This window comes from Corylus avellana, chromosome 8 (genome assembly GCF_965113065.1).
Source record: "Corylus avellana chromosome 8, dhCorAvel1.hap1.2, whole genome shotgun sequence".
NCBI lineage: Eukaryota > Viridiplantae > Streptophyta > Magnoliopsida > Fagales > Betulaceae > Corylus > Corylus avellana.
In genome coordinates this window covers 20,479,218-20,540,165 of record NC_142497.1, presented here as the reverse complement: position 1 = coordinate 20,540,165, position 60,948 = coordinate 20,479,218, and the positions used below count along the sequence as shown (strand labels likewise).

The following is a 60,948-nucleotide window of genomic DNA, read 5'->3' as shown; positions in this document are numbered from 1 at the left end:
ATTTTGATAATAGATCAAGTTAGTCTTCCGTCAGTTGATCGTTAGTTGGCTTAACGAAAAATCACGTGGACCAATCAAATATTGACATATGACACGTACTTAATTTTTTTTTTTGGAGGACTAACTTAGTCTATTATCAAAATTACAGGGACCTCCTGTGATAAAAATGAAACCCTAAGAAATAAAAATAAAGTTTTGAAACTCCATGGAGTATGTAGTATTTAACTATTTTTATTTTTTTAAAAAAAACTTAAATAAAAGGGAGAAAACAAAAATAGCATTGAATTCTCTGATTGAACTGAAGTCAGAAAAATAACCAAAAGCAAATTGCATGGCAATTAGCAAATGTTAGGAGGGCCCACCACCCAATGGGCGGTGACGGATGAGCCTCCGTCCTGTCTGTCCCAACAAATCGAACGTTGTACACGCCGCTTGCGCCCCAAAAAAGACTTTCCCAAACGAGCGATGGAAGAAAAGAGATCAGGATCGTGCAGATCTCGCCACGTGGAACGCACGAATAAAATCGGATGCAAACCTATTTATATTCCACCCTTTATTCTGCTTTTCTCGTCCGCCTCTCTCTCTCTCTCTCTCTCTCTCTCGACGTTCTCTTTCTCTCTCCTCAGTTCGCTCACTCTCAGACACCGCCCAAACCCCACGCCTCTCTCAAATCCACAAAACCTAGAATTTCATTTCCATGCTCCGTTCAGATCTTTGGTGCTGAAGTTTCTCTCCGATATTTTCCCGAGAAAATCACCGATTCGGTTGTTCGGAGAATCGGAGCTTTGGGAGATTCGGAAATGGCGACTTCGACGACGAGCACCGTCTACATCCAGGTCATCGAGGATGTCATCAACAAGGTCCGCGAAGAGTTCGTCAACAACGGAGGGCCAGGAGAGGATGTTCTCAAGGAGCTTCAAGGAGTAATTATCTGTTTATTTTATTTTTTAAAAATAATTTTGTGTTATTATTATTTTTCTTTTTCGGTGCTATTAGGGTTTTATTACAGGGAGTGATTGGTTCTTCATTTTCAAAGGGATCGGTGGGGGTTTTGAGCAAATTGATATGTGGGTTCGATCTGGTCATTTCTAGGGTTTTGAGATTGTTCCTTTTCGTGGGGTTAAATTGTCCTTTTGGGAAGCTATTTTGAGCTTTCTGTTAGTTTATATCTTTGGTGTTTGAGTTGGGTTTAGCTGATTTGTTATGGGAAATTTGTAGACATGGGAGGCGAGAATGATTCAAGCTGGTGTAATAATTGGTCCGATAGAGCGGACTGGTGCGCCTAAGCCCGCACTTGGGGGTGCTGCCGCTCCCGTTCACGATCTTAATGTGCCGTACGAAGGGGGCGAGGAGTATGAAACTCCCACTGCTGAGATGCTCTTTCCTGCAGTGAGTTTGTGCCTTTTTCTTTCACTGAAACGATCTCTGTCCAGTTTTTAAATTTTAAAGTAAGTTATGAGTTCAATTGATGGAGAGTTGATGTGGTTTACTTTGAAATGTAGACGCCTTTACAGACTCCCATTCAAACACCTTTACCGGGAACTGCAGACAGTTCGATGTATAACATTCCTACTGGACCTAGTGACTATCCCACTCCTGGAAGTGATACTAGTGGTGGTGGGGGTGGAAACAATAATGAGGCGAAAACTGGAAGACCTAGCCCCTTCATGGTAAACATTACATTACTGGCACCATTTTGTTTGTTAGTTTCTATTTTGAAAGCTTTAATGCCTAACAATTAATTCATAGTAGAGGTATCTATAGCTATTTTTGTTTATAAACTGGCATTAATGTAGTGGGGGACTAGTATCCTTAGCTGTTCTGTAAGTGGCGTAAGGATGCTAAACAGGTTATACTTCTATTTGGTTGTTTTAAAGGGTAGCTTATGATAATCCTCTTTATTCTTGTTGCAGCAACCTCCTTCTCCTTGGATGAGCCAAAGGCCTCCACTTGATGTTAATGTTGGTAAGTATGATATAAAATACTCCCATAGGTGTTTGTCTATTATTTTATAATACTTAATGTTGTACTTGTGTAGCTTATGTGGAAGGGCGGGATGAGTTGGACAGAGGAACCCCTCATCAGCCCACGACACAGGTAATCCCTGTTGTTACTTCATATTGCAGAAGAAAAACTCATAGTTACAGAGTTCTGGATTACTAAGGTGTATAAACCTCCTTTATGGAATGTGTTCTTTGAATCGCTTTTTGTATAGGATGTACAACATAATGCTAGTACCATATTTTATGTGTTATCTTATTGTTCGAGAAAAACCCAGGACTTCTTCACGCTGTCTGGGAAGCGAAAACGTGAAGAGTTTGCTTCACAATATCACCCTGGTGGATTCATACCTCAGCAAGATGGAGCTGGGGATGCTGCCTCTGAGGTGTTTGAGATTGAGGTTTGTCCTCTCCTTTTTTTTGTTGGATGAATAAGATGTTGAATGCTTTTCTTCTTTTGGATGAATTTGGGTTAAATTTAAGTAGTTTAAATGGTTTATTTCTCTGAAGACTTTGATTTTGCTTACCTGAATTTTGGATTGTGATTTATTAGTGTTAGCCTTTGTGGAATCTTCATTGGACTAGATTGGTTTAGGAAGGTAAATTGGGGTTCTGTTGCATTTTTGTCATTGAAATTTCATATTATTGGTTGGAATCTCTTTAGTATGTTTAGAGCTGATCTAGGATCCTTTGAAAGGGTACAGAGCTGGGCATAATATGTAATATTGATGTCCATATATCGAGGACAGATGTCAGATAAAATGAAGTCAAATAGGTTTTAGAACGGGGTGATAGTTGTTGAAGTGGTTTGAAATTCTACTGACCTTAGGTGTTAGATGAGGTGGAGGTACTGCAAATCGGAGAAAGTACAGTAAAATCATCAGAAATAAGGTTAGTTAGTTGAAGTATTATGATATGACTAGTGTCAGCTGCATGGCTTGAAAAAAAAAAGGAAAAATAGCCCTTTGAAAAAATAGGCATTTGCTTGCTTAATTGCTTCTCTTTTGGTTACCATATCCATGCAATTTCCTGGAAGGATAGGACTCTTCTCCTGTACCACCCTTCCCAGATAGTTGAACTTGGTTTGTCCAATTCTTAGGGAGAAGGGTCCATTCAGAATGAATGGAAAGACAGAAAGCTATCACCTGTTTAGTTGTGATTTTCACTAGGTTGTATATAATCCAATGGTCAGTGAGATGACTTTCCTACTAACTGATTCCTGCCAAGTCAAAGCTTACTTTACAAAGCACAAGTTGGTATCCACCTTGCAGAACATAGTTGGAGGTGATGTTGATCTTTCTAAAGGCTTTATTGGGTTTTCTTTTAAGCAGCTATTTTGGGATTGGCTAATTTAGTTGGAACACTAGAAAGTAGAAATGATCCAGGACTTTTTTGCCTCCTTTTTTTTTTTTTTTTTCTTCAGTCCTAGAAGCAGTTCAAGCTTATCTTAGATCTTGTTAACTTTTTAGATTTCAGGCATCTTTAGGGTGCTACCTTTTCTTGTATACCTTTCGTGTACGAGGGGGTTGCCTCTATCTCTTTAATAAATTATTATTCATAAAAAAAAAAGAAGCAATTTAAGCCTGATGATGTTTTCTAGCGTTCGGCTAATGAGTTGGATGTCATGTTCTCTTTTGTGATAGTCGTAATGATTGAATCAGCTGTTAACATTTTGCAAATTATCCCCTTTTGGAGTTTTATTCAGGGTGAGAGATTTGGAGTGTCATTTTTTGCCATTTCTTGTTGCAATAATTGAGCATACTGAGGAAATTTGTTTTTGTGGTAAAGGGATTTGTAGATATACTTTTTGTATTGATCTTGAATAAATATACTTGGTGGGGCCTCAATTTTATGGCCAGATAATATTATGTCCGTTCTAAGAGAAGCTTTTTTCTCCGCTTTATATTGCAAAAGGTGAGGACATTTATTGTTGTAAAATATAACTTTTCATAACTGTATTTATAGGATTTTGATTTTTGTTAGAAAATGGGACCCTTCTATAATGGCGCCGCTTTTGCAATCTCAGAATTCATGTTTCCAGTGAATGGCATACTCTCTTATTGATTTCATGCAGTGTTAGACTCATTTGATTGTAACCTTTCAGTTAAGCGGAGGCAGCACTTCTCTGGGTGGACACGGCATACTTACCACTGCAAATAAAGAGGTTGTGGCACATGTGGCAAGGTCATGTTCAAAGATTCCTCAACTTGATGGACCAATTCCTGATCCTTATGATGACGTCCTTTCTACTCCCAATGTAAGTATGGTTCTGCAGTTTGTAAGACACAGTATGCTAACAAATACTCCGCTTTTATTGTTTTTTTTTTTTGGTCCCTTTTGTATGTATATGTATGTATCTGACATGCATACCAACTTCTAACGGCCCTAGCACTTCTATTTGATATCCTAGCCTAATTTTTGGTATCATGAGTAAAACCTTATGTTTGAGGCATTTTCATTGGGTTGCCTGTAGAGGCTGATCTTGTGATCTGACTGAGGACTTATCTGCCTTACGTATTCTTAGAAATCCTTCATTTTGCTTTTGCTTTAAAAGTGGATTGATTGGTTGATCGCAGTCATGTGGGATCTTAATTTAAATGTGGGTGGGTGGGTGGGTTTTCGCCTGTTCATTTTTATTTGGAAGTTGCATTTGTATGTTTCATCATTAAGCCATTGATTCATACCTTAATTCTGGTTGCTGGGAAGGAGGGGAAAAGATTGTTTCTGCCAATGAAGTCTGGCTCAAATGGCACCTCCTCTCCCTCTTAAGAATAGGGTGGTGAGGTCATGGGTTTATAATCCACTGGGTGCATGTGTAACCTATCAATCAAAAAAGATTGTTTTTTTCTCCCTCTATCTTGGCCAACAAATGAAGCATTGGGCTACAAAGTGCCATAATATTTGATTGCTTGTAAAGGGAGTTGGTTCCGTATTGGACCACAAGGAGCATAGTGCTTCATGGATTTGATCATGTATAGAAGAAAGAATTTCCAATTGAGTGATGACAGCCTAAAATGCATATTCTGGGGCATTGTCAGCTGAAAATTTATAATTAATTTTTCAAAAGTTGGGATAAATGGATAGTTCAGTGTGTAGGTGGGCTGGAACTTTGACAGATTGATTGGATGGTTTAAAATTTCCCAAGTATCTTGAGTGCTACAAGAAAAAATATTGAGTGCTTGATCTCTTTTCCAAATGAGTGGATGGATAATTTTGCCTCTGTGCTTTTTGCTGTAACTATTGAAATATGACTGGCAGGGCTTCTCTCTACCCTGATTTTTTTAAAGTTGCATTTTCTCACTAGCTTTTGTTTTCTCCCCTCCCCTCTCATCCTACAGATATACAACAATTATCAAGGAGTTTTCAATGAAGACTACAACATAGCCAACACACCGGCTCCTAATGGTAAATCTTGTGAATATATGCGATACAGATTATGATTAAAAGTTTGAAATGGTTAAAATTGGTGTGGCATAAGTTTGTCTCTCTAATGTTGGAGCTACCTGTTTTTTATTTTTTTTTCAGACCAGCCAGCAGGTACTCCTGCTCCAGTTGTTCAAAATGATGTTGCAGAGGATGATGACGATGAGCCCCCACTGAATGAGAATGACGATGATGATTTAGATGATGTAGACGAAGTAGAGGAGCAAAACACACAGCATTTGGTTTTGGCTCAGTTTGATAAGGTAGTCTTTGTGTGTGTGAGATCATGCATAAAATAGATACCTAAAACATATTGGGCTGCCATTTTTACTTTTCTATTATACATTTGGGGGGGCAGGTGACGCGTACCAAAAGCAGGTGGAAATGCTCGCTGAAGGATGGCATTATGCACATAAACAATAAAGACATTCTCTTTAACAAGGTTAGTTTTCCTCTAATGATTGATGGGAATTCTATTACGCTTTCTGTTTTCATCCTGTACTGGACCCTAGCTTAAAGTTTTCATTGGAATGCTTCCAATCCTCTGCAGGCAACGGGAGAATTCGAGTTCTGATTTTATTGGAGAGCATCTATTCTGCCATTTTCTGGCAGTTGTTCTTGCAGAGCAAATCCAGAGGCATCATTGGGTGTTCAGTAATTTTTCCTTAATTATTATTATTAATTGAGAGCTTGAAGAGAGAGAGAGAGATGCTTGATACTTTTAAGACTGGGATGGGATGGATGTTGGCCCGTTGTACATAAAGCAAATGAGCTTTTTCGGCCTTTAAATGGATGGTCACTTGAGGCATTTGCAGAAGTTTACCATTTCTCTAATGGAATATGTAGTTCCATAAACTCTGTATTCTTTAACATTTTGGTTAATCTACGAATTGCAGTAGGTTTATTTGTAGTTTTGTTACCCCCCTCCCAACAAGTTGCAGCCAAGTCCCCTTATAAAGGGGCAGACCTAGAGGTCTCACTTGGCAATTTGTATTTATTTCTACAATAATGTTAAATATTATACTCTTTATCTCATTGGGCTGATATGATAGTGTTCATCAACTTATAATTTTTATTTTTTATATTTAATGAGAATTGATTTAAGGGTTGATGGATGCTGTCACATTAGTTTCGTGAGATGCGTGTATAGCGTGTAACATTGCTATTATATATAAGTAATGTTACTTTTTACATTAGATTTTCACACATGAAAAGCTATTTAAGACAAGACATATTAATCAGTATAAAATCTTAGTGTGAAGAGTAATATTACTTTACTTTTGATTTTGAACAATCAAATTTGATTGTCAAACCCGTCCACAAGGACCTCTCACCTTGGTCCTTATAGCATTATAATTTATTTAATCAACGAATTTTCCAACTCACAAGGTTTGACCTTTTTTAAAAATTTTTTTTTCTTTATTTAATCAACGAATTTTCCCAACTCAAAGGTTTGACCTTTTTTTTTAATTTTTTTTTTTTTTTTGGGTCAAATGCAATATGTGGTTGAGCTCTTAAGCTCTTAAGAGCCCAAAATATATGGATATATTTATGGTTGTGTTTTAGATGAGATTATGAGATGACAGCTGCGATTTTCTTTTAACTCGTATTTTCTTGATGGTAAGGAGAGGAGGGAGCCTCTCCCCTTCCCCTCTACTATCTTTTTGTTTTCTCTTCCTCCCTTTCTTATTTTCTTTTTTCTTTTTCATCCACTGCCATCTCACCGAATTTGATTGGGTTTCTAGATTTATTATTTTCGTCAAAATCAAATCTAGTTTTTTCCATCAGTTCCGTCTATCCATGTTATTGCTCACTAGCCACCCTTCTTCCAGTCGCCGACCTTCATGCATCAATCTGTCGGCCACATGTCGGTGGGTGAGTCCCACGCACTGGAGTGCCAGCGACGTCGTCACTGATATAACTTCAGTTCGTTAGATCTGCTCCGCTATAGTCCCACCCGTCGGTCTAACTGCACCGATTGCCAATCCAATTTCTATGTCATATAGGAGTAGGGTGTATTATAGTTTTTGTTTTTGTTTTTGCTCCTGGCTTTTGAGCTGAGGAGGGATAATTTCAATGTGAAATTATCTCTCATGGCTGGTAAAATAAAGTTTTAAGGAAATTTGGGCTACTTATATCTTATATTTAGTTTGCTTCTGAAAGCCGGAGCAGATTTGTTCCATAAAGATAAGTTGTACATGGGTTAGCAGAGGCTGCTGTCATAGATAGTTTTTAATTGTGAGATTTTACTGATTATATCTATGACGTTGTATTTACATAATTTTAGACTATGTTATGTAAGAACATTATGCTCTGGGATGTTAGAACTATTCTTATTTTGAATGAAAAATGTAAAAGAAGAAAAAGAAGCAGAAATGACAACTGCCTGAAGGATCCTTTTTATTGATTGGTTTCTTGTGCAAGGCTTGTAGGAGAAAGTTTCCCCTTAAAAATCAAAATTGCACGATCTCATGTTAATAATATTTTCCATAGTAATAAAGAAAGAAAGAAAGAAAGAAAGAAAAAAAAAAAAAAAACTCTTTTATTTCTAAAATTGTCTGTTAACTGGTTTTCTCATAGAAATCGACGAAAAAAAAAATGGTTTTGTTAGAAAGAGATATACATTAAAGGGAGAAATAAAAACGTACAATCTATCACATACTGACATCATTAGAAACATTCGCAGAAATCAATGACGACAAGCATGCCATCTTCAAGAAAATGCAATAAAAAGAAGCAGAAAAATGGTGGATATATAGGGAGGAAATTATCCCTATTTGCAGACACCGGCAACGTCAAAACTGACAAACCTACCACGACAAAAATACTGATTGATCAGAAGAACATTAATCAATGTACAGCTGTAGCACCAAAATGTCACTGCACATTGTCCACCAGTACGCATTGTGATTGAAGCAGAGCAAGCAGGTTTGGCGGCTCGGTGAAGGTGGCCACGGCCGGATGTTTCCACCCTCCTGCTGGTGAGCACAGACTTCTCTTCTCATGACCATTCTCGCTCTCCGACAACCTTTTTTCCACCGTCTCCGGCAATGGTTCCGGGGATAGAACGAGCGGCGACAGCAAAGGAATCGCCTTTGGAGTTTCACCAGAGGGGCCAGAGAAAGGGCCGGTGGCGGGAATCTTATCAAGCTGAAGAGATGCCGGGGCGTGCTTCTGTAGCCTGGTGGGGGCCTTCCCTGCTTTGGGCTTGACTTCTCTCTGAGCAGAGCCAATACTGCTAGCGGTATCCATTATTGGTTGATTAGGAATTTGTTGATTTGTGAATTTGCATGGGATCTTGAATAACTCAAAAAAGCTGTGGGATCGGAATAAGAAGCTAAAAGAGATGGTGGAAAATGACGACCTTTTCTTGAGTAAAGCGGAAAGTATGGGGTCGGTTAAAAGAGTCAAAAACGGCAAAATTCGATTTTGAATGGCAGGTAAAAGTAACGGTCATATGCTTATTTTTACAGAGCCATGCTCTTTCTTTCCCCATTTTGTGTGGACAATAGTTTTTCTAGAGGGCTTTTTTATTTTATTTTATGTCTTCAGGCGTTTTTTTCCTCCCGGAAAGGAAGGGGGAAAGGCCGAGAGAGCGTGTGTGTAACGCCTGTCCGTACTCTTCTCCCACTTTTGAAAGATGATTAGCAGCTAGCGCTGCTAATTGTCTTTCTTTGAATAATTGTGTACACACACCCACACCTGAGACCAATCAAACCGTTTCCAGCTCATCATGTGCTTTTCTTTTCTTTTTTTTTTTAATAAATAAAATTTAGAATTTATGAGGTCGGTTGTAGGAGTTAATTATATACGAAATGAATCATTTTTAGTTTGTAGCTAATTTCGGTCATGGGTTTTAAATGCGTGGTACATTAGTATACTATAATGGCACGAGAGCGACTTCTATAAGGAGTTGGTGCTCACTAATAGGAAATGGTCACATAGAATTATTGCAGCAAATGAAATAAGTACTAAAATACTAGATTATTATGGTTTTTTGATTTTTTTTTTTTTTTTTATAAGATTGTACAGGAGGCTGGAATGGCCTTGCGGCCACCCCCAGGCCACTTGGGGTGGCCGGCGAGCAACCCACATGGGTTGGGTGGCTGCGCCGTCCACCTCAGCCCATGGGGGTGGCTCGCCGTCCACCCCAGATGGATTGCGGGTGGCTCGCGCGGTCACCTTCGCCCTTCCCATATTCTTAAAAAAAAAAAAAAAACATTAAATAAACTAAAATAATTTAGTGTTTTTGTTCTTGTTTGGGTTTGTACAATAATTTTAGGTGATAGCTTCTTATTGGTGAGGACAAACACCACCTCCTTTATAGAAATTATAATCATAATGACACAACAACGCTTACAAATTGACGTAGCATGTAGGGATGAAACCAAAAATTCTTATATATTGATTAGGTCATAGCAGAAATGAAGACCAATGAAACTATAATAATAGTTTTCATATTGCATTGTGAGCAAATTAATAATATAATGCTAATTAAATTGAAGGACAATAATAACCAAGTGCATAACAGCTCAATATGATAAAATATAGATGAAATGGTACGAGATTAAACAAAAATGATTAACAAAAATTCATACTTATCTCCATAATAAAAATCCAGCAAAATAATATTGAAATCTTTATATTTAATAATGAAACAAGAGAACACCTTTTCTTATAATTGATAAAGAGATGTGTAAAATCTTTGAAAAACGAAAAAGATGATTCCAATTCAGTGAATCACGCACTATTCATTCTCCAATAAAAATCGGTGTGGGTGTCGGCGGGTTCCGTGTGGTAAGGAAACGAGGAAAAAAGATATTTATGGCTGTGTTTGGCAACAGCCACTAATTTGAACATGGATAGTAACTATTCATATAAAAAAAAGAAAAAAAGAAAAAAGAAAAAAGTGGGGTGGGGGAGGATATTAACTTTTTTGTTGGTAGATGAGTTTTGAGATTATTTTAATTTTTTTATCTAGGTTTTAAAATATGACAAAATTAGTATTTTAAATTTTGAAAATGACTGAATCACCACCCTTATAGAATTTTTTAAACTGAAGGTGGTGATTTGGTCTTTTCCAAAAGGGAAATGCTTAGTATTTTACTACTGTTCTCTTAATATTCTCTCAACTGTAATGTGACTTTTAAAATTATCAATAGATTAAAAGTTAATAATGATAATCTTAAATTTAACGGTAATTTTAAAAGCCACATCACAGTTAGGAGAACACTAGAAGAACAATAGAAGAACACCTAACATTTCCCTTTCTAAAATCTGAGGTACTAGATTTTTATTTTTTAAAATCTAGGCGAGAAAAAATAAAAATATTAAAACCCAAGTACTAAAAAAGTTATTAACCAAAAAAAAAAAAAAACCAATTAAACTTTTAACATTTTTGCATTTCACATCATGTCAATTACTTTTTATTATTATTCAAATAAAAAAATCACTACAAAATAAAATTTTTTCATTTTTCAATTTTAAACATTATTATTATTATTATTTTTACATCTATTAATTTTTGTTACAGTAATACACCACTAAATAGTTACAGGCCAATGCCAAACGGAAACTATATGGCAGAAGTGGTGGCCCGTTTAGCAACTAGCTATCTCCCTCTTTATAAGCCATTTAGCAACTAGCTATCTCCTTCTTTATTTTTATTTCTAAAAAAAAAAAAAAAAAAAAAAAAAAAAAAAAAAAAGGAGAGTTAAAATTATTACTAAACAATTTCTTTCACTTTTTTCTCTAAAAAAATTTAAACTCATTTTTTCTTTATATTATTATTTAAACAAAAAATTAACAACAAAACCCTTTATCAAACGACCATAATTTCTTTCTATGGTGATCGATCCCCCGTTCGTCTCTACTATCAGACACATTTTTATAGAAAGCAATGTTAGTTGTTATAATTCTATTGAACATTTATCCAACAATGCTGATGTGATACTTATAATTATTGTTAAATAAAAATAAAATTCAAATGATTATAGAAAGTCATGTTAGTATTGCTAAATTGATTATTAAATAAAATTATAGTATTTAACATTTTTCTTTTACAAAATATACACTATAACTCAATTTGTCCGGCTACATTTCCATACCTCACTCCTTATACAGGAGAGGCTGAATATTTGACCTACAGTGAAGAACAAGATTTAATAATTTATGATGATCCGTCCATATTCAAGCCTTTCCTTTTTCTTAGCATTGATTCTTGATTCTTTGCTTCCAAAACAAGTGAGTTGTACGTTTCCAATTTAAAGGACAGAGTATGTTTCAATAAACATGATTAAACCACATATAATGCAAAAATTATATAGATTTTTAGTAATTTAAACATCATGTACAAGAGACCAGGAATGATAGTTTATATGAGATCAATTTGTTCGAATAGATGACTTCAGTCATAAATTTATTAAAACAAATAAATCTTATACATTAGGATCAATACAGGGGCAAAATCATAATTTGAGATGAGGGGACGTAATTAACAAATGAAGTTTTTAAGGATAAAAAATTTCAAATTTTGGGGGGACTTTTGTTCTCTCAAGCTAAGAGTATCTCCAAGAGAATAGGTAAATCTTTTATAATAGTCAGATTTAACTATTATTAGCCTTTTTACCTTTCAAACAGAATAGCTATTTTGCAGTTTTTTCTTCTAGTATGAATAGTAAATAGGTTGATTAGCCTATTCACTATTCATACTATAAATTTTGTTTATTATTATTTTTTCTTCCTTTCTTCCTTTTACCCTCTATCTCCTCTTATTTCTTTCACAACCTTTTCCACGCAAAATAATATTTAAAGAAAATAGATAGTAGAATAGAGAATATTTGGAGTGTGTATGAAAAAATGAGTAGCTAAAATAAAAAATTGTACTTTTTCAGTAGCTATTTTGCCTACTTCTATTAAAGATGCTCTGGCAGTTCCACCCTAGGATCCACAATATTTATCGATACTACTATGAAAAAAACCTTTATATAAAAGTTATTTGTCTAAATAAATTTTGAACCGCTCAACTATCTGAGGATTGCATGTTGTACATAATATCTCTCATATTTGACAAGTAATTATTGTAAATCCTAATTGGGACATCATATGGGCTCTCACAATTTGCTCTCAAAAGAATTTAATGTTCTTACAGTGTGTTGCCAAAATTATTAGCAAATTGAGTGCATCCTAATCCATATGATTGAAGGTCAAAACTCCAGAGTCACTCGAAGTATCAAAATTTGACCACAAAAACCCCCCAACACAAAAGAATAAGATAAAGCGGGAGCCATCGAACCGTTACCCCTTGATCATACACTTGAGTCAAACTGCCTCGCATGGCTTGCAGTGCCTCAACTCCACCTCTCTTCAACCTCAAGCTCTCACAGTCACACCCAACGCGGCGGACAAAGCCATCGCAAGCTCTCATCTCTTACACCCAAATTAGCACACAATCATGTTCAACTTGCAACGCTCATTTCAAGGCCAAATTTCCCATTTTCTCAAAATTACCTTTGCTTTCTGGCCGTCGACTCAAATTCCATGTGAGCACTCAAAATCTCCCATTTGGATTTTTTTTCTTTGTTGCTTCTATGTTTTGTTGGGTGATAGTTTTTGTGTTTGGTGGGCAGGTGGGAGTACAGAAAGAGTATGCTTCTGGGGAAGAGGATGAGTCGCTTGCCTCTGACGCAACGTATCAGGAAGATTTTGCTTGGTCTTCTGTGATTTTGCCGTGCGTCTCTAACACTTTCTCTTCATTTCATGTTTTTTTGATAATGGGTATTCTGTATTTTGGATGAATTTGATGGGTATCTAAAATCCAATACGTTTGGTTAGCTCTTGCATCGCATGTGATAGCATTGTCATTTATTTGTTATTGTTTATTTCAAGCTATGGTTTTCAGGATGTGTGAATGCAATCAAAAAATTGGACCTTCAACCTGAATACCTGATTACCATATTGAATTACTCTGTTTTAGTTTTGGTGTGAAAGCAAGATTAGTACTTAAAAAGTTCTAGCTAACCATGCCTAATTCATGGTAGTGGGATTTATATCTTCGTTGTTTTGAATTTGAAGAGAATAGGTTGAATCAAGAAAAGATTCGTGACGGAGGTTTTAGTGTGAATATGTTTCTCTGAAAAGATAAATAAATCATTGGCTAAATTTAACCTTGTTCCTGCAATTTTAGGTTTTTGTTCCCAGCCTTGGGAGGTTTGTTATTTGGGTATGACATTGGTGCCACCTCTGGTGCTACCATCTCATTGCAGGTGCGTATTTTGTTTATTGACTTCTTTCCTATATATATATATATATATATATATATATATATATATATATTTTTGATAAGTAAAAAAGTACTTTCCTATATATTTAATTTGCTTTAGTAATCTTTCTTGTTGTTTTGATAACCATCGATTCATTTAGGTGTCTTATACAGCCCATTTAAGCATATACATTTTTTGTTGTTGTTACAATGATGATTGTTAGTCACCTGAGCTCAGTGGAACAACTTGGTTCAACATTTCGGCCATTCAGCTTGGACTTGTGGTATGGTTCGAGGATCAGAGTTACATTACTTCTGCGATTTTTCTGGATACTTGCAGTTTGTTTTATGTTCAATCTATTCTTTTAATATTGAATTGAATACAGGTCAGTGGTTCACTTTATGGAGCTCTTTTTGGTTCTATTCTTGTCTACCCAATTGCAGACTTCCTTGGTATGTCCTTATTTAGTCGTTCCTGAATTTTGGAGCTCTTTTTATGATTTTCTTTTCAATATAATGGGTTTTCTCGTAAAGGGAGGAGGCGAGAACTTATCATAGCAGCTGTGCTATATGCGCTTGGTGGTCTGATCACTGCCTATGCTCCAGGCCTTGGTGTCCTTTTAATAGGAAGGCTGCTCTATGGCCTTGGTATTGGTTTGGTGGGATTCTTTGAAACTCCCCCTCTTCTTTTCTGCAGTCTAAGCTGCTATTATGTACCTAGTCATGCTGTAACCTTATTATAAGTGAGTTAATTTGGCAGGCTATGCATGGGGCTCCTCTCTATATTGCAGAAACTTGCCCATCTCAGATTCGTGGAACTCTAGTATCTTTGAAGGAACTCTTCATAGTTCTGGGAATTCTGGTATTGTTTACTCTTATATTATTCTCTATGTTCACTTTCTTGTCTGAAATAAACTGAGCTAGAAAATGAAATTTTCTGCAGTTGGGTTATTTCGTTGGAAGCCTTCAGGTTGATGTAGTTGGAGGGTGGCGTTACATGTTTGGAGTTAGTGCATCAATTGCTTTAATTATGGGACTAGGCATGTGGAGTCTTCCACCATCTCCACGCTGGTTACTTCTTAGGGCTGTTCAAGGTAAAGGGTCTTTACAAGATTACAAAGAGAAGGCCTTAATTGCCCTGAGCAAACTAAGGGGCCGTCCTCCTGGTGACAAATTGTCTGAGAGGCAAATAGAAGACACCTTTGTGTCATTGAAATATGCATATGAGGATCAGGAATCTGAGGGCAGTTTCTTGGAGGTTTTTCAAGGCCCAAGTTTGAAAGCCTTTCTAATCGGTGGAGGTTTGGTCCTTTTTCAGCAGGTATTTCTTCCTTTTTGCTGCTATGAATTTGTTTTTACATTTATCTTTAAACTCAAGTTCAAACAAGCATGTAATGAAGAAATGTCGATTTTTTTCTTGTTGGTAAGCCAATTTACCACCTGACTGTGACAGATAACTGGGCAACCAAGTGTTCTATATTATGCAGGTTCAATACTTCAGGTACGTCATGGTTGAACTCAAATCTGTTCTGGATAAAATGCTATCCCTTTATCTCATTTTTCCTAACGTAATGATATTCTTTGTGATTCTACTATTCAAGACTGCTGGATTCTCTGCGGCCTCTGATGCTACCCGAGTTTCAGTTGTAATTGGTGTGTTCAAAGTATGTTTAATAATCTTTGAAGTCTTTGAACATGAGGGAAAGAGTCTCCCTGCCTTAATACCTCCTGGTAATGCTAATAATGATTCATTTGTGATGGTTTTCCCTCTTCAGTTACTGATGACATGGATAGCTATCCTAAAAGTAGATAATCTTGGGAGAAGACCCCTGCTAATTGGAGGTGTCAGCGGCATTGTATGCATCAAATGACTATCAATCTGCTATGTATCATGCATTATTTAATGTTCATTTATAAAAAACATGATGAAAGCTTGACTATGTTTTTCTTTAAATTACCACAGGCTGTTTCTTTACTTCTACTTTCTGCTTATTATAAATTTCTTGGAGGATTCCCTTTTGTTGCTGTAGCTGGTCTTCTTCTCTATGTTGGTTGCTACCAGGTAACCATTTTCTCTTTTAAATGTTGGAATTTGCTGCACTATTTCTTTCGAATATAACAATAAGGAGCACGTCTATCGTGGCTGAATTTCATCTTCTAACATCCATAGAAAATTCTATGTTAGAGAGCTACCTTGAGTTTTAGAATTTTCTGGGAAAAAGAAAGAAAAATGAAAGGGAAAGCAGTTAATACCTGATGAGCAGTGACAATTTTTTCTTCCTGACACGGTTGATGGGAATTTTGATTCATTATTAGATTTCTGTTCTTTGAATGGTATTTCAGATATCATTTGGGCCGATCAGTTGGCTTATGGTGTCGGAGATATTCCCAATCCGGACAAGAGGGCGAGGGATCAGTCTAGCAGTTCTTACTAACTTTGGTTCCAATGCCCTTGTGACCTTTGCTTTCTTACCATTGAAGGTATTGATTTGCTTTTATCAATCCATTTCTTTCAAAGCTGGTATCTCATTGTTCATAGTTTTCATTCTCCTGTGATTGACTGAATATGGAGTTCTGCTAAATATTGCAGGAGCTTCTAGGAGCGGAAAACCTCTTCCTTCTTTTCGGGGCTATTGCTTTGTTGTCACTTGTGTTTGTAGTGCTCGTTGTCCCAGAGACCAAAGGTTTGAGCTTGGAAGAGATTGAGACCAAAATTTCGAAGTGAAAGCTCATATCTGTCGAAATGAATAGGTGAGCTCCAATACGCCAAGAATTTTGGTTACTCTGTAGACTTGTATCCTGGCATGGCAATGGAAGATCATCTCCTTTTAAACTTCATCAACCTATCTGTCTTATCATTTCATAAAAGCAATCTTATTATTGTACATTAATGAAGCTCATCAAGAAGTTGCAACTTCAGGTAATGGCTTTTCAGCTAGAATACTACTGGGCTTTTGTTAACTGGATTAGAATCTTGGTGGGTGTGAACCAGAGATTAAATACTCTACTTGATATTGTCAAAAGGCAGAAAGAGAAACAAAAGAAATTTGTTCTGACTTAGGAGATGAACTAGCTGGAGTTTGTAGTGCTCTTTCTTGACGTAGCGGAAGACTTGGCAACCAAAAGGTTAGGAGCTTCGTCTCCTAACCTGATAAATCAGTGCTCAATCCGCAAATTGACACACAACACAATCTTCAGATTGTAGGATAAGTTCTCCTTAGAGAAAATTGAGAGAATTCTTAGATATATTTGAGTGATACAAGTTGCATTGTGAAAATGTTTACAAGTCCTACTATTTATAGGAAAAGAAAATAATAAACTATTAAAGAAATATTAAAATAATCTTGGCCCTAACAATGGCAGCTTGCTATTGGCTCCCCTAATCCTGCAATGGCTCCTTATTGGTTCTTCTTAACCGGCAGAAGCTTTTCATTGGCGCATGGTGTTGGCAGGGTCGGTTATGATATTATTCCTTACAGTTGTCAGACCCTGGTTTTGACATTAATTCCGGCCTTGGCATTACTTTGCGGCCTTTCCAGCTCTGACATTGCGGCCCATTTTTTACATTATTCCTTCTGGCAGCTTTGTTAGATGTCAGAAAGTTTGATTCCCGGGGTTTTATGTTCGGGAGTAGAGACACTTGGATGTGATGCTCGGGTGAACAGTGCTTGGCTGAACATATATTGCTTTGTTGAACAGTGCTCGGGTAATGGAGAAATATCATCTCGGGGAGGTGCTCGGGTGGGCTGTCCTACATCATTTATGGATCAAAATCCATTTGCTTGGAGCTCTGGGTTGGACCTCTTAGATTCCAAAGATCCCAAATTCAAAGATCAAAATCAGATTTTGCAGAAAAAATAAAATAAAAAAGTACCAGTTTAAATAGGAAGATTAATCTGATAAACTTATGATTTCGGGCCTTGTAACCCAAATTATGACGAATCACCCTGCTAACAACGTATTGATTTTGTAAAGTTCCATTGATCATCATTTTGACACTCAAATTATATCCATTATAATTATTTAATGCATTCAGTCTCATTCATCTGACTATTATAGTGAGAAATAGGGCAAGCAACACACAAATCTATGTTAATAGATTCTTGAAACTACAACGCATAAGAGCAACTCTAGACTCAAAATACACCCTTTTTCATTTAGCTTTTAGTTTTTTAATACAAATTTCAACATATAATCTATTTCCTATCTACTTTCTCTAAATATTATTTTTAATTATTTTTTCCACTTCTCTCTACGTCACTGTCCAGTCTGAAACCCACACCAAAAACAACCCATTAGGACTTTGATTCCTTATTGAAGATGGAGTTCCTACAATACTATATGTGATTATCCAACGTAGCGAGAATTTTGACCACAATAAAGGTTTTACTCCTAATGCATCAAAGTGTCCTTCACTTTATATTTGAGTTTGCGATTATCTCATGATTTAGAATCAATTTAGTAATACCTTTTGAAGTTTTACATAATTCCTTTTGATAGTATTATAAATGAATGACAACTCTGGTAGTCCGTTTAGTGCATTTGTATTTGCTTAAACACATTAAATCCTATTACTGGCTGCAAACATTAAATTGTAAACTGCAATGTTTATGGTTTAAGATATTTTGTGTGATAATCTCATTAATCACACGATGAATTATATTCAATGCAATTTTTGGACCACTTATTTGTATATTATGAATAATAATCTCAAATGATAAACATGTAAATATGTTATATGCCCAATGCTCACAAATATATGAGTGAATAAACAACTTTATTTCGTTTAAATCAGAATCTCCTACAAAATAATTGAAATTTAGGGGCACTATAAGCTACCACCTCTCGGGATTGAATTAGTGGTAGACATGGAAGGAGCATAAACTTGGGAAAAAAGAAATGATGTGAAATCAGATGATTCAATTACTTTGAAATGAAACCCCATTTCCTGGGTCAAAGAGACTCCCAAATCAGCTATACAGGACTGCAAAATATGATCACTCCCATACAATGTTGGATATGTCTTTATGCAGACATCTAAATTCTTCATCAACACTTCTGCCAAAGGATAACTCAAAGCATACCCTGCCCCACCAAATGCCATCCCAAAAGAATGATCAAAATTCGAATTTTTGAATTTATGACATCGGTCCGTAAGAGTTAACTAAAGACGAATCATTTTTAGTTTGTAGCTAATTTCTGTCATTGGTTTTAAATGCGTGGTACATTATTTGTATACTATAATGGCACAACAACGCTTACAAATTCATGTAGCATGCACAGATGAAACCAAGAATTCTTATATATTGATTAGGTCAAAGCGGGAATGAGGACCAATGAAAATATAGTAGTTTATATTGCATTGTCAGCAAATTAATAATATAATGCTAATTAAATTGAACGACAATAATAACCACGTGCATAACATAAATGAGTAACAAAAAAATTCGTACTTATAAGAGTTTAGAGGCATCAAACAAAATTGAAACAATATGACAGTCGATATAGTGCATAGTTTTCTCCATAATAAAAATCCAGCAAAATAATATTAAAATCTTTATATATAACAAGCCCCGATAGCACAGGATTAGTGAAATTTTGTTTGATGCAAAATTTACTACTTTGACCTTACTTATAGCATTGTCATCTTCAAAAAGTTATGGGCATTAATGTCTTTTGAACGGATCAATTTACTACTTTGACCTTACTTATTGCATTGTCATCTTAAACAATTATGGGCATTAATGTCTTTTGCACCGTTTGGGGGTGGTTTTGGCCACCCTCTTGGCACCTTAGGGGAGGTTTGGGCCACCCCCATGGCCAAAAGGGGTGGCCGAGTCATCCCCAAATGGCCAAGGGGTGGCCGTAGATTTTTTTTTTTTTTTTTTAAATTTTTTTTTAAAAAAATTTAATTAGGTGGCCACGTCATAACTAATGATGTGGCCACTTATGTCAGGTGTCAAATTTTAATTGGTCTATTTGTCAGTGGCGTGGATTTCTGTTAAGTCAACTAGATGGACCAATTTGGTTTTTATCAAAACCACAGGTACCTCCTGTAATAAAAATCAAACCTTAGAGGAGAAAAAAAAAAAAGAAAAAGTGAAACCTTAGGGAAATTTTTAGTATTTAACCCTTTTCATTTACAAAATATACACTACAACTCAATTTGTCCGGCTACATTACTACCTCAATCCTTCTCCTGAATATTTGACATAACGTGAAGAACAAGATTTAATAATTTATGATGATTCGTCCATATGCAAGCATTTCTCTTTTTCTTAGCACCGATGCTTGATTCTTTGCTTCCAATTTAATGGACAAAATATGTTTCAATAAACTTTATTAAACGACAAACAAAAAGGTAGCAACCCTTCTGCTATATATGTTTCAATTTAAAGAACAACAATAATGCAAAAATTATTGTTGGGGTGGTCCTCTCTATGTGGGGACCAACCCACGTAGACTAGCAAACAAAAGGGTAACAACCATTTTGTTTGCTATATAAAAGGAACACACCTACGTGTGTCTTGTGAGACAAAAAGACAAAAAGAAATGAGGAGAAGAAAGGAGAGCTGCGGCGGCGCAAGGAGAGAGAAAAGAGAAAAGAAGAAAAAGGTTTTTCTTCACTGCATCCATTAGAGAAGGAAAAGGTTTACCAAGATCATTTGTGGTCTGATCTTGATAAAATTTTAGTATTTTGTTTTTGACGACGAGTGCTACATATTGATTGGTGTCGATTGTTGAACTTCATCTCCAGTCACTTGATTGCTAATACCTATTTGATGAGATCTTTTTTTATTATTGTTAAAATCTACTTTAGAGGGATAAATTTATGTTTAATCTAAGAATGCATGTATTCTTAATGTGGTGATAACCTCTAGATATTTCTCTAGGGAAGACAATTATAAACTCATTATTGTTGACCGTGGAAGATTTGATTGGACTAGGTCCCGTGATTTATACATTCGCATTGGAGGGTTTTTGTAACACCCCGGTATTTCTCTTCTTCTCTTTCTTGTAAATTCGTGAGTGTTACGCTGCAACAACAAATATATCTAAATAATCCCACAGCGGAAATCTGTATAATATTCCACAGCTTCTAATTTATCAATATAAAACAATACATCTACAATACTATTGTTTATATAAAATACCCAAAACTATGTCGAGCAAGGCATTTATACAAATCTACCTGACTGTCTGAATTCTAGACAAACTTCACCTACTTGATATTTTGTACATCTCAAGAATGAACCTCTAATCACAACTACAGAATTATCTTAATTGTCCATTCCTGCAAGCACTACAAAAACTGTGAAGTAGTGAGAATCAATTGAGTCTCGATAATATAAATTATTGTTGAATCATTATATCAAAAGGCCATACATTTTATAAAATTACAAGGATCTGTATTATTGAATATCAATATCACTCTCAGTAAGTAAGAATACTTACAGTAGATTACATGTATGGATCATCATCGGTAATTACTACAATTTAATATAGTCTATTCATCAGTCAATGGTCACTCAATTGAACCCATACTAAACACTTACTCCTTTTATACTCCAATAGACTACACCCCTATTTATTACCCTAATCAATAACAAAAATATAACATCAAGACCCACTCAATAAAGAATCAAATACTCACAAGAATCAAAGGCCTACAATAAGATGATTTTACCTATCTCAAAACGTTGGAGTTGGGGTTGCGGGTCAGCCGCCTACTAGTATCTTTTTTGAATCTAATTTCTCAAGTCCGTTCTCTCTTGTGTTGTTTCTTTTCTGATAACTATGTGTATGATAAAAGACAACATGTTCAATGGAGTGGCAATAAGAAAAGAGCAAGGTATTTCTTTTCATTTAGAGGCACTTGTTATAGAAAGGCGGGGGAGAAGTAAAAGCAAAAAACCTCGCAGATATGACAATCGTGATAAGTCAAGAGGAAAGTTCTACTAAAAAATAGACATAAAACGTTTTCACTATGGTAAGCTTGGGCATATAAGAAGAGATTGCAGAAAGTTAAAAAGGGAGCAGTTGAAAGAAAAAGATGAAGAACTTCAAAAAGAAAAAGACACTACAACAGTTGCATCTAATGGTGATGTGGTATTTGTTTTTGATGAAGCTTATGCTAATCTCACATGTGATGAATCTACGTGGGTAGTTGATACATCAGCATCTTTTCATATTACTCCACATATAGATTTTTTCTCTTCCTACACCAGTGCGATTTTGGTTGGGTCAGGATGAGAAATGAAGCAAAGTGTAAAATTGTGGGCATGGGAGATATACAGTTAGAAACCAACATTGGGTGCAAATTGATTCTCAAGGATGTCAGACTTATTCCTGAAATGCGCTTCAACTTGATTTTTATTGGGAAACTTGATGATGAAGGCTACTGCAATTACCTTGGAGGTAGACAGTGGAAACTGAGCAAGGGTTCTCTTATCTTAGCTAAGGAAAAGAAGATTAATACTCTTTACAAGACATATGCAAGTCTAGTCAAGGGAGATGCAATTGTTGTTTAGAATGAAAACTCTACTAAGCTATGGCACAAGAGGCTTGGTCACATGAGTGAGAATGAACTTTAGATTCTCGCCAAGGAACAACTCCTATCTAATAATAAAGGTACATCACTAACGCCTTGTACTCATTGTCTTGTTGGAAAACAAAGAAGAGTTTCATTTCAAAAATCTTCTTCATCAACAAAATCTAATATTCTTGATTTAATTCACATTGATGTCTGCACTACAAACACTAAAACTCTAGGAGGTGCATTTTATTATGTGACTTTTATTGATGATCACTCTAGAAAGGTGTGGGTTTTTTGCTTTGAATACCAAAGATCAGGTACTAGGTGTATTCAAAGTCTTTCATGTGAATGTTAAAAGAGAAACTGGAAGGCAGTTAAAATGCGTCCGTACAGACAATGATGGTGAACACAAAGGACCGTTTGAAGAGTATTGCAAAAGCTATGGCATTAGGCTTGAGAAAACTGTGCCCAAAACTTCACAACATAATGGCGTAGCAGAGAGAATGAACAGAACCATATGTGAGAGAATCAGGTGTATGCTCTCTCATGCAAAATTGCCTAAACATTTTTGGGGTGAGGCAATAAGGACAGCAGTTGACTTGATAAATCTTTCTCCATCAATGTAATGCCCGAAAGTTAATTAACTGGTAATTAACTCTATGGTTCGTCTCCCAGCCCTATCCTCACGGGACAAGACTCAGGGATCACAACCTCTCTTAAGCGAGATACCTCAGTGGAAGATTTCTAAACTATAGGAATAGAGAATAGTAACAAAACATCCACACATTCATACACCAGAGTAAACATAGTACCTCATAATATAAAGATAGTCACCAAATGTATCGGTCATCAGACCATCATCAAAATAAAAGATTATATCCCATAACATAATTATCTAAAAAAAGATCAACATATCAAATCCTAAGCTTAAGCAAGACTAAAGTGATAATAATCTCGATCATGTCAGCTCGGATGATTCCTCCATCATCCCACATGGACTTCAACCACTCAGATTCCATATCCTAAAAAATTACTCGAATCAGGTCTTGCGCAAACACTCATGTCGGATCCGAAGACATCCTCGTTTAAGCTAGTTAAACCACGCAATTATACGTAATGGAAGGGGGAAAACATAAAAACAGGGGTAAGTCTAAAGACTTAGTGAATGTTAATGCATATAATACCCATACGAGTTTAGTGATGAATTCTATTTAATAAAGTATGCAACAGTTTAACCATGACAGTTTTCCATAGGCGTGATATAGATATATGATGCATTCTTATAATCATGAGTAACAGTGATAGTTCAACAGTATCGTCTACCCGAGATATTACCCCTTCTCAATAGGGTTGATGCTATCCCGACGGACTTGTAATACAACATCGGTGCCCCAGATATTGTACGGTATTGTCCATAACACTAGTAGCACGACCGAGTCCGATCTTAGGTGGCTAACACCACTAATGATGTCTGTCCTGTAGTGACTGCCCGTTAAGGCTGCGTCAGTCACAAAATAATCATTGGATTCAAGGCCCATATAACAATACACACATTTGACCATAAAGTTAACATGTATAGTAAGCCCATGGTCGTTATCCCGCATGTATCGGTGTACCATGTCATACGATGCAATTTATCTTGTTTGTATTTTACATGCATACTTTTTACAAGTCTCACTTTCGTTAACATATTAAGTACGGCGTTTTTCACAAAAGCTAGAGTTCATGTGCAGCAGAAAATATATCTTTGAGAGAGTTGTAAATATGGATGTTTTGGTATACAAAATAGACGTGCAAATGTGAGAAAATAATAGCAAGCATTATGTGAGTTAAAATTCACCTGGATCAACTAGATTCTCCGAGTATACTTCCAAAGGCTACGGGTTCTCCAAATCTATGGAAAACTTTCTATTAGTCCTAAGTCCACTAAAATAAACCCTAGGCTCGAAAACAGGGGTTACCGAGTACTCGGCCAGAAGGCAATTCCCTGAACTGGTCCTGGGCTAGCGCTCGACCTAGGGACGGCCTTCGTCTAGTGAGTTTCAAGTAGAACCTCATTTGACCCACTTCTTTCCTGAGCTTTCTAATGGTCTCTTATGCTATCAAAAGGCTTTCTAACACTATAACAACGTCTCTAAACAGTAAGATTAATCTATGCAAGTGGAAGCGCTAACCAATATTAAAACTTAAGCTATTAGAACGAAACTCAAGGAAATGGTAAGGATTACCTCAACCAAGCAAGTCCTCCAAGTAAACTCCTCCAAGTGCTCAAAAATCTCACCACTCTCACAAAACCAAATGATAGAGTTTTTCTAAGCTTTTGGGGTGAGAAAAATTGAATGGGGTAAGGTTCTATTTATAAGGAAAAAGGCTGAGGGCAAAATGGTGAATAACAGGAAAGGGGCGAGCATTTGTGGTACTACAGGGAGCAAGCGCTCGTGTACTGTTGCTCAGAGGGATTAGGTGGCATGTGACACGCGCGGGTAAAAACCAACAGTCAACAAAAAGTCAACGAGCACTAGACTTGGTCCCCACACAAGCGTTCGTGTATGATTGTCAGGCGAGCGCTCGTGTGTGGTCCCCCACATGAGCGTTCGTCTACTGTAGCTCTGAGATCCAAAATTTAAAAAATGCCCCTCTAGGTGTCCCTAGTGACTCAAAGTCCAATTAACCTTCTAATTAACTTGTCCTAAGCCTAATTGATTATTTGGGTCACTACAATCAGTTCCTTTGGATGGTGACATTTCTCAAAGGGTTTGGACAGGGAATGGTGTTTATTTTGAGCACTTGAAAGTGTTTGGCTGCAGGACATTTGTCTATATTCCTAGAGATGAGAGGTCAAAGCTTGCTAGTAAAGTCAAGCAATGTATCTTCATGGGTTATGGGCATGATGAGTTTGGTTACAAATTGTGGGATTCAGTTAATAAGAAAATCATACGAAGTAGAGATGTCTTCTTCTTTGAAGATCAAACCATTGAAGACTTGGATCAGAAAAAGGCAGAGTCCCTCAGTGAATACCATCTTGATTTGGATCCAATTCTTCCTCCTTGTGTGATTCATAATGAACACATGGGAGATGTACAAGAAGAAGAGGTTGATATAGTTGGTGAAAATGGTGAGCTTGCAATTGATAGTGTGGAGTCAGAAGAATACCTAGAGCAAGCTTCTTCAAAACCATCCGGATTCAGTTGAGGAGATCTACTAGATACCGACAGCCTTCCAAAACGTATTTACTTAATGAGTATGTGTTACTTTCTGATGGGGGAGAGCCAGAAAGTTATCAAGAGGTTATACTACATGACTAGAAAAATCAATGGTTAGAAGCCATGCAAGATGAGATGAAATCCTTGCATGAAAATCACACATATGATTTGGTGGAATTGCCTAAGGGCAAGAGAGCACTCAAGAATAAATGGGTGTTCAGATGCAATATTGAACCAAACAGATCACAACCAAGGTACAAGACACAACTAATTGTAAAGGCGTTCGGTCAAAAGAAGGGCATTGATTTTGATGAATTTTTTTTCACCCGTGGTAAAGATGTCGTCTATTAGAGTTGTTTTGGGTTTGGCCGCCAAAATGAATTTGGAAATCGAACAACTTGATGTGAAGACTACTTTCCTCCATGGTGAATTGGAGGTGTAAATTTATATGGAGCAACCAGATGGGTTCACAACTAAAGGCAAAAAACATTTAGTGTGTCGGTTGAAAAAAGAGTTTGTAAGGACTCAAGCAGGCATCGAGACAGTGGTATAAGAAGTTTGATTCTTTTATGATTGATTATGGGTATGACAAAACTACATTAGATCATTGTGTATTTGTGAAGAAATTCTCTAATGGAGAATTTATTATTCTCTTGCTATATGTGGATGACATGTTGATTGTTTTTCGTGACACTAGTAAACTTGACAGACTGAAGAAAGAGTTGAGTAAGTCCTTTGCTATAAAGGACTTGGGACCCGTAAAGCAGATCCTTGGTATGAAGATCTCTTGTGATAGGAAGAAAGAAAAATTGTGGCTATCACAAGAGAGTTATATTGAGAATTTATTAGACATGTTCAACATGAGCAATGCAAAACCGGTGAGCTTTACACTTGCAGGTCATTTGAAGTTAAGTTCAAAGCAAAGTCATACAAGTGAGAAAGATAAAGATGAAATGAAGAAAATGCCTTATGTATCAGCTGTGGGTAGCTTGATGTATGCCATGGTGTGTATGAGGTTTGATATCGCTCTTGCTGTTGGAGTTGTCAGTCAGTTCCTTTCTAATCCTGGCAAAGAACATTGGGCAGCTGTGAAATGGATTCTCAGGTATCTCAGAGGTACTTCAAGAGTATGTTTGTGCTTCGGCAATGGCAAACAGGTGCTTGATAGGTTTATAGACGCATATATGGTTGGGGATATTTATTCCAGAAAATCTACTTCAGGGTACTTGATTACTTATTCTGGGAGAGCAGTGTTATGGCAATCTAGATTACAGAAATGTGTTGCTTTGTCTACCACAAAGGCATAGTACATTGTCATCACTGAAGCGGCTGAAGAATTGTTATGGATGAAAAAGTTCTTACAAGAACTGGGTCTATAACAAGAGAGGCATGTGCTTTACTGTGACAGTGAGAAAGCCATCCATCTCAGTAAGAATTCAACTTTGCATTCAAGATCGAAACATATCGATGTTAAGTGTCATTGGATTCATGATGCACTGGAGGATAAGCTGCTACAGATTGAGAAAATTCATACTTAATACAATGGGTCAGATATAATGACTAAATCATTGCCTATGCAAAAGCTTGAAATATGCAGAAGCGTGGCAGGCTTAGTGGAGCCCCCCACATAATCGAGAGGGGGAGATTTGTTGGGGTGGTCCTCCTTTATATGGGGACCAACCTATGTGGACTAGTAAACAAAATGGTTGTTACCCTTTTGTTTGCTATATAAAAGGAACACACCTACGTGTATCTTTGTGAGACAAAAAGACAAAAAGAAATAAGGAGAAGAAAGGAGAGCTATGGTGGCGCATGGAGAGAGAGAAAAGAGAAGAGAAGAAAAAGGTTTTTCTTCACTACATCCGTCAAAGATTGAAGGTTGTTTGTGATCCGATCTTGATGAAATTTTAGTATGTTGTTCCTGACGACGAGTGCTACGTATTGACTGGTGTCGATCGTTGAACTTCCTCTCCAGTCGCTTGGTTGCTAATACCTACTTGGTGAGATATTTCTTTATTCTTGTTGGAATCCACTTTAGGGTGATGAATTTATGTTTAATCCAAGAATGCATATATTCTTGATGTGGTGATAACCTATAGATATTTTTCAAGGGAAGACAATTATAAACTCATTATTGTTGATAGTGTAAGATTTGACTGGATTAGGTCTCGTGGTTTTTACCTTCGCATTGAAGGGTTTTCCACGTAAAAATCATGGTGTCTTGCTTGTGTGTTGTTTGATTATTATTCTGCTACTGTGACTATTTAATTTGCACAAAGAGGGATAGATTCATTCCGCTGAGCATTTGAAATTGGTGTTCACCCCTAACAATTATACAGATTTTTAGCAATTTAAACATCATGTACAAGAGAGCACGAATGATAGTTTATATGAGATCAATTTGTTTGAATACGTGACTTGACCGTCTTAAATTTATTAGAACAAGTGAATCTTATACATTAGGATCAATACAAGGCAAAATCAGAATTTGAGATGAGGGAAACGTAACTAAAAAATGAAGATATGTAAGAGTAAAAAATTAAAAATTTTGACGAGACTTTGTCCTCCGAAGCAAAGCGCTAGTTCCACCCTTGGATCCACGGTATTTACGGACAGTAACATGAGAAATCTTTATATGAAAGTAATTCTTCCAAGTTAAAGCTTTTTTTTTTTGGCATTGTAGTTGATGTGAAAAAAAAAGTAAGAATGTTTGATATAAAAAAGTGAAAAAAGTTTTATTTTATAGTTATTTTTTTTATTTGAATAATAATAAAAAGGTGAAAGATATGATATAAAAAGTGAAAAAAATTATATTGTTTTGTTGCTAAAATTATTAGCAAATTGAGTGCATCCTAATCCATATGATTGAAGGTCAAAACTCCGAAGTCACTCGAAGTATCAAAATTTGAACCCCCCACCCCGCCCCCACCACCACCCCCCAAACAAAAATAGAATAAGATAAAGCGGGAGCCATCAAACCGTTACCCTTTGATCATACACTTTCAGTCAAACTGCCTGGTATGGCTTGCAGTGCCTCAACTCCACCTCTCTTCAACCTCAAGCTCTCACAGTCACACCCAACTCGGCGGACAAAGCCATCACAAGCTCTCATCTCTTACACCCAAATTAGCACACAATCATGTTCAACTTGCAACGCGCATTTCAAGGCCAAATTTCCCAGTTTCTCAAAATTACCTTTGCTTTCTGGCCGTCAACTCAGATTCCATGTGAGCACCCAAGATCTCCCATTCGTTTTTTGTTTTTGTTTTTTTTTTTTTTCTTCTATGTTTTGTTGGTTGATAGTTTTTGTGTTTGGTGGGCAGGTGGGAGTACAGAAAGAGTATGCTTCTGGGGAAGAGGATGAGTCGCTTGCCTCTGACGCAACGTATCAGGAGGAATTTGCTTGGTCTTCTGTGATTTTACCGTGCGTCTCTACCACTTTCTCTTGATTTCATGTTTTTTTTGATAATGGGTATTCTGTAGTTTGGATGAATTTGATGGGTATCTAAAATCCAAAAGTATTGGTTAGCTCTAGCCTCTTGCATTGCATGTGAGAATATTGTCATTTATTTGTTATTGTTTACTTCAAGCTATGGTTTTCAGGATGTATGAATGCAATCGCAAAATTGGACCTTCAACCTGATTACCATATTGAATTACTCTGTTTTAGTTTTGGTGTGAAAGCAAGATTAATTAGTACTTAAAAAGTTGTAGGCTGTAGCTAACCATGCGTAATTCATGGTAGTGGGATTTATATCTTCGTTGTTTTGAATTTGAAGAGAATAGGGTGAATCAAGAAAAGAGTCGTGAATGAGGTTTTAGTGTGAATATGTTTCTCTGAAAAATAAACAAATCATTGCCTAAATTTAACTTTGTTCTTGCAATTTTAGGTTTTTGTTCCCAGCCTTGGGAGGTTTGTTATTTGGGTATGACATTGGTGCCACCTCTGGTGCTGCCCTCTCATTGCAGGTGCATGTTTTGTTTATTGACTTCTTTCATATATATTTAATTTGCGTTTAGTTATCTTTCTTGTTGTTTTGATAACCATCGATTCATTTAGGTGTGTCTTATACAGCCGATTTAAGCATATACATTTTTTTTGTTGTTACAATGATGATTGTTAGTCACCTGAGCTCAGTGGAACAACTTGGTTCAACATTTCGGCCATTCAGCTTGGGCTTGTGGTATGGTTCGAGGATCAGAGTTACATTACTTCTGCCATTTTTCTGGATACTTGCAGTTTGTTTTATGTTCAATCCATTCTTTTAATATTGAATTGAATACAGGTCAGTGGTTCACTTTATGGAGCTCTTTCTGGTTCAATTCTTGCCTACCCAATTGCAGACTTCCTTGGTATGTCCTTATTTACTCTTTCCTGAATTTTGGACCTTTTTTTTATGATTTTCTTTCCAATATAATGGGTTTTCTCGTAAAGGGAGGAGGCGAGAACTTATCATATCAGCTGTGCTATATGCGCTTGGTGGTCTGGTCACTGCCTATGCTCCAGGCCTTAGTGTCCTTTTAATAGGAAGGCTGCTCTATGGCCTTGGTATTGGTTTGGTGGGCTTCTTTGAAACTCCCCCTCTTCTTTTCTGCAGTCTTAGCTGCTATTATGTACCTAGTCATGCTCTGACCTTCTTATATGTGAGTTAATTTGGCAGACCATGCATGGAGCTCCTCTCTATATTGCAGAAACTTGCCCATCTCAGATTCGTGGCACTCTAGTATCTTTGAATGAACTCTTCATAGTTCTGGGAATTCTGGTATTCTTTACTCTTATATTATTCTCTATGTTCACTTTCTTGTCTGAAATAAACTGAGCTAGAAAATGAAATTTTCTGCAGTTGGGTTATGTGGTTGGAAGCCTTCAGGTTGATGTAGTTGGAGGGTGGCGTTACATGTTTGGAGTTAGTGCACCAATTGCTTTAATTATGGGACTAGGCATGTGGAGTCTTCCACCATCTCCACGCTGGTTACTTCTTAGGGCTGTTCAAGGTAAAGGGTCTTTACAAGATTACAAAGAGAAGGCCTTAATTGCCCTGAGCAAACTAAGGGGCCGTCCTCCTGGTGACAAATTGTCTGAGAGGCAAATAGAAGACACCTTTGTGTCATTGAAATATGCATATGAGGATCAGGAATCTGAGGGCAGTTTCTTGGAGGTTTTTCAAGGCCCAAGTTTGAAAGCCTTTCTAATCGGTGGAGGTTTGGTCCTTTTTCAACAGGTATTTCTTCCTTTTTGCTGCTATGAATTTGTTTTTACATTTATCTTTAAACTCAAGTTCAAACAAGCATGTAATGAAGAAATGTGGATTTTTTCTTGTTGGTAAGCCAATTTACCACCTGACTGTGACAGATAACTGGGCAACCAAGTGTTCTATATTATGCAGGTTCAATACTTCAGGTACGTCATGGTTGAACTCAAATCTGTTCTTTGGATTAAATGCTATCCCTTTATCTCATTTTTCCTAACGTAATGATATTCTTTGTGATTCTAATATTCAAGACTGCTGGATTCTCTGCGGCCTCTGATGCTACCCGAGTTTCAGTTGTAATTGGTGTGTTCAAAGTATGTTTAATAATCTTTGAAGTCTTTGAACATGAGGGAAAGAGTCTCCCTGCCTTAATACCTCCTGGTAATGCTAATAATGATTAATAATGATTCCTTCTTCAGTTACTGATGACATGGATAGCTATCCTAAAAGTAGATAATCTTGGGAGAAGACCCCTGCTAATTGGAGGTGTCAGCGGCATTGTATGCATCAAATGACTATCAATCTGCTACGTATCATGCATTATTTAATGTTCATTTATAAAAAAAACATGATGAAAGCTTGACTATGTTTTTCTTCAAATTACCACAGGCTGTTTCTTTACTTCTACTTTCTGCTTATTATAAATTTCTTGGAGGATTCCCTTTTGTTGCTGTAGCTGGTCTTCTTCTCTATGTTGGTTGCTACCAGGTAACCATTTTCTCTTTTAAATGTTGGAATTTACTGCACTATTTCTTTCGAATATAACAATAAGGAGCACGTCTATCGTGGCTGAATTTCATCTTCTAACATCCATAGAAAATTCTATGTTAGAGAGCTACCTTGAGTTTTAGAATTTTCTGGGAAAAAGAAAGAAAAATGAAAGGGAAAGCAGTTAATACCTGATGAGCAGTGACAATTTTTTCTTCCTGACACGGTTGATGGGAATTTTGATTCATTATTAGATTTCTGTTCTTTGAATGGTATTTCAGATATCATTTGGGCCGATCAGTTGGCTTATGGTGTCGGAGATATTCCCAATCCGGACAAGAGGGCGAGGGATCAGTCTAGCAGTTCTTACTAACTTTGGTTCCAATGCCCTTGTGACCTTTGCTTTCTTACCATTGAAGGTATTGATTTGCTTTTATCAATCCATTTCTTTCAAAGCTGGTATCTCATTGTTCATAGTTTTCATTCTCCTGTGATTGACTGAATATGGAGTTCTGCTAAATATTGCAGGAGCTTCTAGGAGCGGAAAACCTCTTCCTTCTTTTCGGGGCTATTGCTTTGTTGTCACTTGTGTTTGTAGTGCTCGTTGTCCCAGAGACCAAAGGTTTGAGCTTGGAAGAGATTGAGACCAAAATTTCGAAGTGAAAGCTCATATCTGTCGAAATGAATAGGTGAGCTCCAATACGCCAAGAATTTTGGTTACTCTGTAGACTTGTATCCTGGCATGGCAATGGAAGATCATCTCCTTTTAAACTTCATCAACCTATCTGTCTTATCATTTCATAAAAGCAATCTTATTATTGTACATTAATGAAGCTCATCAAGAAGTTGCAACTTCAGGTAATGGCTTTTCAGCTAGAAGACTACTGGGCTTTCATTAACTAGATTAGAATCTTGGTGGTAGTGAACCAGAGATTAAATACTCTACTTGATATTGTCAAAAGGCATAAAGAGAAACAAAAGAAATCTGTTTTGACTTGGGAGATGAACTAGCCGTAGTTTGTAGTGCTCTTTCAGGACCAGACTTATGGATCAAAACCCATTTGCTTGGAGCTCTGGGTTGGACCTCTTAGATTCCAAAGATCCCAAATTCAAAGACCAAAATCAGATTTAGAAGAAAAAAAAAACAATTTACCAGTTTAAATAGGAAGATTAATCTGATAAACTTATGAGTTCGGGCCTTGTAACCCAAATTATGACGAATCATCACCCTGCTAACACCATATTAATTTTGTGAAGTTCCATTGATCATCATTTTGACACTAAAATTATATCCATTAAAATTGCTGAGTGCATTCACTCTCATTCATCTGACTATTATAGTGAGAAATAGGGTAAGCAGCCCACACAAATCTATGTTCATAGATTCTTGAAACTATAGCGCATAAGAGTAACTCTAGCCATAGAGGTTATTTTTGCTACTCAAAACATGCATTGTTTTCATTTAGCTACTTGCTTTTTAATACAAACTCCACCATATTATCAATTTACTATCTACTTTCTCTAAATATTATTTTTAATTATTTTTTCCACTTCTCTCCCTCACTGTCCAGTCCGAAACCCACACCCAAAACAACCCATTAGGACTTCGATTCCTTATCGAGGATGGAGTTCCTACAATGCTATATGTGATTATCCAACGCACCGAGAATTTTGATTGTAGTAAAGATTTTACTCCTAATGCATCAAAGTGACATTCACTTTATGCTTTAGTTTGCGATTATGTCAGGATTTTGTATCAATTTAGTAAGACCTTTCGGAGTTTTACATAATTCCTTTTGATAGTGTTATAAAGGAATGACAACTCCAGTAGTCCGTTTAGTGCATTGTATTTGTACAAACACATTAATCAAAAGTTACACATAGCATGATCAAGATAAATCATCATGATTGATGTGTTAAAGTCTTATCAAATGGAATACACAATCCTATTACTGGCTGCAAACATTAAATTGTAAATTGCAAGGTTTATGGTTTAAGATATTCTGTGTGATAATCTCATTAATCACACGATAAATTATATTCAATGCAATTTATGGACCACTTATATGTAAATTCTGAATAATAATCTAAAATGATAAACATGTAAATATGTTATATGCCCAATGCTCATAAATATATGAGTGAATAAACAACTTTATTTTATTTAAATCAAAATCTCCTACAAAAGAATTGAAATTTAGGGGCACTATAAGCTACCACCTCTCGAGATTAAATCAGTGGTAGACATGGAAAGAGCAGAAACTTGGGAAAAAAGAAATGACGTGAAATCAGATGATTCATTACTTTTAAATGAACGAAAAGAAGCAATGTCATGTAGTAATTCCCCCATATCAGCATCACCATCCAAAAACTACACCGCTTGCTTCATGCTAGGCCTAGCAGTTGGTATTGAATGTGAGCAAAACAGGCCTAGTTTCAAAACCAATTCCATTTCCTCCACCACATAATTACCTTCCAATCTTGGATCACTAGCATCAAGGATATCTCATTTTCTCTAGCACTCACAGACCCAATCAACCAAACTTACTTGTCCAGGCAATCCCTGTACCTCTATATTAGCCATGCCAGCACCTTTGCCATGTAAGCACATTGGCCACGTCAGAGCCTCTGCCATGCCAGCACCTTGTCAGGCTTGACTTTTCTTGCGTTGACTTTTGACTTTGTCTTTTTTCAGTGTTGACTGTTGACTTTGACCGGACTCAAAGTTGACCCGGTGTTTGCTACTCAATTTTTTGTCTTCCTTTCAAATTTGTGGTCTGTTTTTTTTTGCTTTTGGCATATCTATATAGCACAAAATGAGATTTTTTTACGTTAAGGCGTTTGTTTAATGCGGTTCGAGTCGGTTCGTGCATTGTTCAATTCGGTTCCACAGCCTTTTTCGGCGCAGCTCAACTCGGTTCAATCTTCTTGTGGTGGGCATTCTAGGGTCAGACCAATCTTTCCTCCGGTCCATGGGTTTTCGTGTAACAACCTGGTCCCATCTTGGGAAGATGAGAAGAAGTCCACATAGAGTGAGTGGTTTATAAATATAGTCATGGGTGTTAAGTCCCACATTGCATAGTTACTACGTGAAACTAGGCTTTATAATGAAATCTAGGAAAGCTTCAAATTAACTAGTCATTTTGGGGTGAGAGCGCAGATGTGGCTAACGCTTTTCCCTGGGTCGTTACAAATGGTATAACGCCAGGTCATGTGATACTAGAGCATTGCATGACATGGTCCTGACGAGGACGTTAGGAATTTAAGAGGGAGAGTTTGTAACAACTCGGTCCCATATTGGGAAGATGAGAAGAAGCCCGCATAGAGTGAGTGGTTTATAAAAATAGTCATGGGTGCTAAGTCCACATTGTCTAGTTACTAGGGAAAACTAGGCTTTATAATAAATTCTATGGAAGCTTCAAATTGACTAGTCCTTTTGGGGTAATAATGCAGATGTGGCTAGCGCTTTTTCCTGGGTCATTACATTTCTGGCCAAACAAGCCCCTTCAACCGGCCCACTTATGCCTTCGCAACCGCAACTATCACCGGTCACTGCAGTCTCTCCTCAGGCCATTGATCCATTACTAGTCAGAATTTTTGGGTCAAACCTTTCAACAGTCCACGGGTTTTCGGGTGTGATTATCCCCTTCAACCGGCCCTATTTAGTTTAGCCGACCAGGCAAGATGACCCTACTTAGCTCACCCGATTAGGCGAGACGACTCTACTTAGCTCAGCCGACCAAGCGAGACAGTCCATTACTAGCATATGGTTTTCCTGTCCAAATGCATGCCTTAATTCAATCAAGGCCCAAGGCCCATCACAGTGGCAGAATCTACTATTGCATATTAGCAACTTTTATGGCATCACTCCGGCAACTCTTTCGGCACAAGCAGCTTTTTCGGCGAATTCATCTTTCTCTTCCTTTCTTTTTCCCAATCTCAAGCTTACACTTTGAGTTTGATGGAGGATGTTACAATATTTTATATTATTCTCTAGGGTTTATTGTTTTTCCTATTAGGGTTTATTTCTTACCTTAATTAGTCAAGGATTTTTTATTTATCATTCATAACCTCTCTCTATATAAAGGCCTCTGTATTCACATCAATCAATCAGACTCGATATAGAAGAGATGTAGTCTATTATATTCTTCCGCTCTCTCTCTCTTCTGTCTCTCCTTCTTCCGCTCGCAATATATTCAACAATATATTTAACACTCTGATACCACGTCGATGAGAATGATACATTGATAATGAACTCCAATTAGGACCGGTGACGGACCTTTAATACAATTCTCAAGGAATACCTATGTTGCTCCTCTCCTTGTCTTATATATACTACGATTAGTAACGAAATAATAACAAGGAAATAACAAGAGCTTAGCTACTGATAGACGTAATACATAAGATGAGATAAAGATAACACAACTAAGAGAACTACGGCTAGGATAGATAATCTCTGCGTTGATCCTTCTCTTCCTTGATAATCTCCTTAGCAATCTGATCATCTGCTGCTTCCCTCATATCCTAGTATTGTGGAATAGGATCATGAGGTTGCCCAAGTGTCCTACGTGGAGATCATTCATCTTGAGCAAGGGCCAAGAGAATATAGGAAACATAGAGAAGTAGCAGAAAATGAAGTGATCTAAGAACTATTGCCATTGCAAAAAGTACTTAAAAAAAGAAAAGAAGGAATTATATCCCTCTTTGTAGACAGAAGAAGGCCTTTATTTGTTTAAATGTATCAAACTCAAGAGAAATGACACATGCTTGTAGAAATATATAAAAATAATGAAAGGGAGGGAAAAGAAGTGGTTTCTGTGTTCACATAGTCATGGCCAATCAATCAATTACCTCACAAAGAAGATACATCGTGTACTTGGAAGTTTGATTTGATATGCTTCACATTTGCTGCCACCAACGTTGGCTATGATTTGGAAGATTCTAACCACAAAAAAAGCAGATACCTCACAGAGAAGATACATCGTCTACTTGGAAGTTTGATTTGATATGCTGCACATTTGCTGCCACCAACGTTGACTATGATTTGGAAGATTCTAACCACAAAAAAAGAAGATTCATCCAATGAAAAAGGAGGACTGCATACGACTAAAAAAGAAAAAAACATAGCATTGAGAAAAACCTCTTGGGGTTTATCGAAACCACATATCTCACCCACCAAAGAGGAAGGGTTTGCCAATGTCTATGGATCGGAGAAATTGCCAGATCAGCAATTTTGACATTTACGGCCAAGAAAATGTCACGTCTAGACCGCTTTTATTATTTATATATTTCACTTTCTTTCTTTTCACTTTACCCACGCTCCTCTTCTTCTACTCTCCCCATTTTTTTTTACTGGTTAATACTTCTCGCCAACTGATGACTGAAGGCCACAAAAATCTTTCCAAAGAAAATAATGAGCACAAAAATCTTCTCGACTATTTTTCTTGTTGTTAAACAACCGATTTTCTTGAAAGATGGAGAGCTGATTTGAGGCAGTGTAAAACCCTCATCACTCCATTTCGTTAAATCCATTCAAAAAATCAGTCTGAGAAAACACACAGGAAGGGGTTGAAGAGAAACTTGAGGGACCAAATTGCCAAATCTGCTGATTAAGAAGAACTCAGATTTCTTTGCCAAACTTGATGCTTTTGAATATATAAAGAGTATCGAGAGAGAAAATTCAAAATTGGAAGTTCTGCAACAAGAAAAATAGTTGGCGAGAAATCCAGACCCATAAACCAAAAATAAATAAAAGAGAGAAAAGCTTGCCTATGCCGGCATGATGTCTGCTATGGAGACAATGGAGAGAGAGCCGAAGAACGAGAATTGACCAAAGAAGAGCGAGAACTGAGAGGAGAGTTCGAAACCCTGGGTTCAAATTTTGGAATCCAATATTTTATAAAACACGTGGCATGTTCCAAGCCTTTCTTGTAACGAACGGCCTGGATTGTTAAAATTGGGACACAGCAATTTTTTTGAAATTGCCGTGGATCCTTATCCAATGTCTATACGCCATTTTCATTTTTTTCAAACTATGTGCGATAGAAATTTAATTTTTTCAGTAATAAAGTCTTTGGCTTCCTTTGGCATCGGACAGTTACAGCAAGAATTATTGATGCCAGAAAAAAGTAAAAATATTTGGTATGCAAAAGTGAAAATTTTTTATTTTGTAACGATTTTTTTATTTGAACAGTAGTAAAAGGTGACTAATGTGATGTAAAAAGTAAGAATGTTAAAAGAGTTAAATTTTTTAGATGAATAGTAATGGGCTCTTGCCAAAGGTGCCTTTGCTTCATCATATATACTAGCACATAACTCGCGTTATGCGCGAGATTCTTCATTATAATTTAATTTTAAAACTTAAACACATTCCATCTTATTTATCATTATAAGTTAAAATAGGTGTGTAAAAATACATACTAAAGGTTATACATCAGTAAATTACTGAACGTGTATTTTTTTTTTTTTTTTGAAATATCGTACCAAACATCTACTTAATAAAAAGTATAAAAGAAAAAAAAAATAGCAAGAAGGACACTTGAATTCTGATGATCAAAATATTAATAAAAAATTAGTAAGAAACTCTGATATTGTTGATGTAATACTTATTATATTGTAATACAAATAAAACCCTTATAGTTCTAATCATTTCAGAAAAAATATAGAATAAAATAAACAAAATCTTCTCTCTTCTTTTTAATACAAAATAAAACACACATTTCACTCAATATTTAATGCAATCAAATAAATTTCTTTCAACACTTCCAAAAAATGCTAGAAAATTCGAGTAAATCACCAAAAAAAAAAAAAAAGTAATAAAATATTCAAATGAATTAAAACATAAATTCTTATTGGTGTGATACCTATTATATTTTAATACAATGAAACTTTCTAGAGAAACAAACATAAAAATAATTAATTTACAGTCATGAAAAATTTATACATAGATATACAAAGATAAATCCAAAAATGATATGATAAGCGTTATACAAAAATGAAGAAGCATTTTGGAAGGAAAATTCTTTTTTGTTACCTCTACAAAAATGAAGAAGTATCCATGTATCTATTTATACATAGATACCCTAACATATAACTCGCGCTATGCGTATGGTTCTTTATTATATTTGATTTTAAAACTTAAACTCATCTTCATTTTTTTATTTTTTATTAATTACAGGCTAAAATAGTCATGTTAAAAACTCTTTCAAACAATCAAATAAATCATCTATCTTATTTCAATACAAATAAAACCTATATAATTTTGAGTATTAAAAAAAAATAAGCAAAATAATATTGCTTTCAAAAGTAGAGAAAAAAAAAAAAACTTAAAAATATGCTTGAAAATACGAGTAAATTACACAAAAAAAAAAATCCATAAACATTCAAATGAATTAAAACATAAGACTTTTAATTTTAGTTTAATTTATATAAATTAGAATATGTTAAAACATTGTTGGTTTGAAAAAAAAAAAAAAAAAGTTAAGAAGAATAATTACCTCTAAGTTGAATTTTTAAGGCAATAAATTATGTTTTTGTTAATGTTGGAGAGTGGAGCAGGAGAAAGATAGAGATGGAGAGAAAAAAGATGAGAGATATTAATGTTGGAGAGTGGAGGGAGAGAGATTTTTTTTTTTTTTGAAATTAAGAGAGAGATGTTGAATGAGAGTGAAAGACTTGGAGAGAAAAAAGAGAGAGAGACGTGGAGAGAGAGGAAAAAAAAAGGAGAGAGAGAGAGAGAGAGAGATATGAACCGGTTCAAGAGAGAGAGATGTGGAATGAGAGTGAATGACTTGGAAAAAAAGAAAAGAAAAGAGAGAGACGTTGAGAGAGAGGAAAAAAAGAGAGATAGAGAGGGAACAAAAATATGAACCGTTCAATTTTTAATTGTTTACTTTTTAAAATATGAGTTAAAAAATCAGTTTAGTCTTTAAAAAAAATTGGTTCACCCCACATGTCGCGATTTGAAGGCACTTCAAAAGAAGACTTCGGCTATTATATATGATATGATTTGATTTGTATTATTTGTTTCCTTATTTGATTTGGACATTGATAATACTTAATTTATTAAATAATTTATATATAGAAAACTCTTGAAATATAATTAAATGTCATTAATTAAGTTGATTTAATGACTGGTTTTTTAAGTAAGAACCGGTTCAGTTTTAAAAAACTGGTTCACAAATTATGTTTTAAAAAATCGGTTTAGCATTAAAATAAAAAGGGTTCATGCCACATGTTGCAATATTAAGGCACTTCTGAGAGTGATTCGGCTTATATATATATATATGATATCTTCTGCAAACTTACTATCACTTGAAATAAAATAGAATAAAACTTTCGGTGTCAATAAAAATTCCAGTGTCAATATAAATATTCAAAAGAACTTTCAAGTGCTTATTTCTTAACGTGGCGATGAAAATCATCATTTGATGCTATATATATTTTCATTTGTTATTTTATTAAAGGGTTAAATTCACTTTACCTCCTCGATTTCATAAATTTTAATGAGGGTAGTTACGTAATTTCATAGGTTTTAATGAGGGCAAAATTGGAATAGAAGGCATCAAAATCCCATGTAAGATGCACGTGGGATGATTTCTATCCAATTAGACGAAAATTAATAACGAATGGTCTGAATTGAAATTTTTTGAAACATTTAGGGGTACATTACCAACTTTTAAACATTGGGGTTCAAATTGAAAAACAGAGGGTAAGGTAAATTTTCCTCTTTATTAAATATTGATTTTCATTGTTATATTAGAAAGTGAGTACTTATGATCGAATAAGTAATTGAGGGTTTGTGTATCACTTCTTAAATACTCATACAAGAAATTTGAATATGTTAATTCTTGTGTTGGCTTAATTCAGTTCCAAAATGCAGAGACTAATGTTTACAGGCTCAAACACTGATATAAAATGTTCAGAATCAAATCTCCACTGTTCATAATGTAGATTCATGTGTCATGAACGTCTCTACAAAATTTCAGCTCAATTGGACCGCAAACGCACATCGATCGGAGCTGTTGATCAAGACTGGACAGCATTTTCAGAATGCTGTTTCACTCATTGCATGCCGGGTCCGGACCGGCCTTCCCCGTGTCCAGACTGCAATTCCAGAAACCTTATTTTTGCTCGGTAAAGCAGTGTCCGGACAGCCCATTAACCTGTCCGGACACTCCGTACCTATTATGCCCAAAAACATGTTTTTAGTGGACCCAGGTCTAGGGTTTGATGTACTAATATATATACATCATTATAGAAGAGAGAGACACATTTTTCACCCCCAGAGAGTTCGTCGGAGGCTGTGCTAAGAAAGATCATATGGGGTGAGCGTTAAATTGAATCTCTTAGAGTTTTAGTTGTTCATTTGATAAATTTACGGTTGAGAAGTCTATCGGAGTTCCAGTAAAAGGAAATCATATAAAAGAATTATGCCAGATGTTCTGGAAAGGGCTACTGCGGTAGAAGTCAAGTGGGTCGCTTGTCGTGTGCAAGGAAGTGTCAATTGCAAAGGTTTTGTAATCCTTCTTGTATTCCTTATTCTTCTTATAGTGGATTGATTTCCTAGGTTTGGCTGCTCCGGAGAGGTCTTACATTTAGAAAGTTCTTTAAATGGTTTCTTCTTCGTAACCAAATATCTGTGCTCTTGATTGTTCATTACTTATCTGTGTTTGGTTGAATATTAACTGTTAGGTTAGATCTTATTCCGCATAATCTTTGTGAAACACCTAGACATTTGAATAGGTGTCTTTTGGAGTCGTATTTAGGTTTTTCAGAATAGATAATATTAACCGAGTAAAACATCAACCTGCATTACAAATAATTCTTGGTAGCTATTGCTTGTCAACCTTAGAAAAACCTTAGAAATTAAGCAATTGAAAGCTTACACTCAGCCCCATTTTGTTTATGAAATAGACCTCTGGAATAGAATGATTATTCTTATGGAATAGTTATTCTTTTGTTTGGTAAGGATCTATTTATAGGAATAGTTATTCCACATCCCTTAACAGACAGGAATAATATTCATCTAAAAAATGAGAGGAATAACTGTTATAAAGGGAATGGACAAAGTTTTCGAAAAAAACTATATATATATTGTGGGTGGCCGCGCCACCCCCATAGGGCCTTGTGGTCCAATGTTGGGGTGATCTCTCTTTTAAACTGACTACCAACTCCTTCCAAAACCAATGTGGGATAACCCCAACAGCCAAGACCACCCTCAATAAGAATCTGGGATGGCCTAGCCAAAAATACTCTTTAGAAACTTTCTTAGATATTTTTCATATACTCCATGTTGTTCTCCAGCATTTCAAATTCGAGTTTCAAGTCGATCACTTCATAATTTGTAAGTATTTGAAGTATTTTGAAGTTTATTATAATCTTCTTCAATTTCAATATTTAGTTTACATTACATTTTCGTGAATATATTTATTTTTCATGTTTTCATATATATATATTAGCGTCTGCTCGTTGTTGTCTACTCTGATCGTAATAAGACATCAACGTTGACCCTTTGTTTTTTTTTTTTTTCAAATTAAAACATCAATGCAAACTCTATTTATGTTTTTGGGGTGTATTTAATGGATGTTTTGATGAAGTATGGAAATATGATTTATGGAAATTTCCTGGAAGATAAAATGAAAAATGGTGAATGAGTAAACATACGAATATGGAAATGAATTATCTAAAAAGACAATGTGCTATTTCGAGTATAGACCATTAGACCCAACCTCCAATTCAACTTTATCGATATATCTTTTATCCTCAATACTCATACTACTTAAACATTTCAGCTAACAAAGTAACAACTCTGAAATCGGCTTAACCTGATAATAGCAAATGAGCTTCAACTATTCAGACCAAATACCCATATGTTTGAAAATTGAAATGAATGGGCTCCAAGTCGGAGATGATCGAGCCACTCCCCTTGGTTAATTTTGGATTAACACCAAATATGCGACTTAAACTTGAATGAAAAAGGAAAAAAAGAAAAAAGAAAAAGAGAAAGAACAAGAAAAGAACAAACCATTCAAGCTTAATCCATCATCCATCCAAGAAAAATAAAAGCTAGAAAAATAAAGGCAAAAGCCATAATTAGAAAGATCCAACTCCATAAGATATATTTTCATTAGACTAATGTTTGTATGTCCCTGACACATTAGTCATTATTGTCTCCCATGTTTTGACAGATTTTAAGCTGTGAAATTTGATCTGCTTGCCTTTTTCTTGAGAACAATGGCCAAAAAAGTGTCTCATAGTATTCCCTTGTTCCTAAAATCATCCCCTAGAAAGTGATATAAATATGCTTGAGGTGCTTTGATATGTGATTGTATGTTTTTAGTGATGAGATATAGTTCATTGCAATTGAACAAACAATTATTTTGATGTTTATGAAATTATGAGATACACTTCATTTTTTTTTTACATGCCCACATAAAGAGAATGAAATTCGATTTAGTAATCTTCACTTCATAAGGCGTGGACTTCAATTCATTGAACTACCCATTGGGACGAGATACACTCCATATGAACCATTTTGGTTTAATTGTTTTAATAAACTCTATTTTACCCAAAAAAAATATTTGTAAATATTATAAGACCATGAGTTATATACAAATCTGTTGAATGGAAAATAAATTAACGAATGGATTTGACACATGCATGATTTAGTGATTTAAGGAACAAGCAATTTGTCCATTATAGAATTCTATTAGTTATCAGTCTAAATGTCTAAGATTTTACTCATAAAATTACTCATTACTGGCCGCAAACATTAAATTGTAAACTCAAAGGTTTATGGTATAAGATAAACTATGTGATTATATATAACCTCATTTATCACATCATAAACCATATTCAATGCAATTTATAGACCATTTACTCGCATATTATAAATAACTAGCATGTAACCCGCGCTATGCACGGGATTCTTCATTATAATTTAATTTCAAAACTTAAACGTATCTCATCTTACTTTTTATTATAAGTTAAAATGTGTGTGTGAAAATACATACTAAAGGTTATACACCAGTAAATTACTATACTGAACATGTATTTTTTTTTTTTTTTTGAAATATACCAAACATCTACTTAATGAAAAGTATAAAATAAAAAATAAAAATAGCAAGAAGGAAACTTGAATTCTGATGATCAAAATATTAATAGAAAGTTAGTAGGAAACTCTGATATTGTTGATGTGATATTTATTATATTGTAATACAAATAAAATCCATAAAGTTCTAATCATTTTAGAAAAAATACAGAGTAAAATAAACAAAATCTTCTCACTTCTTTTTAATACAAAATAAAACACACATTTCACTCAATATTTAATGCAATCAAATAAATTTCTTTCAACACTTCCAAAAAATGCTAGAAAATTTGAGTAAATCACAAAATGAAGAAAAAACAAAATCTAATAAAATATTCAAATGAATTAAAACATAAAATCTTATTGGTGTGATACCTATTATATTTCAATACAATGAAACTTTCTAGAGAAACAAACATAAAAATAATTAATTTACACTCGTGAAGAATTTATACATAGATACACAAAGATAAATCCAAAAATGATATGAAAAGCGTTCTACAAAAATGAAGAAGAAGCATTTTGGAAGGAAAATTCTTTTTGGTTACCTCTACAAAAGCGAAGAAGAAGTATCTATATATCTATTTATACATAGATACCCTAGCATATAACTCGTGTTATGCGCAGGGTTCTTTATTATCTTTGATTTTAAAACTTAAACGCATCTTCATTTTTTTTTTTTTATTAATTACAGGCTAAAATAATCATGTTAAAAAATCAATTATCACTCTTTCAATAAAAAGACATGCTAAAGGTTATATTTAAATACAAATAAAATTCACATAATTCTCAATATTTGAGAGAGAAAAAATTTATGAATACAAAATAAAACAAAATCTTTCAATCAAGATTTAATGCAATCAAATAAATCATCTATCTTATTTCAATACAAATAAAACCTATATAATTATGAATATTAAAAATAAAAGGCAAAATAATATTGCTTTCAAAAGTAGAGAGGAAAAAAAAACCTTAAAAATATGCTTGAAAATCCGAGTAAATTACACAAAAAAAAAAAAAAAAAAATCTATAACCATTCAAACGAATTAAAACATAAGACCTTTAATTTTAGTTTAATTTATATAAATTAGAATATGTTAAAACATTGTTGGTCTGAAAAAAAAAAAAAAAAGAAAAAAAAGAAAGGTTAAGAAGAATAATTACCTCCAATTTGAATTTTTAGGCCAATAGATTATGTTTTTGTTAATGTTGGAGAGTGGAGAAAGAGAAAGATAGAGATGGAGAGAAAAAAGAGGAGAGATATTAATGTTGGAGAGTGGAGGTAGAAAGATGTCTTTTTTTTTTGAAATTAAGAGAGAGAGAGAGATGTTGAATGAGAGTGAAAGACTTGGAGAGAAAAAAGAGAAAGAGACGGGGAGAGAGAGGAAAAAAAGGAGAGAGAGAGAGATATGAATCGGATCAAGAGAGAGATGTGGAATGAGAGTGCTTGGAGAGAAAAAATAAATAAAAAAATAAAATAAAAGAGAGAGAGAGAGAGAGAGAGAGAGAGAGAGAGAGGAAAAAAGAGAGAGAGAGAGAGAGAGAGAAAAAAATATATGAACCGTTCACTTTTTAAAATAATAAGTTAAAAAATCGGTTTACTCTTTAAAAAAGTTGGTATTTTAATCAAGATTTAATGCAATCAAATAAATCATCTATCTTATTTCAATACAAATAAAACCTATATAATTCCAAATATTAAAAAAAAAAAAAAAAAAGCAAAATAATATTGCTTTCAAAAGTAGAGAAAAAATGCTTGAAAATCCGAGTAAATTAGACAAAAAAAAAATAAAAAAATCCATAAACATTCAAATGAATTAAAAGATAAGACCTTTAATTTTAGTTTAATTTATATAAATTAGAATATGTTAAAACTTTGTTGGTTTGGAAAAAAAAAATGGTTAAAAAGAATAATTACCTCAAATTTGAATTTTTAGGCTAATAGATTATGTTTTTGTTAATTTTGGAGAGTGGAGAAAGAGAAAGATAGAGATGGAGAGAAAAAAGAGGAGAGATATTAATGTTGGAGAGTGGAGGGAGAGAGATGTCTTTTTCTTTGAAATTAAGAGAGAGAGAGACGTGGAGAGAGAAGAAAAAAAAGGAGAGAGAGAGAGATATGAACAGGTGAGAGAGATGTGGAATGAGAGTGAATGACTTGTAGAGAGAAAAGAGAGAGAGAGAGAGAGAGAGAGAGAGAGGAAAAAAAGAGAGATAGAGAGAGAAAAAATATGAACCGTTCAATTTTTAAAATAATGAGTTAAAAAATCGGTTTACTATTTAAAAAATTGGTCTTTCAATCAAGATTTAATGCAATCAAATAAATCATCTATCTTATTTCAATACAAATAATATTTCTTCATTAAGACAATTAAATATATTACAAATAAAATTCCTACATTTTAATTGTCTCACAATATTGATATATAAAGAGAGAGAGAATTTCGGAACCTTTTGTTTTCTTCATTAAAATAATTAAATGCATTACAAATAAAACCCTTGGGTTTTAAGTGCTCAAAACTTGTTCATTTTTTAAAACGCCATGTGTCGCAATTATAGGCATTCTCTAAAACATGGGTTCACGACACGTGTCGTAATTCTAAGCACTCTCTACGTTAAAACTCGGCTTTTATATATATATTTGAATAAAAATAATATATAAATTTGAAAAAAATATAAGGGACACAAACAAAAACTGAAAGTAAGAGAAGATAAAAAGAAAAATAGAGAGAGAAAGAGAAAATTTGGGAACATTTTGTTTTCTTCATTAAGACAATTAAATATATTACAAATAAAGAGAGAGAGAGAAAGAGAGAGAGAGAGAGAATTTCAGAACCTTTTGTTTACTTCATTAAAATAATTAAATGCATTACGAATAAAACCTCTAGGTTTTAAATGCACAAAACTTGTTCATTCTTTATAACGCCACGTGTCGCAATTATATGCACTCTCTAAAACATGGGTTCAGGACACGTGTCGTAATTCTAAGCACTCTCTACGTCAAAACTCGGCTTTTATATATAAATTAGAATATGTTAAAACTTTGTTGGTTTGGAAAACAAAAAAAAATGGTTAAGAAGAATAATTACCTCCAATTTGAATTTTTAGGCCAATAGATTATATTTTTGTTAATGTTGGAGAGTGGAGAAAGAGAAAGATAGAGATGGAGAGAAAAAAGAGGAGAGATATTAATGTTGGAGAGTGGAGGTAGAAAGATGTCTTTTTTTTTTTGAAATTAAGAGAGAGAGAGATGTTGAATGAGAGTGAAAGACTTGGAGAGAAAAAAGAGAAAGAGACGTGGAGAGAGAGGAAAAAAAGGAGAGAGAGAGAGAGAGAGAGAGAGAGAGATATGAATCGGATCAAGAGAGAGATGTGGAATAATGAGAGTGCTTGGAGAGAAAAAATAAATAAATAAAATAAAATAAAAGAGAGAGAGAGAGAGAGAGAGAGAGGAAAAAAGAGAGAGAGAGAGAGAGAAAAAAAATATATGAACCGTTCACTTTTTAAAATAATAAGTTAAAAAATCGGTTTACTCTTTAAAAAAGTTGGTATTTCAATCAAGATTTAATGCAATCAAATAAATCATCTATCTTATTTCAATACAAATAAAACCTATATAATTCCAAATATTAAAAAAAAAAAAAAAAGAAGCAAAATAATATTGCTTTCAAAAGTAGAGAAAAAATGCTTGAAAATCCGAGTAAATTAGACAAAAAAAAAATCCATAAACATTCAAATGAATTAAAAGATAAGACCTTTAATTTTAGTTTAATTTATATAAATTAGAATATGTTAAAACTTTGTTGGTTTGGAAAAAAAAAAAATGGTTAAGAAGAATAATTACCTCCAATTTGAATTTTTAGGCCAATAGATTATGTTTTTGTTAATGTTGGAGCGTGGAGAAAGAGAAAGATAGAGATGGAGAGAAAAAATAGGAGAGATATTAATGTTGGAGAGTGGAGGGAGAGAGATGTCTTTTTCTTTGAAATTAAGAGAGAGAGAGAGACGTGGAGAAAGAGGAAAAAAAAGGAGAGAGAGAGAGAGAGATATGAACAGGTGAGAGAGATGTGGAATGAGAGTGAATGACTTGTAGAGAGATAAGAGAGAGAGAGAGAGAGAGGAAAAAAAGAGAGATAGAGAGAGAAAAAATATAAACCGTTCAATTTTTAAAATAATGAGTTAAAAAATCGGTTTACTCTTTAAAAAAATTGGTCTTTCAATCAAGATTTAATGCAATCAAATAAATCATCTATCTTATTTCAATACAAATAATATTTCTTCATTAAGACAATTAAATATATTACAAATAAAATTCCTACATTTTAATTGTCTCACAATATTGATATATAAAGAGAGAGAATTTCGGAACCTTTTGTTTTCTTCATTAAAATAATTAAATGCATTACAAATAAAACCCCTGGGTTTTAAGTGCTCAAAACTTGTTCATTCTTTAAAACGCCATGTGTCGCAATTATAGGCATTCTCTAAAACATGGGTTCACGACACGTGTCGTAATTCTAAGCACTCTCTACGTTAAAACTCGGCTTTTATATATATTTGAATAAAAATAATATATAAATTTGAAAAAATTATAAGGGACACAAACGAAAACAGAAAGTAAGAGAAGATAAAAAGAAAAATAGAGAGAGAAAGAGAAAATTTGGGGACATTTTGTTTTCTTCATTAAGACAATTAAATATATTACGAATAAAGAGAGAGAGAGAGAGAAAGAGAGAGAGAGAGAATTTCAGAACCTTTTGTTTACTTCATTAAAATAATTAAATGCATTACGAATAAAACCTCTAGGTTTTAAATGCACAAAACTTGTTCATTCTTTATAACGCCACGTGTCGCAATTATATGCACTCTCTAAAACATGGGTTCAGGACACGTGTCGTAATTCTAAGCACTCTCTACCACTACAAAAAAAAGGTCGTTTCTTCACGTGTCAAACAGTAACATTTTTTTGGCACGTCAGTAAATGCTGACGTGTTAAAAGTAGCACGTCAGCAAATTATTTACTGACGTGTTAAAATGTACACGTCAATATTTACTGACGTGTTGAAAACAACACGTCAGTATTTACTGACGTGTTACTTTGGCACGTCAGTAAATTTGAACCAAATTTAATTGTGACATCATTTTAAAATTAATAAATAATTGGCTGATTATTTACTGACGTGTCAAATACTGACACGTCAATAAATATTGACGTGTCAAATTGACACGTCAGCAATTGTTGACGTGTCAACTTGACACGTCAATATTTATTGACGTGTCAAATTGACACGTCAAGATTTATTGACGTGTCAAATTGACACGTCAAGATTTATTGACGTGTCAAATTGACACGTCAATAAATCTTGACGTGTCAATTTGACACGTCAACAATTGCTGACGTGTCAAAGAGACACGTCAGTAAATATAATATATATATATATATTATACATATATATATATATATATATATATAGGATTGATCCCAACATTATCAGATTAATTTAATATTGTACAATATGATTGAATTCCAATTAACATTCAATAAAATTAATTTTTAGAAAAGAAACACCGGCCAGTACTTTAATATATATATATACTTCTCTTTTATAAGACGTACCGTAACCCATGCCATTTGAACATTCAAAATTAAAAAAAAAAATAAGAAAATTCCCAACTGTTAGCCATGTTTTACTCGAGATACCGTATATATATATATAGCAAAACCATGCAAAAGGATATATATATAACATGGCTATTTAACGTGCATGCATGGTTCAAATTAGACTAAAGGATATATATATATAACATGCATTTTTCTCGATCTCATTCATTTAATTATGAGATACCAAATTTGGTATTTCATTAATTAAAATAATTAAAGTAACAATATTGGTGATAGATGATATTAAAGTTTTGACAAACACACACACACACACATATATATATATATATATATATATATATATATATATAAATCATGCACGCTATATATTATTTAGGTTTGAGCCATGCACGTTAAATTGAAATTGTTGTTTGTAAGAGTAACTGCACTATTCACGTACATAAAATAAAACCAAATACATGAGAACTCAAATGAAATACAAAAGAGGAAAACATAAATTATATTAGTATTAATATAATTAATGCTATATTAATTATAAACATATAAACGTACATGTATATATATACATACAAAACAGACAAATATTAGTTATATTAGTATTAATATATATAATTAATACTATAACATATATATAAACATATTTATATATATACATATATTAAATAATTCCTGACGGGCCACTTAGGCACGTCAGGAATTACTGACGTGCCACATGTGGCGCGTCAGTAATTCCTGACGTGCCTATGTGGCACGTCAGGAACGTGCGTTGGGAAGGCCAGCGCCTGCTGGCCGTCCCATCGCACGCATACACAGTTGTTTTAATCATCATTTTTTTTTCTTTTTTTCTTTTGATTTTCCCAGCTGATATTTTCTCTCTTTCCCCTGCTATTCCATTATCGCACGCACGCAGCACACTTCTCTTCTCCCGCGCGCCATCCCTGCAGGTATGGTTCTTCTTCATTTTCTTCTATCTCCTCCCTCACTCTTCCTCATTTTCTTCTAGCTCCTCCTTCATTTTCTCTGTGATAAGCTTAATTTATCTCTCTGCAGCAGCAACGTAGCACTCTCTCTCCTAGCTAGCTCTCTCCGGCGGCCACGTCCACTTCGCCGTTGCCGTCTCCGGCGATTCTCCGGCCAATCTGCTCCGCCAATCTCCACCATCTCTCCTGCAGGTATATATATATATATATATGTATATATATATATTGTTTTATTTTATAACTATAAATATTGATTTATTTTATATATAATATTGTTTTAATATTGCAGAATATTGTTTTATTGCATAATATTGTGTTGTTTTATAAATTTGATGTTTTATTCTGTCATATATTTCAATAATGCACTGGATTGAGTATTTGTGAGCATCTAATTGAGCTGAAATTTTTTTTCTTTTTAGGAATATCTAATAATTAATTACTTATTGTACGTTGGATATGCACATGCATGCAAAATGATGTTTCTCATGCTAGCTAGGTTTTTGTTTGAAAATATAATTGCTAAAGGTTGGCTTATTAGTAAAGAATTTATAAAACATTATATGAATTTTAATCTATCATTCATTTCAATATCGTTTGACCTTCTAATTAATTAGTACGTGTAGTGCGTGGTGATATATAATATTTATAGAGATTTAGTTTAAGACTTTGTTTAATTAATATTCAACGTTAATGAGTTTTTTAATATTCTTTTAACCATAAACGTTATGGATTAATTTGTAAGTTATAAAGTCACACAACGCGAGGATTCAATCCGAATTACATGGATTTAACGGGAAAAAGAGTTGGCAAAAGTGCAAACCTTGTCAAACTTAAATAGACGTGCTATATTGAATAAGTAAAAAGTCATGACTTTGTTTTTTAGACTATTTTTTCGCACTTTTGTTTTGAGTTTTTTTAACAAATCTAATCATAATTAAACACATAACCTAAAACACTTGCAAAATATATTCAATTTGATTCTTACTTTATTCTATCCCACATATATTATTTTTTCAAACAAAAAAAAAAAACCATACAAAACGGATAAAATTTTGGTTAATTTGAGGAACTTATATAGCTTGTTCTTGTTGAAATATAACGCATTAAAATTTATATTACCTAAAAACTAGTTGGAATTTTGTTAAAATTGTGATTAATATGAAAGAAATTAATCTAATGTGTCAATAACCCAAGAAACGTCCGAACCAAAAATATATATTACCAAAACATTTGCCATATTTGCAATACACTCAAAATTCCTTTAACCTTTATATATATCATATACAAAATAAATAAATACACCAAACAAAAGAGTTGTATGACCCATGCATGTCATCACCTACTAATTCATGCCAAAGGCTAACGACATTTAAGCTATATTTATTGTATTTAGGGTCCTCGTAACGAACCTAGCTCGGTAGATGTACTAGAACAACCTTATAAGTTATAAGCTAGCTATAATTAATTTGTTTAGGGTCCCCACCAAAGAAAATGCTTAAATTTTGGATCAAGTATTTTTTTTTTATTTGGTTTTTGTAGATTAATTATAATAGATAAGGGTTATAAATACACCCTTCAGTACGGTTGAATGTAGATACGCATGAATATGTATATATTTTTGGACATAAACAATTTAACCCTATACGAGAATGTATAGGTTTATATTTCTAATGTGGTTCAAATATTTAGGTATCGGTTTATGTTTATATACATGCATGTGCTTGAAAGTATGTATACAATTTGTAAGTCTTATGTATTTATTCCTAACTCATGTACGTAGATAAAAATGGACAAGAGTTGGATGACAAAGTCTAGGGGTACGAGAGAATACAGAGACGGGTGTAGAATGTTTGTGGAGTTTGCAGTTAGTAACTGTAGAACCCTTGATGGATTCATCTATTGCCCTTGTAAGGTTTGTCGAAATAACCGGCGCCACCCGCTGGGTTTCGTATTCGACCACTTGACAGGGGGAAAAGGAATGATGCCGGAATACACACTTTGGTTCTATCACGGTGAGAAGCATGTACAGGGTCCTGATACCGGGTCTAATTCCAATCGCCCGGCCTCAGATGCGGGTGCATCCGCAAATCAGGGTGGAGACATGCACGGAATGTTGCGTGATTTATTCGGCATGCACGAAGTAGTTAGGGAAGACAATTGTGAGCCTCAGGCCGTAGTGCAAGGGGGTGAGGAAATTGTGACCGAAGAAGCCGCTGAAGGCGATGCACTAAAGTACTATGCCCTTCTAAAAAAGGCGGAGAAGCCACTTCATACTGGGACAAAACATAGCAAATTAAGTGCCACTGTTCACCTGTACAACTTGAAGTGTGTTGGTGGAGTTAGTAACTCGATTTTCTCGGCTTTCCTAGAGTTCATCAATCAGTTGCTACCCGAGACTAGTGAAACTCTGCCAGTTAATACATATGAGGCGAAAAAGTTTTTGCGAGACATGGGACTAGGCTATGAGAAGATTCCAGCGTGCCGTAATGACTGTATGCTATTCTGGAAGGGCAATAAAGAGTTGGATTCATGTACCGTATGTGGAGAATCTAAATGGACGGAAGCAATCAATTTAGATGAGGACGGTCAACCCATATCATCGGGCAAGAAACGTCCGGTGAAGGTGTTGCGGTGGTTTCCACTCATACCACGACTACAGAGGTTGTTTATGTCAGAACATACAGCACGTTTTATGAGGTGGCATGCAGAAGGCCGCACTAAGGATGGCGTATTGAGGCATCCAGCCGACGGCTTAGCATGGAAGTCATTTGACAATTTACATCATGAGTTTTCAGCGGATAGCAGGAATGTAAGGCTCGGACTAACCTCTGATGGATTTAATCCATTTGGGAATATGACTACATCGCACAGCACTTGGCCTGTAATGGTTGTACCCTACAACTTGCCTCCTTGGATGTGCATGAAACACACATCTTTTATACTATCATTGATTATCCCGGGCCCAAGTTCACCTGGAATGGATATAGATGTCTACCTTCAACCCTTAATTGAAGAGTTACAAGAACTATGGAATGTAGGGGTTCGCACATATGACGTCTCAAAGAAAAATAATTTTGTTATGCGAGCGCAGTTGATGTGGACAATTAATGACTTCCCAGCATATGCAGATTTGTCTGGATGGTCTACCAAGGGTGAGAAGGCATGTCCGTGTTGTATGAACTCGACATGGTCAAAATGGTTAAAACATGGCCATAAATGGTGTTATATGGGGCACAGGCGATACTTGCCCATGGATCATCCATGGAGACGAAACAAAAGCACATTTGACGGCAACGTAGAACTAGAATGTGCCCCTGATGTGCCAAGTGGAGATGAAGTCATAAGCCAATTAGAAGGGATGGTGTTTGGGGATGAGAACGCCGGTCAGGCAAGGGAGGCTGAGAAAAAAGAAAGAAAAAAGCAGAAGACGAATAATGGCCATGTAGTGTGGAAGAAGAAAAGTATTTTCTTTAGATTGCCGTATTGGAAAGATAATTTATTGCGGCATAATCTTGATGTTATGCACATAGAAAAAAACGTCATGGACAACATACTTGGTACAATACTGGACATTCCAGGGAAAACGAAGGACAACCACGCCGCCCGCTTAGATTTGCAAGAAATGGGCTTGAGACGTACACTTCATACATTTGTGGACCCGCAGGATGGTAAGACCTATTATCAACAAGCTACCCACACGATGTCCAAGGATGATAAAACACATTTTTTGAAAGTGTTACGAAATGTAAGGGTGCCCGACGGATATGCTTCGAACATTTCTCGTTGTATACGACTTAAGGACCGTACGATATCGGGGTTAAAGAGTCATGACAGTCATGTACTGATGCAGCAGCTTCTACCTATTGCATTGCGTGGTTCACTTCCAAGCAATGTGGTTAGACCTCTTGTTGAGATGTCCACATTCTTCAGGTGCCTATGTTCAACAACATTGACCGAACAGGATATTGACCGACTACAGTGTGACATCTGTATCACGTTGTGCAAGATGGAACAAGTTTTCCCCCCCAGCTTCTTTACGAGCATGGTTCATGTGGTCGTGCATCTTATCCGTGAATGCCGACTCGGTGGACCTGTACAGTATAGATGGATGTATCCGGCAGAGAGGTAAAATTTGTTTACGGATATATTTCTATTTTTTGGTTTCAGGTGCCAATACATGACAAGTACTAACTAAACTGAAAATATGTATTGGTTCATATTTAGGAGCCTTGGAGTATTCAAATCTAATGTGCGCAACAAAGCGGCTCCCGAGGGCTGCATTGCGGAGGGCTACATAGCAACTGAGTTGGTGACGTTTTGTTCGAGATATTTAGAGAATACACCAACCTGTCACAATAGGATACAAAGAAATCTGGATGGTTCAAAGGGAAATGGAACACGAGTCTGACTCGACCGAATCACAATGACACAGATACACCGGTATATTATGTTCAACTTGGACGAGTTTCATCAATTGCGGATGTAAGTAGAGATCTTTTGTTGGTACATTGCATGCTCAATGAACTTGTGACAATATTGCTCGTATTGAATTATAATTAACATAATTTCGAATTGTAGGATGCACATAGATACGCTTAGGCGATCATGCAATAGGGGACGAACAACAGAGGCTCAGTTGGAGACCCAACATTATGACTTGTTCTGCGAGTGGTACCGTGACTACGTAAGAATGATGTGATGTTTACCTTATCACAATTTTCGGAGTTATTTGCGTGCAATTTTTAAAATCAACTAAAGCTAGTAACCGTGCGTTTCCATTGTACGTAATATATTCACAGGTCGATCGATTGGACGAGCGATCCAGGAATGAACTTGGTGACAAATTGGTAATGCATTGTAGAGGGCCGAGGGAGGCAGCAGTCAGATACAATAGATATGTGGTTAACGGCAAGCTGTTTCGCACTATTGCATCTGATGCCGGAAAGAGGACTCAGAACAGCGGGGTGTGTGTGCCGACTCTTGATGGCGACACGTACTACGGGAAGTTAACGGAAATAGTTGAGGTTGAGTATTACGACAGGACTAAGTACGTTATGTTTAGGTGTGATTGGGCAGACAACACGAGGGACAAGGGGTACAAGGTGGATGAGTATGGTATAGTACTTGTCAACTTCAAAAACCTTGTCCACACGGGAGACCTGGTTTCTGATGAGCCGTATGTGCTAACTTCACAAGTTGACCAGGTATTTTACGTACAAGATGATAGGTGCCCAGATTGGGCTTGCGCAGTAAGGACCAAGCCTAGAAACATATACGACGTTGGTCAGGTTGAAGGACATCAAGATTCATGTGTCAATTACCACGAGTGTGAGCCTCTTATTTTGCCCAGAAATGTTGATCACGATCTACAAGATCATATCGAATACGTCAGACACGACTTAGATCCAACCGAAGCGTATGTATAGTAGTATAATTAATTTTATATTTATGTTTTGATTGGTAGTTGTTCACTACATGCACATTACATCAACACACTTAATTAAGCTGTGCATTTGCTAAAATCTGATATATATCTCATGTAGCACTATTATTCATGCATACTTAATGTAGTAAATATTTCATACATTGTTTAAGAAATTAATTGGGTTTGTGGTGTTTTTTACAGGGTACCATGAGTACAAGGGGGAAAAGGAAAGCACGCAGGGGCTCGTCCGCAGTGCGGCAGTCTACGTCGCCTGGGTCTCCGGCAGTCCAACTTGATGACAGCGAGCAACAAGACGTTGCTCAGCTTCTTGGGATACAGGAAGGATATCGACCAGTTCTTCCAGGTACGATGGAAGGGGAGACCCCTGTCCATGCTCCATACACTCGGGCAGGCATGGCCCAAACCGGGTTTCGGGTTGATTCGTACCCGTACAGCGAGTTACGACAGAGTTATGAGGGCGATGTCGAGCGGCTTTACACCCAGCATAGCGCAGGTACGCCCGACTGTTTTTTTAAAGATTCAAAAGATTGAAAGTTTCTAACTATATTGGTGCAATATCAATTATATTTAACTACAACTACAATTTCATAGAATTCTAAACATTATTAAAAACTACAAAGCAGGTCTGGAGGACACTGAGACAGAGGCCCAGGAACACATGGCAGGTGGGGCACAGGCCACAGATGACCCGCAGCCCACCAACCCTGCTCCCGACGCTCGGTTACGCCCTCGGCAGGTCCGGATCATAAGTAAGTGTATATACTTTAATGTCGTTGTTGATTTGGTTTTAATTTACTTGTTACCTAGTATTGAATTCGAAATAACTTACCTAACTAATTTTTAATTTGTTAGGTACTGATTCTGAAGGAAACACCGTTATTGAGGTGTTTACCATTCTTGATTCGCACAGGCGGCCGGGAGTCCCCCCCGGCAAACGGATCATTTTGGAGTACAATGCATCATGCCAGCCCGTTGGATTTAGTGCCGTGCGGTTCAGACGGATGACCGGAGACATAGTTAGGAGCGGAAATTTCGTCCGAATACCAGACGATTGGACGAAGGTACCGGACCGTACCAAGGAGGATATTTGGGACGCCTTGATGGTATGTTTTTTAATAATAAGTTAAACACTAGTAATGTATATATGTATATATACACTCTAAGTACGCTATATATATGTGTGTTTAGTAAGTAAATGCATATACACATATTTTATTTTATTTTTTAATTTATCAATGTTGAACTTGTGCAGGCATACTTTTTCGTTCCACCCGAGTACAACTTGGAAGCAGTAAAAAATGAAGCATTTAAGGATATGGGCTCCAAGCTGCGGACTTAGAGGCACGAGCTCAAAAAAATATGTGCCATTACGGAGGAAGATACGCCGGACACTATACGGGCAAGACTGGGGGGACAGACGCTAGGCGAGTACAATCCCGTCGATCTGGATATCTTATTGGAGAGATGGTGTACCCAGGAGAATAGGGTAGGTCATGAGTTAAATTCTTAGTGTTGTGTACTGTCATTTATTGTAATTGTATTGGTATTAACATATTAAAAGTGTTAACTGTGTAGGAGTATGCGGCGAAAATGAAGAGCTTGCGAGCATTAAATGATTCACCACATTGCACCGGATCAATGAGCTATGCCAGGTTGACACATGAGGAGGTACGTGTGTAATTTATCCTATATATATCTAACATTATATCGTATTGATATATTTAAAAATAAATGAATTACCTATTTTAAATGCAGGCCGAACGTTTGGGCCATCAACCCACTCGTGCACACAATTATGTCAAGTCACACACGAAGAAGGGCGGTGGATATCCGAATGATATTGTGAAGGAGAGATGTGTATGATATTCACTTTTCATATGTTGTTTTGCTTGTATATTTGATAAATTATTTGCGATTAACAGTTGTGCGACCCACTGACTCAATAATTAATGTGACATTCAGGAAAAGATGAATGAGCTTATACCCACCGACCCTGCAGCATCGTCTAGCATCACAGAAGGAACGGTCAGGTGGGCGCCAAACGACGCATTCGCCCAGGCAATGGGAAATAAGCCTGAGTATGCCGGTAGGGTTCGGATGGCCGGACCAAATATTCTGCCTGTGCGGGGGACCATACACTCATACTATACACCGTCACAGGCACGGTCAGGAAACGTCAGGTATTCCACGATATCACAAGACACACTTGATAGAGCGCTTGACGCGGAGAGGGCGAAGCACAAGGAAGAGATGGATGCGTTGTTGGCCGAGAACAATGCGCGGGTAGCCCAGCAAGTGGCGGAGCAGATGGCTGAGAACAATGCCCGGGTAGCGCGACAGGCAGCTGAACAGGAGGCTGAACGTCAGGCAAGGTTTGACGCCCGTTTTCGCCAACTTGAGGAAATGATCCGGTTTCACACCCCACCAGACAATGCTTCCCCACCCTTTGCGATGGTGCGATCGTCGGTCGACAGTGGATCAGGTACTGACTTTTTTTAATAGTCAATTTAGTTTTATAACTGTCCCTATATATATATATATTTAGAATTTGGATATGTTGTAGTCATTCTAAATAATTAATGATGTTGTAAATCTTGCTTAAATTTGGTTTATATATCATGGTTGGTTTGGTGATGGATGTGGGTTAGAGTTTTGCTGGTTGAGATAATTATTTAGAGTTATTCATGCACGTATAAATGGATATAACTGCATGGCACGAAGCAATACATGCATATCAATATCATCAAGACCAGTTCTTCATAAACTTAATTTTGTAACTCTAAATATAAATAGATATAAATGCACTCAATGCTAGGGAGGGCGCTTTCCCTTTGTGTTTATCATATCTTCCATTGAACCCCCAACATTAATAACCTATATGGAAGTTCTATAATTGTATTCGGGCTCAATCGATTATTTGTTTGGTGGTTGTTTTATTGGTGAATATTGTTTGTTTTATCATTTGCAGGTAATGGACATCGTCGAGAGGATGCTATGGATGTCAATGATCGCTAGTCTGGTCGAGAATTTGAGGCTATTCACAGTTGTGTATAAGTTGATGTAATTGTATTTGTGTATATTATGTTAGTATGTGACATTTTTGGTGTGTTGAAGTTAGTTTATATATATATTTGTGATTGGTGTATATATATTATGTTATTTGTGTTATTATGGTGTGTTGAAGTTAGTTTTGATGGGTAGTTTGTGATTGATGTTAATGGATATGATGTATGTTATTTGATGGAAAAATTGTATATTATTTGCATGGTTTTGATGGATAGATTGAATATCAGGTGAACCGTAACACAAAATTCGGGTATAGTCCTGAAAAAAATCACAAAAAATATAGGGGGGAGGGAAAAAATCTGGTTCAAAACGAACCAAATTTGCCGACGTGTCAAAAATTGACACGTCAGTAATTACTGACGTGTCAAAAATTGACACGTCGGCAAATTTGGTTCGTTTTGAACCAAATTCCTGACGTGTCAGTTTTTGACACGTCAGGAAATTACTGACGTGTCAATTTTTGACACGTCAGGAATTTCCTGACGTGTCAGTTTTTGACACGTCAGGAATTTCCTGACGTGTCAATTTTGACACGTCAGGAAATTCTTGACGTGTCAAAAATTGACACGTCAGGAAATTATTGACGTGTCAAAAATTGACACGTCAGTAATTTCTTGACGTGTCAATTTTCACACGTCAGAAGATTTACTCACGTGTGAAAATTCAGCACGTCAGTAATTCCTGACGTGTCAATTTCGACACGTCAGGAATTCCGATTTCCTGACACCCACATTCTTCACGACCGAAACACGTCAGGAAAGCCCCGTCAGCAAGATTTACTGACGTGTCAGGTCGTCTGACACGTCAGTAACCATGGGTCAGCAAAAAATGTGTTTTTTGTAGTGTACGTCAAAACTCGGCTTGTATATATAAATTAGAATATGTTAAAACTTTGTTGGTTTGGAAAACAAAAAAAAATGGTTAAGAAGAATAATTACCTCCAATTTGAATTTTTAGGCCAATAGATTATATTTTTGTTAATGTTGGAGAGTGGAGAAAGAGAAAGATAGAGATGGAGAGAAAAAAGAGGAGAGATATTAATGTTGGAGAGTGGAGGTAGAAAGATGTCTTTTTTTTTTGAAATTAAGAGAGAGAGAGATGTTGAATGAGAGTGAAAGACTTGGAGAGAAAAAAGAGAAAGAGACGTGGAGAGAGAGGAAAAAAAGGAGAGAGAGAGAGAGAGAGATATGAATCGGATCAAGAGAGAGATGTGGAATGAGAGTGCTTGGAGAGAAAAAATAAATAAATAAAATAAAATAAAAGAGAGAGAGAGAGAGAGAGAGAGAGAGAGGAAAAAAGAGAGAGAGAGAGAGAGAAAAAAAAAATATATGAACCGTTCATTTTTTAAAATAATAAGTTAAAAAATCGGTTTACTCTTTAAAAAAGTTGGTATTTCAATCAAGATTTAATGCAATCAAATAAATCATCTATCTTATTTCAATACAAATAAAACCTATATAATTCCAAATATTAAAAAAAAAAGAAAAAAAGAAGCAAAATAATATTGCTTTCAAAAGTAGAGAAAAAATGCTTGAAAATCCGAGTAAATTAGACAAAAAAAAAAATCCATAAACATTCAAATGAATTAAAAGATAAGACCTTTAATTTTAGTTTAATTTATATAAATTAGAATATGTTAAAACTTTGTTGGTTTGGAAAAAAAAAAAAAATGGTTAAGAAGAATAATTACCTCCAATTTGAATTTTTAGGCCAATAGATTATGTTTTTGTTAATGTTGGAGAGTGGAGAAAGAGAAAGATAGAGATGGAGAGAAAAAAAAGGAGAGATATTAATGTTGGAGAGTGGAGGGAGAGAGATGTCTTTTTCTTTGAAATTAAGAGAGAGAGGGAGACGTGGAGAGAGAGGAAAAAAAAGGAGAGAGAGAGAGATATGAACAGGTGAGAGAGATGTGGAATGAGAGTGAATGACTTGTAGAGAGATAAGAGAGAGAGAGAGAGAGAGAGAGAGAGAGGAAAAAAAGAGAGATAGAGAGAGAAAAAATATAAACCGTTCAATTTTTAAAATAATGAGTTAAAAAATCGGTTTACTCTTTAAAAAAATTGGTCTTTCAATCAAGATTTAATACAATCAAATAAATCATCTATCTTATTTCAATACAAATAATATTTCTTCATTAAGACAATTAAATATATTACAAATAAAATTCCTACATTTTAATTGTCTCACAATATTGATATATAAAGAGAGAGAATTTCGGAACCTTTTGTTTTCTTCATTAAAATAATTAAATGCATTACAAATAAAACTCCTGGGTTTTAAGTGCTCAAAACTTGTTCATTCTTTAAAACGCCATGTGTCGCAATTATAGGCATTCTCTAAAACATGGGTTCACGACACGTGTC

The 60,948-nt window shown here is 35.4% G+C and overlaps 6 protein-coding genes across 6 annotated transcripts; 5 read left to right on the top strand and 1 right to left on the bottom strand.

Annotated features, from left to right (window-relative positions):
• Positions 1–570: 570 nt before the first annotated feature.
• On the top strand, positions 571–6,329 carry LOC132163993 (transcription initiation factor IIA large subunit). The gene is made up of 11 exons (XM_088519244.1): positions 571–923; positions 1,219–1,389; positions 1,503–1,670; positions 1,914–1,965; positions 2,039–2,097; positions 2,279–2,401; positions 4,105–4,257; positions 5,339–5,405; positions 5,526–5,686; positions 5,782–5,865; positions 5,974–6,329. The coding sequence occupies exons 1-11, from the start codon at positions 801–803 to the stop codon at positions 5,995–5,997; spliced, it is 1,185 nt and encodes a 394-aa protein (XP_088375370.1). The 5' UTR covers positions 571–800; the 3' UTR covers positions 5,998–6,329.
• A 1,755-nt stretch (positions 6,330–8,084) lies between these two features.
• Positions 8,085–8,798, bottom strand: LOC132164647 (uncharacterized). The gene has a single exon (XM_059575189.2). The coding sequence runs from the start codon at positions 8,673–8,675 to the stop codon at positions 8,301–8,303; it is 375 nt and encodes a 124-aa protein (XP_059431172.2). The 5' UTR covers positions 8,676–8,798; the 3' UTR covers positions 8,085–8,300.
• Positions 8,799–12,656: 3,858 nt separating this feature from the next.
• LOC132164708 (D-xylose-proton symporter-like 3, chloroplastic) lies at positions 12,657–16,752 on the top strand. The gene is made up of 14 exons (XM_059575260.2): positions 12,657–12,964; positions 13,052–13,152; positions 13,609–13,687; positions 13,908–13,967; positions 14,070–14,136; positions 14,218–14,342; positions 14,444–14,545; positions 14,627–15,004; positions 15,137–15,184; positions 15,285–15,347; positions 15,459–15,539; positions 15,647–15,745; positions 16,027–16,164; positions 16,274–16,752. The coding sequence occupies exons 1-14, from the start codon at positions 12,758–12,760 to the stop codon at positions 16,406–16,408; spliced, it is 1,683 nt and encodes a 560-aa protein (XP_059431243.2). The 5' UTR covers positions 12,657–12,757; the 3' UTR covers positions 16,409–16,752.
• An 11,612-nt stretch (positions 16,753–28,364) lies between these two features.
• On the top strand, positions 28,365–32,239 carry LOC132164709 (D-xylose-proton symporter-like 3, chloroplastic). The gene is made up of 14 exons (XM_059575261.2): positions 28,365–28,649; positions 28,746–28,846; positions 29,313–29,391; positions 29,547–29,606; positions 29,709–29,775; positions 29,858–29,982; positions 30,084–30,185; positions 30,267–30,644; positions 30,776–30,823; positions 30,926–30,988; positions 31,094–31,174; positions 31,284–31,382; positions 31,664–31,801; positions 31,911–32,239. The coding sequence occupies exons 1-14, from the start codon at positions 28,443–28,445 to the stop codon at positions 32,043–32,045; spliced, it is 1,683 nt and encodes a 560-aa protein (XP_059431244.2). The 5' UTR covers positions 28,365–28,442; the 3' UTR covers positions 32,046–32,239.
• Positions 32,240–54,923: 22,684 nt separating this feature from the next.
• LOC148584252 (uncharacterized) lies at positions 54,924–55,720 on the top strand. Its single transcript, XM_088518819.1, has 2 exons — positions 54,924–55,489; positions 55,700–55,720. Exons 1-2 carry the CDS (start codon positions 54,924–54,926, stop codon positions 55,707–55,709), a joined length of 576 nt encoding a protein of 191 aa, XP_088374945.1. The 3' UTR covers positions 55,710–55,720.
• A 1,560-nt stretch (positions 55,721–57,280) lies between these two features.
• Positions 57,281–58,649, top strand: LOC148584251 (uncharacterized). The gene is made up of 3 exons (XM_088519342.1): positions 57,281–57,376; positions 57,482–58,001; positions 58,488–58,649. The coding sequence occupies exons 2-3, from the start codon at positions 57,488–57,490 to the stop codon at positions 58,532–58,534; spliced, it is 561 nt and encodes a 186-aa protein (XP_088375468.1). The 5' UTR covers positions 57,281–57,376; positions 57,482–57,487; the 3' UTR covers positions 58,535–58,649.
• Positions 58,650–60,948: the final 2,299 nt, after the last annotated feature.

Coding starts and splice junctions, on each gene's coding strand:
- LOC148584251 (XM_088519342.1), top strand. CDS start 57,488: ATGAATGAGCTTATACCCACCGACCCTGCAGCATCGTCTAGCATCACA. Junction 58,002..58,487: donor GTCGGTCGACAGTGGATCAG/GTACTGACTTTT, acceptor TATCATTTGCAG/GTAATGGACATCGTCGAGAG.
- LOC132163993 (XM_088519244.1), top strand. CDS start 801: ATGGCGACTTCGACGACGAGCACCGTCTACATCCAGGTCATCGAGGAT. Junction 4,258..5,338: donor ACGTCCTTTCTACTCCCAAT/GTAAGTATGGTT, acceptor CTCATCCTACAG/ATATACAACAATTATCAAGG. Junction 5,687..5,781: donor TTTTGGCTCAGTTTGATAAG/GTAGTCTTTGTG, acceptor TTGGGGGGGCAG/GTGACGCGTACCAAAAGCAG.
- LOC132164708 (XM_059575260.2), top strand. CDS start 12,758: ATGGCTTGCAGTGCCTCAACTCCACCTCTCTTCAACCTCAAGCTCTCA. Junction 13,688..13,907: donor GTGCTACCATCTCATTGCAG/GTGCGTATTTTG, acceptor GATGATTGTTAG/TCACCTGAGCTCAGTGGAAC. Junction 13,968..14,069: donor CCATTCAGCTTGGACTTGTG/GTATGGTTCGAG, acceptor AATTGAATACAG/GTCAGTGGTTCACTTTATGG.
- LOC132164709 (XM_059575261.2), top strand. CDS start 28,443: ATGGCTTGCAGTGCCTCAACTCCACCTCTCTTCAACCTCAAGCTCTCA. Junction 30,824..30,925: donor ATGCAGGTTCAATACTTCAG/GTACGTCATGGT, acceptor CTAATATTCAAG/ACTGCTGGATTCTCTGCGGC. Junction 31,802..31,910: donor TTGCTTTCTTACCATTGAAG/GTATTGATTTGC, acceptor TAAATATTGCAG/GAGCTTCTAGGAGCGGAAAA.
- LOC148584252 (XM_088518819.1), top strand. CDS start 54,924: ATGCATTGTAGAGGGCCGAGGGAGGCAGCAGTCAGATACAATAGATAT.
- LOC132164647 (XM_059575189.2), bottom strand. CDS start 8,675: ATGGATACCGCTAGCAGTATTGGCTCTGCTCAGAGAGAAGTCAAGCCC.